This window comes from Pipistrellus kuhlii, unplaced genomic scaffold (assembly GCF_014108245.1).
Source record: "Pipistrellus kuhlii isolate mPipKuh1 unplaced genomic scaffold, mPipKuh1.p scaffold_m20_p_1, whole genome shotgun sequence".
Taxonomy (NCBI): domain Eukaryota; kingdom Metazoa; phylum Chordata; class Mammalia; order Chiroptera; family Vespertilionidae; genus Pipistrellus; species Pipistrellus kuhlii.
The window spans coordinates 48,471,409-48,543,497 of NW_023425404.1; positions in this window are offsets into that span (position 1 = coordinate 48,471,409).

Sequence of the window (72,089 nt, forward strand, 5' to 3'; positions counted from 1 at the left end):
TGTAGTCCCAATTGTTTATTTTCTCCTTTGTTTCCCTTACCCAAGAAGAAGTATCAACAAACATATTACTACAAGAGATGTCTGAGATTTTTGCTGCCTCTGGTTTCTTCTGGATTTATATGGTGTCACAACTTACATTTAAGTATTTTATTAATTTTGTGTTTATTATTATGTATGGTATAAGTTAGTGGTTTAATTTCATTTTTTGGCATATACCTGTCTAATTTTTCCAGTACCACTTATTGAAAAGACTGTCTTTACTCCATTGTATGCTCTTAACTACTTTGTAAAATATTATTTGAGTTTATAGTTTTGGGTCAATTTCTGGGTTCACTGTTCTAATTTATATACCTGTTTTTATGCCAGTACCAAGCTGTTTTTATTTCAGTGGCTTTGTAGTATGATATCCAGTATTATAATCCCTTCAACTTTGTTTTTCTCTCAAGACTTATGTGGCTATTCAAGATCTTTTTTGGATCCGTATAAATTTTTGGATTATTTATTCTAAATCTATAATGCATGCTAATATTATTTTAATAGGTATTGCACTGAATCTTTAGATTGCTTTGGGTACTATGTACATTTTAATGATGTTGATTCTACTAATCCAAGGACACAATATATTCTTCCACTTGTTCATGTCTTCCACTATCTTTTTTCCCCCAACTTCCTGTAGTTTTCTGAGCACATATTTTCTACCTCCTTGGTTAAGTTTATTCCGAGTACCTTAACTTTTTGTTGTAATGGTAAATGAGATTTTTTTAGTTTCTCTTTCTGAGAATTTATTATTAGTGAATAAAAATGCCATCAATTTCTGGGTGTTAATTTTCTATCCTGCTACATCACTAAATTCATTTATTTGATCTAATAAGTTTTGTTTTTGTTGTTGTTGTTGTTTTTTGGTGGAATCTTTAGGGATTTTTATGTATTAGTAAATCATTGTAACATACCATCTGTGAATAATGACAGTTTTACTTTCTCCTTTCCAATTTGGTTACCTTTTATTTATTTTTTCTTCTGGTCTGATTGCTATGGCTAGGACTTTCAGTACTATATTGAATCAGATTGGTAAAAGTGGGCATCCTTGTCTTGTTCCTGTTCTTGAGGGAAATGGTTTAATTTTTGCCCATTGTGTATGATGTTTAAAAACATGGAGGCTAAAGAGAAGGTTATTAAATAATGAATGGGTTACCAATGAGATCAAGAAAGAAATAAAAATCTTTCTGAAAACAAATGAAAATGAACACCCAACAACCCGAAATCTATGGGACACAGTGAAAGCAGTCCTGAGAGAAGTTCATAATACTACAGGTTTACCTCAAAAAAAAAAAACAAGAAAAAATTTCATATAAATTACCTAGCCCTAAAACTTAAATAATTAGAAAGAGAAAAATAAAGAAAAGTCCAGAGAAAATAAGAGGAAGAAAATTTTATATATATATTTCAAACTGGAAATAAATGGATCGAGACTTAAAAAGAAAATACAATAGTACAAAAGATCAATTAAACCAAGAGCTGGTTCTTTGAAAGGATAAACAATATTGGTGAACCTTTAGCTAGACTAATCAAAAAACAAAGAGAGAGGTTCCAAATAAATAAAATCAGAAATGAAAAAGGTAAAGTAACAACAGACACCAAAGAAACACAAAAGATTGTAAGAAAATACTATGAGCAAGTACATGCCAACAAATTGGGCAACCTGGACTAAATAGACAAATACAATCTTCCAAAACTTAATCAGGAAGAATCAGAAAATATTAATACGTTGATAACAACTGATGAAGAAGTAATAAAAAAAATAAAAAAATAAAAACTCCCAGCAAACAAAAGCCCTGGTCTGGACATCTTCACAGCAGAGTTTACCAAACATTCAAAGAAGAACTAACATCTATCCTCCTTAAACTATTCCAAAAAATCAAAGAGGAAGGAACACTTTCAAGCTCTTTTTATGAGACCAGCTTTATCCTAATTCTAAAAACCAAATAAAAACACTACAAGAGAGAGAGAGAGAGAGAGAGAGAGAGAGAGAGAGAGAGAGAGAGAGATAAAGAGAATTACAGGCCAATATCCCTGATGAACATGGATGCTAAAATCCTCAACAAAATATTAGTAAATCAGAACCAGAAATATATTAAAACTAGAGGCTTAGTGCATGAAATTCTTGCATAGGGGAGGGGGGTTCCCCTCAGCCAAGCCTGCACCCTCTCTAATATGGAACCCCTTGGGGAATGTGCGACTTCCCAGGATCAGGCCTAAATTGGCAATTGGACATTCTTCTCACAATCCGGGACCACTGGCTTCTAACTGCTCACCTGTATGCCTGCCTGATCACCCCTTACTGCTCCCCCTGCCAGCCTGGTTGCCCCTAACTGCCTCCCACCACTGGCCTAATAGCTCCTTACTCCCCCACCCATTCAGGCCTGGTTTCCCCCAACTACCCTGTGGGCCTGGCCACCCAATGCATACTGCTTCCTGGTCTTTTGGTTGGCCCTCATTAAACCCCTGCTGGCCTAGTCACCCCACTCAGCCTGTTCAGTCATCCATTTGGTTGCTATGGTCACTTAGGTTTTATATATACGTAGATTATCATATACCATGACCAAGTGGGATTTATTCCAAGATGGAAGGCTGGTACAATGGTCACAAATTAATAAACATGATATATCACATAAACAAATTAAAAGACAAAAATCAGATGATCATATCAATAGATGCAGGAAAAGCAATCGAAAAATCCAGCACTCATTTTTGATAACTCTCAGCAAAATGAGAATAGAGGGAAAAACAAAGTTTCTTATAGCTAAGAAATATTTGCCTTTTCATAGCAATATTATGAAGTATTAATGTTTAATTTTACATATGTGAAATTAAGCATTTAGGTAACTTGCTTAAGGCCATAAACCTAATTGAATTAATCAAACAAGACTCATGAGGCCTAAAATATAAAAAGCAATTTTATTTTCATTTTCTTCTGTTCCTTGAAATCATCCCAAGAGAAAAACTTAGAGAAAAATTAGATTTTTATTTTATTTTTGTCACTGGTAGATAGTAAATCAGTCAAAGTCAATTTACTTTGCAATCAGTTTAATTTATTAATTAAATAAAGGGGAGATATCAACCAAAGGACTTGTGTGCATACATATGAGCCTAACCAGTGGTCAAGAACAACAGGGGGGTTAGGGGATGTGTGGGGAGGGGTGTGGGATGGGAATGGAGGGATGAGGACAAATATGTGATACCTTAAACAATAAAGAAATTTTAGCAACAACAATAACAAAAGGTCCACTACTATATAATCATCAAAGTTTCCAACTTGGTCATAGGTAAAACTTCTTTTTCCCTTCTCTGGCTAAAGCCAGTGACCTTCAGCAAGGGCCTGTGGTAGCATCATCTTTCTTATTCAGGTACTGCCCCTCCATAGAGCTAGAGCTTTGAATGCCTTGAAGCTGATGAGGAACAAGCTAAGTGAGTAGAGTTAAAGGTGTAGGAGAATAACTTTTGACTGGTGCTATTGTAAAGTGACTTTCTCATCTCTTGCCTAAGAGATGTTTAAAGCTCCTTTCGGTCTGGCACTTCGTGGAGCCTTTGGAGATCACCTCTACCACTTTCACTTATTACTGCTGATGATTTTTCACCTAGGATTTCCTAACTCTGGGCAAGTGAACCCTTTTCTGAAGGTTACTTACTCTTACTCAGACTCTAGGAATCCAGTCATGTAATTCATTATTAGCTGCACCACCGCTAAGTAGTACAGCCTTATCTTACCACATCAGCAATTCTCCTTCACATTGCCTTCAGAGGTGCTGGCTAGCCCATCCTTATGCTGCAGATTTCTTAGGCAGGAATAAGATGCTAATTCAGTGTGTCTCATCGCTACTTAGGGTACATATCAAACTCTGAATGATCCCTTTGAAGGCTCTCACTAAGCTTAAGATGAAAGACAAGTACCTACTGCACCTCTTTCTTGTGTGTGTGTGTGTGTGTGGGTGTGTGTGTGTGTGTGTGTGTGCGCGCGCGCGTGCGCGCGCGCGCAGGCAGTGGAATGGGATAAGAGGGAGGTATTAATAACATAACAGCAGTTGTATCCAAAACTATCTACATACACATTCCCTCCACTATATCTAATCTATCACATCACAACATGTTTTCAATCTTAATAATGCTGTATTTTTCAAAAGGCTTTCTTTGCAAAATATATGTATGGTTAGTCACTTTTTAAACCAGAAGTTTTAAGGCATGGAGTTTAAAGCAAACCCTTGCCTGTCTGGGATCATGCTCTTTCCACTTTAAAGAGGAAAGGTTAAAGGATAGTTTGAGCTCTGGCCAGTGTGACTCAGTTGTCATCTTATGCACTGAAAGGTCACTGGTTTGATTCCCAGTCAGGGCACATGCCTAGGATACGAGTTTGATCACAGGTAGAGGTGCATGATATGCTTCTCTCACAGGGGTGTTTCTCTTTCTCCCCTGCTCCCTGTAAAAATTAATATTTTTTGAAATGATTGTTTGAGTTATTTATTCAGTTTAGGATCAGAGTGATTTCGGAAATATTAATATATGTATCATTTAAAAAGAGAAGACAGCAAAAAGTCCTTTCTGTAGTAGCTCTTTTGGTCAAACCCAATTATATTTTCTTATTTGCAGTACCATTATATAACTAGAAACAATCAATTCTTCAAAGAAACCAGTGACAGAATTTGCAAAATGGAATCACCCAAATGCAGAATGCAGAAGTGTAAGAACATAATCACACAAAAACAAGTCTTGCAAATCATATATATAAAAGCCTAATATGCTAAGTGTCTGACTGTTCATTCAATTGTTTGAGCAGTCACTATGACGGGCAATGACCACCAGGGGACAGACACTCCAACCAGTAGATTAACTTGCTGCTGGGATCCTGCTGATTGGGATAGGGTGAGATGGGACAGACATGCCCTCCAAGGGTTCCTCCCTGGCTCCCATCTTGCACCAGTGGGGTCCCTTGAACTGGTCTGCACCCTCTCACAATTAGGGACCCTTTGGGTGATGTCTGAGAGCTGGCTTTGGCCTGATCCCCGCAGGCCGGGCCAAGGGACCTCACTGGTGCATGAATCTATGTACCATGCCTCTAGTTAAGTAATAATGCAGGAGAGGTGGCTGCATTCTTGAGAAGATACCATGTGGATGAATCCACAGCTGGGCAGAAAAAAGTAAAATAAAATATACAATGATGCACTTAGAATAGGGTTTCAACCTGCTGAGGGAATTATGTCTTCCATTCTTATGGAATCTAATACGGCATATGTCAGAAGGCATTAAGAATAAGAACACACAGTGATTTAAGAATTGCACTAGATCTCTTGAAAACTTACAAAGACATCAGGTAAAAGAGTGGTAAAGGAAATAAATATTATTGGGAGAAGGGGTAGAAAATGTTTGACATTTGTGTACACTTGGGCATAATTAAGAAGGCATAATGGCAAAATTTCTGAGAGCAGGATAGCATTTAGTCCAAGATAATGCTCCATGTTTTCCTTTGGCAAGCTTAAATTATTCCGTATCTGAATAATAAGCAAATGAGAAAAGCTCCATTATGTCTCTATCATAATTTTGGAATCACTGTATTGAACATTGCTTCAAGCTATTTTTCTTATTATTTTTTCCTCATCATCATTCTTTTAATTGTTGAGAAATTTACACACAAGGCCTATGAACAAGTTTCATATTGGGTAGCACATTTAAAAAATATTTATATGGAATGACTTCATGCTTTTATAGTTTAGTTCTTTATTTTTATTGATATATAACTGACACATAAAATATATTCATTTCGGATATACAAATATGATTATTTGATATTCTATATAATAAAGAAGTAATATGCAAATTGACCATCACTCCAATACACAAGATGGCCACCCCCACTTGGTCAAAGATAGCCACCCCTATATGGACACAAGATGGCCACCACAAGAGTTGGAATTGTTTTATTAATTTCTCTTTTTATAGTTCATTTTTAGTGTATAGAAATAAAATCGCTTTTTATTGATTTTTTATCCTGAAACTTTATTGAATTTGTTGATTAATTCAGATAGTTTATTGATGGAGTCTTTAGGGTGTTCTATTTGTAATGTCATATTATTTGTAAGTAGTGATAGCTTTATCTCTTCCTTTCTGATTATTTATTAGCTGAATTGTTTTGTCTGGGACTTCCAATACTTTAAAAACATTAGTAAGAGTGATCATCATTCTTCTCTTGTTTCTGATCTTAGAGAAAAAGCTTTCAGCTTTTGACCACTGAACATGATGTTAGTTGTGAGTTTGTCATATATGGCCTTCATTATGTTGAGATATGTTCCCTCTGTACCTACTTGGTTAATAGTTTTGTTTTTTTTTAATGATAAATGGATGCTGAATTTGCATTTAGTAAGATAATAATATAATTTCAGTCCTTTGTTTTGTTAATGTTGTTTATCACGTTGATTGATTAATGGATATTGAAATACCCTTGAATGCCTGGAATAAATCCCTCTAGATCATGATATATGATTCCTTTAATTTACTACTAAATTAGATTTGCCAATATTTCATTGAGGATTTTTTTTAATCTATGTTCATCAGGGATATTGGCTTGTAATTTTCTTTTTTTGTGGTATCCTTGTTTGGCTTGGTATCAAGGTTAATGTTGGCTGAATAGAATTGCCTCCTATTCTATTTTTTTTTACCTTTTTTTAATTAAATTATTATCTGTGTACATATTTTACCATTGTCCCCCTCCCATACATACCTACCCTCCCAGACTTTTGTGTCTATTGGTTGTACTTATATGCATGTATACAAGTCCTTTGATTGATCTCTTATCTCCCCCAGATCTCCCTCCCCTCCCTGCTGTAATTTGACAGTCTGCTTGTTGCTTTACTGTCTCTATATCTATCTTTTGGTTCATCAGTTTATAATGCTCTTTATTATCCATAAATGAGTGGGGTCATGTGGTGTTTCTCTTTCATTGACTGGCTTATTTCACTCAGCATGATGTTCTCCAATTCCATCCAGGTTGCTGCAAATGATGAGAATTCCTTCTTTTTTATGGCAGCATAGTATTCTATTGTGTAGATATACCATAGTTTTTTTATCCAAACATCTGCTGACGGGCACCTAGGCTGTTTCCAAATCCTAGCTATTGTAGATTGTGCTGCTATGAACATAGGGGTGCATATATCCTTTCTGATTGGTGTTTTTAGTTTCTTGGGATATAATCCTAGGAGTGGTATTATTGGGTCAAATGGGAGTTCCATTTTCAGTTTTTTGAGGAAACTCCATACTGTTCTCCACAGTGGTTGCACCAGTCTGCATTCCCAAAGGCAGTGCACTAAGGTTCCTTTTTCTCCGCCACCTCGCCAACACTTGTCGTTTGTTGATTTGTTGATGTTGTTCATTCTGACAGGTGTGAGATAGTGACAAGGTGTGTGTGATTTGCATCTCTCAGATAATTAGTGACTTTGAGCATGTTTTCATGTGCCTCTTGGCCTTCCTTCTGTCTTCTTTTTAAAATATTCTATTTAGGTCCATTGCCTATTTTTTAATTGGATCATTCATTTTCCTTTTATTTAGTTGTATAAGCTGTCTTGTTGGAGATTAAACCTTTATCAGTGATAACATTTGCAAAGATGTTCTTCCATACAGTAGGCTTTCTTGTTGTTTTAGATGGTTTCCTTTGCTGTAAAAAAGCTTTTTATTTTGATGTATTGTAGTCCCATTTGTTTATTTTCTCTTTAGCTTTCATTGGGGCAGTATCAGTGAAGAAGTTCTTTTGGCATATGTCTGAGATTTTGCTTCCTGTGGATGCCTCTAGTATTTTTATGGTTTCCAGTCTTATGTTTAAGTCCTGTATTCATTTTGAGTTTATTTTTGTGTATCGTGTAAGTTGGTGATCTAGTTTCATTCTTTTGCATGTATCTGTCCAATTTTCCCAACACCATTTATTGAAGAGACTGTCTTGACTCCATTTTATATTTGTGCCACCTTTGTCAAATATTAATTGAGCATAGTGATTTGGGTTGATATCTGAGTTGTCGATTCTATTCCATTGATTTATATGTCTGTTCTTGTGCCAGTACCAGGCTGTTTTGAGAACAGTGGCTTTGTAATATAGCTTGAAATCTGGTATTGAGATCCCTCCTACTTTACTCTTCTTTCTCAGGATTGCTGTGGCTATTTGGGGTCTTTGATTGTTCCAAATGAACTTTTGGAGAGTTCTTTCTAGGTCAGTGAAATATACTGTTGATATTTTAATGGGGAGTGTATTGAACCTAAAGATTGCTTTGGGAAGTATGGACATTTTAATGATGTTGATTCTACCAATCCATGAACATGGTATGTTCTTCCATCTGTTTACATCTTCCTCTATCTGTTTTTTCAGTGTTGTGTAGTTTTCTGCATATAGGTCCTTTACTTCCTTAGTTAAGTTTATTCCTAGGTATCTTAATTTTTTTGGTGCAATGGTAAATAGAATTGCTTTTTTAGTCTCTGTTTCTGTAAGTTCACTGTTAGTGTATAGAAACACCATAGATTTCTTGGCGTTAATTTTGTATCCAAATTCATTTATTAACTCAATTAGTTTTTTAATGGAGTCTTTTTGGTTTTTTATGTACAATATCATGTCATCTGCAAATAAGGATAACTTTACTTCTTCTTTTCCAATTTTTAGCCTTTTATTTCCTCTTCTTGTCTAATTGCAATGGCTAGTACTTCCAGTACTATGTCAAACAGGAGTGGGAGAGTGGGCATTCCTGTCTTGTTCCTGTTCTTAGAGGGAATGGTTTTAGTTTTTGCCCATTCAGTATGATGTTGGCTGTGGGTTTATCATATATAGCTTTTATTATGTTGAGGTATGATCCTTGTACTCCCACCTTGTTGAGAGTTTTTATCAGGAAAGGGTGTTGGGTTTTATCAAATATTTTTTTCTGCATCAATTGATATGACTATATGATTTTTATCTTTCAATTTGTTTATGTGACGTATCACATTTATTGATTTGCGGATATTGTACCATCCTTGCATTCCTGGAATAAATCCTACTTGGTCATGGTGTATGATCTTTGTGATGTTCTGCTGGAGCCTATTTGCTAGAATTTTGTTGAGGATTCTGGCATCTATGCTCATGAGGGATATTGGCCTGTAATTCTCTTTCATTGAGTTGTCTTTATCTGGTTTTGGTATTAGGGTGATGCTGGCTTCATAGAAGGAGTTTGGAAGTGTTCCTTCCTCTTGAATATTTTGGAATAGTCTGAGGAGAATAGGCTTTAGTTCTTCCTTGAATGTTTGGTAAAACTCTCCTGTGAAGCCATCTGGCCCTGGGCTTTTGTTTGCTGGAAGCTTTTTTATGACTATTTCAATTTCTTCCCAAGTCACTGGTCTATTGAGATTTTTAGGTTCTTGCTGACTGAGTTTTGGAAGGTTGTATTTTTCTAGGAATATGTCCAATTCCTCCAGGTTGTTCAGTTTGTTGGAATAGAGTTGCTCATAGATTTTGTAACAATGCTTTGTATTTCGGCGGAGTCTGTTGTTATTTCACCTCTTTTGTTTCTGATTTTGTGTCTTGGTTAGCCTGGCTAGAGGTTCATCAATCTTGTTTATCCTTTCAAAGAACCAGCTCTTGATTTTGTTAATCTTATGTATTATTTCTTTGGTGTCTATGTCATTTATCTCTGCTCTGATTTATATTATTTCCTTCCTTCTGCTTACACTGGGCTTTTCTTGTTGCTCTTTTTCTAACTCTTTGAGTTGTAGAGTTAGATAATTTGTTACCATTTTTTTCTTGTTTTTTGCAATAGTCTTGAAAGGGTATGAACTTCCCTCTTAAAACTGTTTTTGCTGTGTCCCATAGATTTTGGATTGTTGTGTTTTCATTGTCATTTGTTTCCAGGATGTTTTTAATTTCTTCCTTGATTTCTCTGGTAACCCAGTCCTTGTTTAATAGCATGCTGTTTAATTTCCATGTGTTTGATTTCTTTGGATTATATTTATTGTAGTTAATTTCCAGTTTTATGCCACTATGATCTGAGAAGATGCTTGAGATAATTTCTATCTTCTTGAATTTGAAGAGACTTTGCCTATGTCCCAACATGTGGTCTATCTTTGAAAATGACCCATGTGCACTTGAGAAGAATCTATATTCTGTGGCTTTGGGGTGGAATGTTCTGAAGATGTCAATTAATTCCATCTGGTCTAGTGAGTCATTTAGGATTAATATTTCTTTGCTGATTTTTTGTTTAGGTGATTTGTCCAAAGGTGACAGTGGTGCTATTCTATTTATTTATTTATTTTGGGGGGGGGGGGGGGGGGGGGGCGGGGGTGAGTTAAAAAGGATTGGTATTAATTCTTCTTTAAATATTTGGTAAAATTATATTCAGATCATCTGACCAGAATATGTTTAGCTTTTTATATGTAAACCATATCTCAATAAAGTGGCTTAACAGAATAGGAACAGGTTTTGAACAGACACCTCACCAAAGTTGAATAAATTGCAAACAAGAATATGAAGTGGTGGTTAAGATCATATGTAATTAGATAATTATTAATTAAGACAATATTATGACACTGATGCACACCTATTAAAATAGCTAAAATCTAAAACACTGACAAAATAATGTACTGAAATTATGTGCAGCAACAGGAATTCTCAAACACAGCTGGGGGACATTGAACTTGTAGCCACTTGGCAAGATAGATTGGTATTTGCCTACAAAGCTAAATAGGCTTCCCATATAATTTAGTATTTGTATTCCTATGTATTTACTCAATTTAATTGAAAACTTATATCCATAAAAAATCTGCACACTATTGTTTATAGTAGATATATTCCTAATTGCTCAACACTATAAACAAACAAGACACTCTTTAAAAGGTGACTGGATAACCAAGCTGTGATGAATCCATAAAATTAAATATTGTACAGGAGTAATATGAAACGAACTATCAAGCTACCCAAAAGACACAGAGGAGCCTTTAATGTGTTTTGATAACTTAGAGAAACCAGTCTGAGAATGAAATAGCTACACACTGTTTGAATCCAAGTATATGGCATTCTAGAAATGGCAAAACTATAAAAACAGTAAAAAGATCACTGATTGCCAGGGATCTGGGGGAAAAAAGGGGAGGGATGAATAGGTAGATTAAATGGTAATTTTAGGGTAGTGAAACTATTCTGTATGACATTGTAGTCGTGAGAACATGATATTAGGCATTTGTGTAAACTCATGGAACTATACAATACAAAGAATAAACCCTAAAGTACCCTATAGACTTTAGTTAATAATAATGTATTGGTATTGGTTCATCAGTTGTAATAAATATACCACACTAATAACAAGAGAAACTGTGAGCGGGGGAGAGAAGGTGTATACAGTAAATATCTTCATTATCTGCTCAATTATTTGAAACTTCTTCTATTTCACATCTTCCTTGCCTCTTTCCAAATATTGGTTGGCTATATTTTTTTCTATGGTGTCTGGGCATATACCTTTTATTTTACTCTATTCATTCTAATGTTCACATTTATTCTATTCTTTGTTTGAAAGTTAAGTATATCATACTGCCAATCCTTTCCTGGTAGTGTTTAAAAATCACTTATTGGTTTTGTGAAGTTCATTCTTCAGTAATTTTCTCAAGGAAGAACTCATAAGAAAAATGTTCCCTGACTTGTAAAGTCAAATGCTATTTTCAGCCTTTCTACTGGAATGTTGGCTTGTATGAATAAAAATGCTTAATTCACACTTTTTTCCTTATGTGTTTTATGGTGCTCCCCCCATTTTTTTCTGGTGTTGAATGTTGCTGTGAGGAAACTTGAATCAGATTGATATCTTTTTCACTAAAAAGTAAGTTGAACTCCCTGCTTGGTTAACCAAAAGATTCCATTTTATTTCTTTAAATTCAGTAAATTTATCAGAATATTCCTTTGTTTGAAGTGTTCCGTGTTGTTTTTCCCTGAGATACTTTTGTATGGTCCTCACTTTTAATTTGAGTAGTCTTTTAAAAAAATATTTTATTGATTTCAGAGAGGAAACGAGAGGGAACGAAAGAAATACCAATGATGAGAGAGAATCATTGATTGGCTGCCTCCTGCACACCCAACACTGGGGATCCAGCCCACAACCAGAGCATGTGTTCTGACCAGGAATCAAACCATGACTTTCTGGTTCAGAGATCTATGCTCAACCACTGAACCATGCTGGGTGGGCTAGTCTTTTTTTTTTTTTTTTTTTTTTTTTTAGAAAAGCTTTTAACATATTTTCTTCAAACATGTGTACTGTTGTGATCTTTTATTTTATTTTATTATTTTAGTGTTTCAATTTTTGCATTTATTCTTTTTTTATCTTTAAAAAAATCTTTATTTTATTTTTGACTACTTTTTATACTGGTACTTTATCCTACAGGTACACAACAGGATATAATATTCTTTTTGTTTCCTTCAATTTTGTCTTCCTTTCTATGATTAATTTTCCACTTCTTTCATGAATCTTGTCAATTTATATTTCTCCATCTTTTATTGCCTTGCCATCTTATCCCTAAATTTATGTTCTTTATTATTTGTAATCTTTCATCATAAAAGTAGTTACTTTATAAAGATTCTTATACGGTGAAATATTTGCTCAAAAATGTACCTGCTTCATGAAAATGGTTTTCTGTAGTGTTTCTGGTTTTTAACTTATATTGTTCATTATTTTTCTTTATCCTTATAATATGTTTGTGTAATGCTATACCAGTTAATGTTTTATTATTCATAAGTGAATAAATTCTGTATTTCTGGAGGAATAATATGTAGGACATTCCTATGTATAAGGACATACTTTTGGAGGACTTCAAGCTTCACCGCTCAAAGGGACTGTTCCTTTCTTACTACCACAAGGACAAATAGCTTCCTTCAAATATGGCTTTATTTCTTTTTAACCTTCTTATATAAGGTCTTCATATTTATAAATATGAATAAACTGTTCCCTTCAGCTTTTCTTAATGAAATGGAATTACTGACAGTTTTTCTCTTAGTTCTTCTCAGTCTTGTTCCTGCCAGTAATTTTACAATGAAGAGATAAACTTTTGCAATTCAGAGTGAGTCCCTCACTTTCCAGAAATGTAATCTCTCTTCCCCCAATTAGAGATTTATGAGATCTTTCACCATTGAGCTAGCTTATCATCTTTTCATTTCATAATGATGGAATTTGTCTAGTTTTAACATTTCCATTAGTTATAGTCTATAGATAAAATATGTCTGAGTTTTCTGATTCTGGGTAAATTCACTGGGTAAATTTTTATGTAATTTCTAGAAAAAGAAGATAAAAGTTGCTGAATTTTACAGAATTATTTATGCCTTAACTCCTTGATACCTTTATGCTTAACAATGATTTATCAAATTATTTAAATTTATATTTGCTGGATTGAATAAAGTTGATCAACAAAAAGCAGTTAGACACAAATTAAAATTATATTTCATGAGAGATAAAATGAAGAAATTGAAGTTCAGATCTTATAAGTGGGATGCTAGCAACTTAAATAAGCTAGCAAAAACGTTAATGGCTGTAAGACCCAATCATTACAATGTGCAGAAGAGAAGCAAATCTGACATAAGGGTTCTTCAGGTAGCATGGTTTATGATTATGTACTATTTATTTATTTATTTATTTATTTATTTATTTCCAAGTCAGTCTCTTGCAAATATTTCCACCTTTACTAATAATCTTCTATATGACTGAACAGCTCTAAATAGTGTCTTCACATAGCTTTCATGTAATTCCTGAAGATTCCCCTAAGAGGTTTTGCAGTTTATATCTAGTCATGATTAGAATAGCAGTGAGATATGTAGTTTTAAATATGAAGACCTGAATCAAAGAATGTAGGTTTTACAATGTTACATTAAAAATTACTTTTTTATTTCACATTGGGATCAAATACAGTAATGGACATGAAGGCTTACTATGAATCTGACACAAAGAAAGAACACTATAGTTGCTCTTATTTTCATCATATGCTAGTAATTCTGCGCATGAATCTGTGTGCCAGTAGGTTGTTGCAGCCCTCTTGTAGCTCCCCCTACACCTGCTCCCTATCCCCCTCACAGCTTGCTGCCCTACCCCTCCCATAGCTCTCTGCGGCCTGCTTGTAGTTGGCTGCCACACCCTCCTGCAGATCTGTGATCTGGTTATGTGGTCGGTCCTTATGCCTCAGGAAGTAACAAATATTTAGCATATTCCTCTCTTACTATATAGGATCATTATCATTGTTATTTATTAGGAAATACATACAAAAGCTTTTTCCCTCCCAAAAAATTTTAAGACTGAAAGGGCAAAGATGTTAAAAAATAATACCAGATATTCACAATTTTTAAAAGAGCTATGTAAAATTATAATTTTTTTTAACTGTAAAGGTTGATAAAGTGGTAGAACTTGTTAAAAATAGAAGAATGTTGGGTTAGTGTCATATATTCTGGAAATAAATAAATAAGAACCAAAAAGTACTATATTGACTCAGATCTCCAGTTTTCACTCACCCAACATTCTTCTATTTTTTATATAATAAGGTAGAACTTGTTAAAAATAGAAGAATGTTGGGTGAGTGAAAACTGGAGATCTGAGTCAATATAGAATTTTTTGGTTCTTATTTATTTATTTCCAGAATATATGACACAGAATAAAGGAAAAATGTAACATTAGGAAACATAAGTAAATTTGGAAGGCAAATATTTTCTCAGAACAGCCAAAGCGTGAAGTGAAATGAGATTTGTGTGACTATTTAGGGCAGTATTACTTTTGATAAGTTTTCTATAAAGCAAATAGGTAAATTACGGCAAGAATCTTTAAAATATCAATATTATTTAAGAAGTAATGCCAGCCAAAACCAGTTTGCCTCAATGGATAGAACGTCGGCTTGGGGACTGAAGGGTCCCAGGTTCGATTCCGGTCAAGGGCACGTACCTTGGTTGCGGGCATATCCCCAGTGGGGGGTGTGCAAGAGGCAGCTGACCGATGACTCTCTCTCATTGATGTTTCTAACTCTGTATCTCTCTCCCTTCCTCTCTATACAAAATCAATAAAATATATAAAAAAAATAAAATAAAATAAAAAAGAAGTAATGTCATTTAAAAATAAATACATAAGTAAATAAATAAATAATATTTATGGAGAAAATGCTGATAAATATTTATAATTAAAAAATTAAAAAAAGACTAATGCCAAATAATAAATAAATTATTTAAAATATATTTACACACAATAGAATGTTATTAGTCAATGACAAAATAATTTTAAAGTTTTCCCATCTTATGGATAATGTTTCATTTAAATTTTTAAATAAAAATGTATCCTATATAAATATTTACAGTATGCTATCAATATGTAAAATCCTATCTAATAAAAGAGTAATATGTAAATTGACTGTCACTCCAACCCACAAGATGGCAGTCCCATGTGATAAAAGATGTTTTCCCCCATGTGGACACAAGATCGCCACGGCAAGATGGCCAGCAGAAGAGGTCAGTTGGGTGGACCAGGCCTGCAGGAGATGGCAGTTAGGGGTGACCAGGCCTGCAGGGCAGGGCAGTAAGGGGAAAAATGGTTGGCAGGGGAGCAGTTAGGCATCAATCAGGCTGGCAGGGGAGTTGCTGGGGGGTGATCAGGCTGGCAGGCAGTAGCAGTTAGGGGTAATCAGGAAGGCAGGCAGGCAAGAGGTTGAGAGCCAATAGTCCTGGATTATGAGAAAGATGTCCAATTGCTCCTTTAGGCCCGATTCTACTGAGATCAGGACTATAAGAGAAGTTGGACATCCCTCAAGGGGTCCCAGGTTGAATAGGGTGCAGGCTGGGCTGAGATACACATCCCCCATTGACAAATTTCGTACACCAGGCCTCTAGTCCTACGTAATAAAAGAGTAATATGTAAATTAACCATCACTCTGCTCAAGGCACACACACCGAGCCACGCCCACCAGCCAATCAGCACAGGTATGAAAATTAACCCCAACCAAGATGGCTCTAACCATAGATAGCAGTTGAGAAGCTTGGGATTCAATAGAGGAAGCCAAGATTTCCACACACCCTGCCAGCCTAGAACTCCACTCAAGGATACACAGTTTCAATTATAGAAGATACATAAAACCAAACAGAAATGGAAGCAGCTATAGAGTGAGCAGGGGACTTGGCTCTGCTTCAGGCTACAAAGTTTCAATTGTAGAAGGTAAATAAATTCCAGATACCAGGGCCTCTGCTTGGGTCTCCAGGGGGCGGGGGTGGGAGGCAAGTTTGCAAACCACTACAGGCCCCTCACTCAGGCCACCCCACACCCCAAGGGAAACCTCACCCTGATCTGGGACACCCTTCAGGACAAACCAGCTGGCCCCCACCCATACACCAGGCCTCTATCCTATCTAATAAGAGAATAATATGCAGATTGACCATCACTCCAACACACAATATGGTTGCCCCCATGTGGTCAAAGATCCTGCCCCCATGTGGATACAAGATGGCCACCACAAGATGGCCAGCAGGTGAGGGCAGTTGGGAGGCACCAGGCCTGCAGGGAAGGGCAGTTAGGGGTGACCAGGCCTGCAGGGGAGGGCAGTTAGGGGTGACCAGGCCAGCAGAAGAGGGAAGTTGGGGGCAAATAGGCTGGCAGGGCAAATAGGCTGGCAGGGGAGCAGTTAGGCATCAATCAGGCTGACATGGGAGTGGTTGTGGGGTGATCAAGCTGTCAGGCAGAAGCAGTAAGGGGCAATCAGGAGGCAGGCAGGTGAGCAGTTGGGAGCCAGCAATCCTGGTTTGTGAGAGGGATGTCCAAATGGCAGTTTAACATCCCTCTAGGGTCCCAGATTGGAGAGGGTGCAGGCTGGGCTGAGGGACACCCCTTTGCCCCCATGCACAAATTTCATGCACCAGGCCTCTAGATTATATATAAAGAGAAAATATATGAAAGGAAATAGAGTAAATATGAATGATAATTAGTTCTAGATTATGTCAACCATGATTGTATTTTTTTATTGTACAATTTTTCTAAGCTTTCTGTAATCAATATGTTTATAATTATAATTTTTGATAATATAATAATGAAATAAGCATAATTTAAAGAATTTCAAGCTGAAAGAAAGGAAAGCTTTTTGTACTAATCTCCTTTCTTACTAACTGTCAAGATAGTATAATTATTAAATGTTTCTTAAGTGGAATTTTTATTTTTCAAATGTCTCATTTAACTCTGAGAACCCAATATCTCCTATTCTCTGAATTATCAAGCTATAATTATTGTGATCAGACTGAGCATTGAAAACTATTAAAAGCCGTGGTATAACCTCCTTTCCTGTGACATTTAAACAGGTCTCCCATTATCTTTTAGGTATAATCCACCTTGTCTAGAGAACTAAGCAGATTTTTACATAAATTGCTTCTATATATTAGTATACTTAAAGTCATATTTAACACAAAGAGAGTTTGACATGCTTCATGGACAACTATGCATCTTTTAACCTGCTTAGTACTGTGCATCAAGTCTTTGCTCATGTTATATTCTTTCCTAATATTTTGAGAAGCTTTGTGATTTTAAAGTGTTTACTATTTTTTTTAAATGAAGCTAGATATATTCAGCCAGTTATACTGGTCCCTATTTCTGTAAGGAGCTAGTATCTTCTGACTCATGACCCCTAAAGTTCCAAGTGGTTTAATTATTTCTCTTAAAGCAATATCAGTATTATTAGTCACACATTTGTTGATTTTTTGGAAATGAATTACCTATATTATATAAATACTGGTAGATTCTATAACAGCTACAAAGATGAATAAGACAGAGTAGCACCATTTCATAAGCACATAATCCAGGAGAAATAGACAGTTAAATAAAAACATGAGATAAAAAAACAAGTGATGAATGTTGAGAGCTATAATAAAAGAACAATGAGTTATTTTGCTAAATAGGAATGGAAGAGATCATTTCTGAGTGGATGCATGCAACCTTCTTTAGTGGTCTAGATGTCCCATTAAAGGGAAAGATTCCTCATTTCATGATCTTAAAAAACATGAAGGTGGTTATGACACAGTGAGTCTGGGACTTATAATAGAAATAGTCTGTGTATAGACCAGTTAATTTCGCTTTGGTTAGCAACCTGCATCCTAATCCTAGCAATCTGTTTATAATAATAATAATAATAATAATAATAATAATAATAAAGGTTCTAGTCACAATGGAAGAGCACAAAGATTGCATTCTGATAATTTGGGGATATGAAGGATGCAAGTTTACTCACCGATTGATGGTTCCCTTTGTCATGCTAAATTGGCAATATTGCATTAACCTAATTATAGTCATTTATAAATACATTGCTCACAATGTCACCATGACTTAAGTTTTCTAAAAGTTAAAGGAGACAACATTCGGTAATCAATATTATATTTAAGGAACAGTATCTAATTCAATCACCCTTGCTGAATAGAGAATGACTTTGTACTGATGAGATCATTCCAAAAGTCAGGTTCCTCAGTTAATCATTATACTGACACTGAGCAGTGACTTGTGGTTGATGATTCTTTTGCCAACTCCTTGGAATTCATTGGCTCATGATGCATTCGCAGGTGCTCATCTCTTTTCTTATATAGGATTCTACTTCACACTTAGCTCCAGTAAGGGATATGTGCATAAGAATCATTTCTCCAAACATCACTATAATCAGTTATTATAATCTGGTCAGAGCCAGCTAAATGAAACTTAAGGAGAAAAAAAAAGGAGGGGGGTAGGGAGAAATGAGTTTCAGAAAATAGCTGACTCCAGGAAATCGAAAGTTAAGGGAAATGCATTTATTCTGAAAAGCATCTATTAATCAGGACTCTGTCTGCTTGATTTAAAGCTCTTTCGGTAAAAAGCAACAGAAATCCATTTAAACTAACTTATGTATAAAAAGGAATTCATTATAAGAACAAGGAAGTATGCCCTGAGCCCAGTGGAAAAGTCACAGCAGGACTGATAGCAGGACACGGGGATATCAGGCACCAGCGCAGATAGTCTCAATTTGTATGTCTTCCCGTATTTCTTCCTAATTATCTAATTATCTATTGGGTTTGCCTTTTTTTTTTTTTATTCTGGTGTTTACCCTCATGAGATTTGAAATGTTCAAGATGAAAGTTGACCATACTACAGTGCCAGTGTTAGATTTTTTTTCTCCCAAGTCCAAGTGTTATTGAACACTGATGTGTGACCTAATCCCAAATTTGTGGAAGAAAGGTCGTAATTGGCACAGTGTAAATCAGGTATCCACCCACATGCTTTCTGATATGGCCAGCTATGCTCACCTAAGTGTAGGCACAGCTCACTTGTGGGGAGTTTCTAAAAAGTCTCCCCTTCTTGAGAAACTGTGTTTGAAAGTTTCTACCATCCTTGCTCTAGAAAGGACTTTTCTTGAGAGGATGAGAATTTCCATGAGTTGTTTAACATCGTGCAGCATGTAAATGGCAAAACTGACAACAGACTTAGGTCTGTGTCTCCTTACAAACACGCCCCCCCCCTCTTTTTTTTTTTGTTTTGTTTTGTTTTGTTTTGTTTTGTTGCCAAATTTACAAATGAAACAAATGTATTGAAGTTTGTTCTTCTCTGCTAGTTTTAAGGGAAAGTGTACAGGTAGAGTGGTTCACAGGATACAGGTAACAGAGACAGTTTGAGAAAAAAACGTCAGTGTGAGGAACATTTCTGAAAGTGACATGAAGACTGATCTCATGGTGAAAGTGTGGAGGCCTTGGAAACGCGCCACCTAGAATCCTGCTGAAGGGAGTAAGGTGACCCGGGCACCTTCCTGAATTCATCTCGGAGTTATCACAGGCCCGGATGTCCCCTCACTGTGCCCATTCCATGAGCGCAGGGGACCGGCAGGGGCCATTCCTGTAAGAGAGGCGCCTCCTCTAGTGGGCAGCATGGATTTGACACACCCCATCCGCTGATAGTCTTTAGAGCTGCGCTGCAGCCTGAAACTTTCCCCCCCTGTGCTCCTTCCAGTCCTCTTGATTCAAAGTTATCAAATCTGAATCTCCTTCCTACCTCTTCCTTTTTCTCTGCATCCTTCATAGGTGTTTCCTTCAACCAATTACATGTATAACATTATTTATCTAGGCATACACTTATTTGAAGAGGTGATGGCACATACATTTTAGAGGAGTGTTTTAAAAATAAAAGAAGATAAAGCTGTATTAAAATGAAAGATGGAAACAACTGGAAAATATTTAAATAGATTTTCTTTCCGTATTTTTTGTGGGAAGATATAGGACTTTCCACTGATTTTATTGGAATGTTAAGAATAACATTTATTATCTTTCCCTCTTGAGGAAAACACAGACATGGCACATGCAATACATATTAAAAGAATAAAAATGCAGAATGTTCAAGCTACACAAAGTGAAATTAACTCATGAATTACGATTATTACCTTTTGATATATTTTCCAGTTGGTTTTTTTGTTATTATTATTTTTTAAATTAGGATTAAATTAAACTATTTGAATATTTTGCGTTCCCTAACCTTATATTTTCAATACTTTCCAATGTCATTAAATATGTGTTTTCTGCCGAAACCAGTTTGACTCAGTGGATAGAGCATTGGCTTGCGGACTAAAGGGTCCCAGGTTCAATTCTGGCCAAGGGAATGTACCTTGGTTGCAAGAACATCCCCAGTGGCTGGGGGGAGGTGCAGGAGGCAGTTGATCAATGTTTCTCTCTCATTGATGTTTCTAACTCTCTATCTCTCTCCCTTCCTCTCTGTAAAAAATCAATAAAATATAGTTAAACAAAAAAATGTATTTTCTTCTTAATGAACACAGATTTAAACTTAGGATTTTTAAAGAATTTTGTATTATATGGTTGTGTAAAAAAAAAAAAATAAAAAAAAAAAATGAAGATATAGCTACCTGCATGGCGTTTTTTGTGTTGGAGGAAAAGTGTCAACCCAACACAATGAGTGTGGTAGGGATAAAGGTGGTTTAATGACCACAGAAAATATGGAGATAAGGAGACAGGAGATGGATTAAAAGTATTCATCTTTCAGAATTGCCCTAAAGCCTTCCTCTCCAAGGCCAATGCTCTAGTGAGGCTCCCTCAAACTGTAACATGTGCCTTAAATATATATGTTTAACTGATGGCTTGGAGTGCTGTCCTTCACCAGATGGCTCTGACCATAATTTGCTCACCATTTCTCTTACCCATGCGAAGTCTATTGGAAATAGCAGGATGGCCCAGTTTCTTTATTGCCCACACGTCTCTGAATGGCATTCCCACCTTCAGATGCATCATCATTCTATGAAGCAAAAAGTGTCATATCCATGTTGGGGAAAACCAACAGGATACGTTATACTGACTATCCTCAGGAGGCCACACTGCAGGCACTGCGCATTCCTCTATGAGGTAGGAACCACTTGGGTTAGAGTACTTATAAAGAGCACTTTCTTCCCAGGGGAACCATGTGTGCCTTTGGGATTCTATTTCCTGTGAGGAAACCAGGCAGAACCTTGCCACCATCCAGAGAACAGAGTGTTTTGTACCTTCCTTGGCCCAGGTCATCCTTACTGATTTGGCTTGTAATAGGTGACAGTATTGCCCTAGACTTCCTCCTTGTGGGCCAAAAATAGATTTTGTGTAATTCTTAATAAATCTACGGTAGGTAGATTAATGTCTGAGCCTAGTGGAAAAGTCATAGAAATTTAAAGAGAAAGATCTTTGATTTTCTAAAATAGGCACTGGTTTTAAATGTTTTACCAGATTTGTTCAGCTAGGGCCCTGGAGGTATGGTTAGATGAATACTGTCCACTTCTTATTATAAGAAGTTGTTCTCAAGTATTAAGGTATTTATTTGTTTGATACAAAATTATATGAACAACTTAGGATGTAACAGCTTAAGGATTTTGATGGCTAGTTTGGACATCTTCTTTTGTGTTGTTTGAGTTGTGGGGTTTTACTTTTCTTCATTGAAGATACCATGATGACAGATGCTTGACAGCTGCTAGTGTGGTGAACATTTGGAACTGGTTTATTCTACCTATCACTGCATCTGGATATTTTTCTGACTGTGAGCATATGTCAGAAAAATCCCATTACCTCAAGAAGATGACAGCTGTTTTATTAGGCTAAATGCTTCAAAATCAGGAACTTCCCAGATAAATAAGTACTCTCAAACAATACAAATATCTACATGTCAAAGTGGCTTCAAGGGGTGAATTATGCTTCCAACCTTTCTAGGTCTTGGAAATAAGGTATTATCAATGTGGTTCTACCAATATTTCGTTGAGCTGTCTTTTCAGGGGTAAGTTTTCTGGGTCCTCAAATATTTCTTTCTTTCTTTCTTTCTTTTTTTTTTTTTTTCCAATCCCTTAATCATGTAGATGGGGTTCTGAAGGTTAGAAAGGACTTATTAAGTTTTCTCTTATCAAGTTCCACTTTAACCAAAACTGTGTTGTTGTTCTATGAATCATACCATGCCACTGCATAATACAGTGATGTGAAAGAAGCAGGTAGAATGGAATGTCCTGTGAGGTAGTGTCCTATGTGTACTAAGGACATACCATTGTGGATCTCTACTGGATAAGTCCTGAGGTAAGACTTATCCAAGCTGTGAGCAGATTCAGTGAACCAAAAACCACTACACATGTTCTGTTGAAGAGGGTGTTACACCTTTCCCAAGTGTTTGTCATGATATGCACTATTTATTGAGGACCTCTTCCTTGCCTGTTTTGATAATGATCAAATTACATAGCATAATTATTCACTCCCTTTACCACTTATTATGATTCTTGTTTTTCACAGAAGCAGATAGGCTCAGTAAAAAATCACTTACTCAAATCATACAGGTTGGAAGTGGTAGAATTAAGATTTGAATGAGAAACTGTATAGCTCTTAAATCCATGTTATTTATATAGGGTAATGTGCTAAAAGACATAAACTAATAATAATCTCCCTAAACACCTCACTTTTTAAAAATTTATTCAGTCTTCATCATAATCCTATGTAATATTTATTTTCCATTTTACATATGAGCAAACTAAAGTTCAGAAAGAACTAATATACTGTAACTCAAAAAGTCGAAATCAAATTTTGCCTCATTTAATTTTCAGCCAAATAAATATTCTTTCCGTCTTACCACAATATTTCTCAAACATTGTTTTATATTTTATGGGGCATTTTCAATGGTATGTTCATTATCTGACCTTGTGGAAGTAGTTAAAACATTATTTCTTTAAGAAAAACAAAACCACTGGGGGAAGGTCATTGGGAGGAAAAAAAAGAAGATATATGTACTACTACATGTACTACTTTAAACAATAAAAGAAGGGAAAAAATATAAAGCCATTGAAATTCTCTTGATTGTGTTTTAAAAGTAAATAGGTTAATGAGAATTAAGGTCCCACTTTTGACATATCACTTTTATCTTCTTTAGAAGAAGAGGACCTGTCAGGATAAGATGGTAAGTTTCAAACAGAAGTGGAGGAGAAATCATTTGTTGGATAAGTGCTCTCTCTTTCTCATATATATAGTGATGATATCTGTAGTAAATATCTATACTATAGTATCCGATATAATAAAATAGTAATGTGCAAATTGACTGTACCTCTGCTATAACCACAATCCATGCCCACCAGCCAATTAAAAATGAGTATGCAAATTAACCCAATCAAGATGGCTGCAGCCATGAAGCTGCAGCAAGCAAGAGGCTTGAGTTTCCCCAGGAGTTCTTAGGGGGTAATAAGAATGGCAGGCAGATGCAGTTTAGAGTCAATCAGGGACACACTGGGCTGAGGGACACCCCCCCCCTTACCTCTGCCATGCACAAAATTTTATGCACCAGGCCTCTAGTACTAGTATATAAAACCCTAATATGCAAATAGACCGAATGGCAGAATACCTGAATAACAGGTCGCTATGACATGCACTGACCACCAAAGGGTATATGCAGAACGCTGTGGGCATTGGCTGTGAGCAGGTGAGTGGTGATGCTGGAACAGGGCTGCTGGCAGATAGGAGACCCAGGTCTGGGGTGCCAGTTTCTGTCGTTGGGGTGAGCCTCTGGTGGTTATTGAAAATTCTTTGCTCCTATGCACCTTGGTCAGCCTGCTGCCAGTGCCAGCTCCACTCACACCCGCTACCAGCACCTGGCACCAGCAAATCATTCAGTGCCATCTGGCTGTGAGTGGTGGCTGTCTGCCCTGATCACTCCAGGACTTCTCCACCTCCCTCTGCTCCTGAGGGTTAATCAGGGCTATTAGCCACATCTTGCACTCGCTGCTAGTGATGGCCCTGCTCACATCCATAGTTGGTGCCAGAGCCACTGCTCATGCTGGTCCCAGTTGCTCTATGCTGCCAGTTGGTGTGAGCAGCGGCAGAGGGAGCAAGGTTGCCCGCAGATAGGGGACCTGGGCTGGGGTAAGAGGGGTCAGGCAGGGACATGGAGGATGGGCTGAGACCCGCCTCAGTGCCTACCACAGACTCAGGGTCCATTGTTCCTTTTGAGGTGCACAAATTAGTGCACTGGGCTCCTAGAATATTATAAAGCAGAAAGGCCACTACTATGAACCATTTTTCAGTTTTTAGTTATAGCTCTGCTACATATAATTCTTTTAAAGTGAAGTCCAGTATATCAAATACATACATTGGAATCAGGCTTTTAAAATACATTGGGCAAAGAAAATCTGGCCTTTTAAGGAAGATAGGAAGGATATTTCAGTTCAGAACAAATACTGAGTCACCCATGCTGTGTCTCAATCAGATAATTTGTTGTTCTATGAAATCATAATACAGGTGTCTTCTTTAATCTTTCAATGGTAACTGAGAGTAATATGAAGAGAATAATCTATTTAAATAAGTTTGAATACTTTTATGATGAACTACATAGGTCATCTAAATTACTTTGCCGGGAGTAGTGATATATTGTTCAAATTAATATATTGCTGCAAATGGCCTGCTCAGTCTGAACACAGATATAAACAAAATTGAGTCCAAATTCTTCCTGAAAAATTTGCCTTGTTGAAAAAAAATATTTTGAATCGAGTGCAGGAGTTTCATTTCTCTGTGTTACTCTAATTTATTAAAAGCCTAGGGTTGGTTGTTATGTAATAACTCAGAAGGCTGCTTATGAAGAGAACTTCCTAGCAGAACTCATCATTATATTAATACTTTAAATATTTTTTCATCTTTACTTTTAATATTATCATAAATTAAATTGATCTTTCTCTTTTGTTTGATTTACCATTTTATAAATTTAACACACACACACACAATTGTATATGTATATCCATGTTATCATACATATAATCAGGCTATAGAATACATTCATCCCTCCAAAAAATTTATTTATACTTTTCCTTTATAGTTATACTCTGTCCTCATGAATACTCCCCCATGTTATGTAGTAAATGGGGATTGTGGTTGGTTATTAAATACAGAACCAATATGCTCATTATATCATAAAGCAATGATTCTTTATGATCTTTATTGTATATCTGGAGGGAAAATTAAGGGTAGAGTATATTTTACCTCCCCAGAGGAGGGACATTATATAATTTCATGAAGAATTTTTGTTTTTATAAAGTAAATTCCCTGCTATGGATTCAGATAAAAACAAACAAACAAACAAAAGAAAACCAAACTTTTTTTCTTAGGAGAAGCAAATAAATTTCCCTCTCCTGTGTAAAAATCAATACAACTATTGAACAGCATTATTTGTAAAAATATATGATATTCTTAGGTATATTTGGGAGAATAGAAGAGAAGAGGTTTAAGAGCAATGGCTAGAGAGAGGAAAACAAAACAAAACACCTCTTTAATATCCAGTTGGGCTATTTACCATAAAAATGGTATTTTAAGGTCTTCATAGTTCCCTAACTTTGAACTCCTTGATGATATGAACTGAGCCCTGTACACTGTTAAATTTTCGAGGCATGAAACATTTTTCCAACTTTGCAGATAATCAGTAAGGGAGTGATGAATCCATTTCCTGAGCTTTAATCTACTCTTTAAAATTAAATTTATAAAATTTAGAGATTTTTGCTTCTTATCACAATATCATAACAGGAAATGAAATCATCCTTCCACCTTAAAAGTTAGAAAGCCACTAAAAGAACATACAAAACAATAGTTTTCAGACTTAGGCAGCAGAAATCAAAGGACTACGATTTCTAAGAGAAGCATAAATAAACAAGGTAAACCCTATATTTTCCCTAGCTTAGAGTTTGGATTCAGATCCCTTAGAGGAAGTACAGAGCAGAGGAACCCAAACAAATTTTAGCATTTGCACTGAGTGTAGAAGAAAATCAGAAGTCAGGCAAAGTTGTTCCAGTTAATGGGGAAATTTACTAGAGGGAAAGGAAACAAAGCAGTAGCCATCTGTTGTCTGAGTGTAGGTTGGTTTGTATATGCATGGGAAGAAATTACCCAAAGACCTTGAAATGAACCACTGAAAGCTAAGGGTTCAAACAATATTTGAAACTCATACATGTAAAGAATAGTTCATGTTCCCAACAGATGGAATGGACTTTATTAAATTTGTGACATTCGGATAGATTTCTCAGAAAAATATTTCATGACTTAGCATTTTCACTTCTATATATATACCCAATAAATTTGATACAGAGTAAGTTTACTCAAAAACATGTACACAGATCTTCATACCAGCATTACTTATAATAACCCAAATTAGAAATAACCGAAATGACCATCAGCTGGTAAATGAATAAATAAATGTGTTATATACAGATGATGGAATATTATTCAACCTTATAAAAGGAATACATTTTTAATATATGCTACAACATGGCGACCCTTGAAAATATGCTACATGAAAGAAGCCAGATACAAAAGGCCACATATTATATGATTTAATTTTATGAAATGTCCAGAATGGCCAAAATAAGTAAATGATCAAGAAAATAAATGGTTACCAGGGGTTGGAAGGAGCAAGAAGTGTAGAATTACTAATACATAATATGGGAAGTGGAGTTTCTTCTGGGGGTGACAAAAAATGTGTGGGATTATATAGTGATGAAGGTTGCATAAATTTTTTTTTTAAAATATATTTTATTGATTTTGTACAGAGAGGAAGGGAGAGAGATAGAGAGCTAGAAACATCGATGAGAGAGAGAGTCATCGATCAGCTGCCTCCTGCACACCCCCCACCGGGGATATGCCCGCAACCAAGGTACATGCCCTTGACCGGAATCGAACCTGGGTCCCTTCAGTTCCCAAGCCGACGCTCTATCCATTGAGCCAAACCGGTCTTGGCGAAGGTTGCATAAATTTGTGAATTAAACACACACACACACACACACACACACACACACACACACACACACTTAATTTTACACCCTAACAGAGTAAATTTTATAGTATGTAAAGTATATCTTAGTAAAAAAGGAAGATGTTGCATTATTAGCAGTACTAAATTATCCTGATTCACTCTAACAAAATTCAACACCCAATCTTGGCCTATGGCCGTGATGAGATCTGCAAATTCTTTCTCCACAAAGCAACTCTGAAGCTAGGCAAATGGATGAAAACAACCATTTCAGTGCTCTGAAAATCAGTTAAAATAATCAATAACCTGAGAAGTGTTTATGTTTTAAAAACTGCTGAGTTTCGGTAAAGAAGTGTATGTGTCTGTGGCGTTCTGGCCTGGGACTGTTCTCTTCCCTTTAGCTTGATAGGTGCAGGAATTTGACCAGGGCAGGGCAGGTAATGAGTAGTGGCAGAAGAGGAGATGGGGTAAGTTTGTGGCAGTAGACAATGCCCATGCCCTGTGGATCAGTCAGATTTTATTACCTGGAGGTTATGGATTTAGTTGGGACATATTTGCACAGCTCAGAACTGAGAAGGCCCAAGCTATTTACATGTGCACACACACACACACACACCTGGACAATGCTAAGACTGACTACAGTGCATAATGACTCAAAAAGGCCTCATTTCAAGTAAAACCCAGGGTATATATCAAAATAGCCTGAAGTTAAACTTTATCCCTACCCAAAGTCAGCTCTATTATCAAGCCTTTCTTGCTCCAGGCATTTGAGGACACCTTCTGTGTAATTATTAACTAATAATTAAATAACACAGGCATAGGGAAAATCCTAGGAAGTCATGACTGGGGGTGATGAGCACACATACATTGTATAGATGATGTATTATAGAATTGTACACATGAACTGTATAATTTTGTTAAATGGTGAGTTCAATAAAAAGGAACAACAACAAAAATAAGATTAAAAATGAAATAGAGGGGAAAACATAGCAATGTCATCAGGGATCATAGATTACAGTGTAGATACATTTTACAGATTTATTCCAAGCAAGTAATTAAAAGACGCAAACAAGAAAGAGCAGTAATAAAAGTTATTTAGAGGGAATATCATAATCCATAGTTGTGACAATATATTATACAAAATGTACACTTTTAAAAGATGTAAAACTTCAGATTCCACATGTAAGTGAAATCATATGATGTTTGTCCACTCAGGTACTGATGGACCTGCACTGTTTCCAAATCTTGGCTATTGTAAATAATGTTGAATGTAAATAATGAAGAATATATGGGTGTATATATTCTTTTTGAATCAGTGTTTTGGATTTTTTTGGATATATTCCCAGAAATGGAGTCCATTTTTGATTTTTTGAGGTAATTCCACTCTGCTTTCCACAGCGGCTGCACCAGTCTGCATCCCCAACAATAATACACCCAGGTTCCCTTTTCTCCACATCCTCAGCAACACTTGTTTGTTTATTTGTTTATTCACACAAGTGTAAGGTGGTTTTAATTTGAATTTCTTTGATGATTAGTGACATTGAACAAAAATAATACTTGAATTGAAGATAAATAAATAGAAAGTATCTAATCTAAATAAGAGAAAATATATTAAATATAAACAAATTTAATGCAATTTCTGAAAACCAGGCTGTTTGTGTTTTTTTTTTTTTTTTTTTTTTTTTTGTAGCTATAAAGAACCTTATTAGAAAATTTGTTTGAAAGCACAGACTTTAGAATTGTTCAAACAATTTTTACAAGGAAACAATGTGGGAAGAATCACATTTTTCTCTAGGAAAATTATGTAGCAATAAGAGTGAGTTATTGGCAGAGATCTATCCACAGAGATAATAGAAATGAACAAAGAACCTAAATACAGATCTAAAGAAATAAACACAACAGATTTTTTATACAGGTGAAAAGCAATTTGATGGATCAAGGATAGACTTTTCAACAAATAATACCAGAACATTGAATATGAATAGCTTCTTTCCACCAGAGGGGGAAAAAAGAACCTCTACCAAACCTAACACCTTTCACCCACATTAATTCAAAATGGAATATATATGTATGGGTAAAACTATAAAACTTTTACAAAAGTAAGAGATGGGAGAATATCTTCACATCTAGTCTAGGGACAGAATTCCTACACTTGATACTGGAACTGCAGTGCATAAATGTAAAAATTGATGGCTTGAACCACATCAAAATGAAAAACTTTTGATTTTTGAAACTATGTGAAGAGAAAAATAAAATCAGCTACAAGATGGAAGAACATATTTACAAATTACAAAGCTAGAGTATATTAGGAACTATAATAACTCAACAGGGATAAAACTAATAACCCAATTGGAACGTAGCCAAAAGGCATGAATACACATTTCACTGATGAGAACATAAAGATGGCAAATAAGCACACAAAAAGATCTTCAACATCATTAGCTATAAGAAAAATGAAGATTATGACCACAATAAAACAATACTACTTACCAATCAGAATGGATAAAATAAAAAATAGTGACAACACCAGATGCTGTCGGGTATGTGTAGAAAAATGTATCATCCGTGCATTGCAGGTGGGAATATAAGTGGCATATCTACTCTGAGAAAACAGGTAGGCTGTTCATCATACAGTTAAACTTGCATTTACCACATGAACCAACAATTGTACTTTTTGGCATTCATCCTAGAGTAATGCAAAATTAAGTTTTGCAAACAAAACTGATAATTAATTATTGTAGCAGCTTTACTTATAAGAACTCAAAACTGGAATGAGACCATACATTTTTTATCAAGTGATGGATTATATACTGTGTTAGATCCATACTATGGATTACCACTCAGCAATAATAAAGAACAAACTACTGACACATGCAATACTTGAATGATTATCCAGGGAATGAAAAATCTAATTTCAAAAGCTTATACACTATATGATTTTGGTTTTATAACATTTTTGAGGAGACACAATTTTAGAAATAGTTAACAGATTAGTAATTTTAAAACAGTAAGGAGGGGAGGGGAGGTGAGAAAGAAATGGGTATGACATAGTTGGACAACATGAGCTATTGGTTGACAAAAATGTTCCATATATTGACTGTAGTATTAGTGTCAATATTCTTATAATATTGTAATATAGTTTTGTAAGATGTCAATATTGAAGGAAAATTAATAAAATATAGGTGACCTCTCAAAGCACAATGTGGGGCAATAGACCTCATGAACTAGTCAATCCAAGTCACTAAATAAATAAACAAGTACACAACAACAATATGCTTAAGAAAGGGATAGATTACATTAACATAAAAGGTTCAAAAGAAAACAGTCTAATTTTCAAAAATAATTTTGAGTCTTGGGAAGAAAACACCAGGAACACGTGACCCATATTAGAGGAAAAAATTCAGGCAACAGAATGTTCTTTTGAGAAAGTCCACATTTTGGGCTTAGCAGAAAAAAACTACAAAGCAGCTATTAGTTCAAAGAATTAAAGAAAGGCATACATAAACTTTTAAAGGAAAATACAGCAATATGTCACCAAATAAACAATATCAATAGACAAAAATATTAAAAATGAACTAAATAGAGATTATGAAATGGAAAAATATAATAATGGAAATGAAAAATTTATTAGAGTATGTCAACAGAAAATTTGAAATTGCATGGGGAAAAACGCAGTGAGTTTGAAGACAGGTGTATTGAGATTACCTAATGGAAAGAATAAATAAAAAAGGAACAGAAAAATGAACAGATCCTCAAAGACCTTTGGGAAACCATTAAGTGCAACTACCTGTACAGGGGTTGACAAAAGTAATGTTATAGTTGCACCTATAGAAAAGAATATAACAAATAATACAATAATAAACTCTGTGTTTCATGTACTCATAACTCTAAACCTATTTTTTCCTACCCCTATACAGGAAATTAAAATTAGGAAGAGAAAGGTACAGAAAAATAAGCCCTGAAAACCTCACAAATTTTATGGAAAACATTAATATGCTTACTTATAAGCTCAGCAAATTCCAAAGTTGGATAAACTCAAAGAGATAGATACCTACATGCACCATTGTCCAATTATGAAAAGCCAAAGAAAAAAAATAGAATCTTAAAAGCAACAAGAGAAAAATCAACTAATCTGGTACCCATTTTTCTCAATAAAATTAGCAGCTGCCTTATCATTAGAAATCATGGACAATGGAAGTCAGTAGAATGATATATTTAAAGTGATGAAATAAAAAGACTGTCAACCAAAAATTGTATATCTAGCAAAAAACAAAATTGAAATTAAGACATTAAAAAAAAGACAAAACTGAAGATAACTATCACTAGCAAATGTTTCTCATAAGAAATAATGAGTTCTCCTGACTGAAAGGAAAGGCAACCAACAAAAACGTTAACCCCCAGGAAGAGTTAGAGAACACTGGTAAGGGTAAACACATAAGTAAACATAAAACAGTATACATGCAATGTTTGTTTTCTCTTTTCCCTTACTTAGAGGACAACTACTGGAATAGCCAAACATTAGTAAAATGGGCTTATAATGTGTAAATATGTATTTGTAATATGATATAATAGTACAGAAGAGGAGTGAAGGAACAGAGTTATATGGAGCAAAGTTTTCAAACATCATTGAAATTAAGTTGATAATATTTTAAGGAAAGATATTAGCTGAAATATGCAGGGCAGCCAATAAGAAAATAGCTTAAAACATATAGTAAAAGGAATAAGAAAAACAAAATGGTATATTTGGACAAATCTCTTTGACACAAAAGAGGGCAGTAATGGAAGAATAGAAATCAAGAAAGACATAAGGCACATGGACAAACAGCAAAATTGTGCATGCAAACCTTACATTATTAGTAAACACATTAATGTAAATGGGCTACACTTTCTGATCAAAAGGTTTTCAGAATGAATTAAATAAAACCCTACAATTAAACTATTTGCTATACATAAGGGAAACCTTTAGATTCAAACACAAGTTCAAAGAAAAAGGAAGAAAGTAACATATTATGCTATCAGTACCTTAAGAGAGTTGGAGTAACTATACTAATATCAGACAAAATAGATTGTTAGACAAAATTGTTCACTGGAGAAAAAGAAGAATTTCTAGTAGTAATATGGTCAAACCAATAGAAAAATATAACAGTTGTACATGTATGCACCTGGCAACAATGCTCCATATACATGATACAAAAATGAATGTTTGAGTGGTCAAACATAATCTTAAGAAATTAATTTTATTTATAATATTGCCAAAAATGTAAATACTTAGGTATAAATTTAATTAATTACTGCAACAGTTTACATTGAAAATTATAAAACATTGTTGAAAGAAGTTAAATAAGAACTAAATAATTAGAAGATAAACCATTTTATGGTTAGACAATTAAATATTTTAGAGTGGCAATACTCTTCAAATGAAAATACCAACTGCCTCATTTTGCAGAAATGGACAAATGGATCCTAAATTTGTATAGGAATTCAGAAACCCAGTATGTCAAAGCAATCTTGGAAAAGAAGAATGAAATTGGATAATCAACATTCAACATTTTCCAATTTCAAAACTTATTACAAAGCTAAAATAATCAAGATAGTGTGGGGGGATTGATTTACAAACACACACACACACACACACACACACACACACACATATATATATATATATATATATATATATATATAGAGAGAGAGAGAGAGAGAGAGAGAGAGAGAGAGAGAGAGAGAGAGAGAGAGGGAGAGGGGGAGAGAGAGAGAGAGAGAGAGAGAGAGAGAGAGAGAGAGAGAGAGAGAGAATATGCAAATTAGATTAGGTTGCTGTAAAGGGTCAGAGAGGAGGAGGTTGTGTGTGCAACTTTGGGGGCGGGGCAGCAGGGGCCACCCCACCTGCGCTGGGGGAGGGCCTGATCAGCAGAGTCTGCATCTGCTTCAAGGGCAGGAGAGGGAGGCAGTGACAGATCAGCAGTGTCTGTGGCTGCTGTGGTGCTGTGGGGCTCTGGGAGCGAGGCAGGGCTGGACCAACCTGCTACGGGGTCAGGGGAGCGAGGCAGGGCTGGACCAACCTGCTACGGGGTCAGGGGAGCGAGGCAGGGCTGGGTGGCAGAGGCCACAGGGGCTGCTGTGCTGTGGGCCTAGGTCAGGGCTCATGCAGGAGGCAAATAATCTATGTGTCCCTCTCACATGGATGTTTCTCTTTGTCTTTCCCTCTCTCTTCCATGCTTTCTAAAAATCAATGAGAAAATATCCCGAGGTAACGCGAGGGTGCGTGGCACCGCAGGATTTTGAATTGCGCGCTGGGCTCCTGGTGTATATATAATTGGCATTGGAACTGAAAACCCAGAAATAACCTCTTACATTATGATCAATTGATTCTGACAGAAGTACCCGGATAATTCAGTGGGGGGAAAGAATAATATTTTCAACAAATAGTGCCAAGAAAAATATATATTCATAAAATAATGAAGTTGGATCCTTAATGCAGTGTATAATAATTAACTCAAAGATATTATAGAAATAAATTTGAGAGTCTGAACTATAAAATTATTCTAAGAAAACATAAGCATAAATTTTGTGGCCTTCTATTATGGACTTATTTCTAAGACATGACACTAAAAGTTCACTCAACACATAAAAAAATAAATAAATGGGAATCAAAATTTAAAAATATAAAAGACACATCAAAAAAGTGAAAAGACAATTCACAGAATGTGAGAATATTTGCATATCCTACATAAGATAAAGGATTCGCATCCACATTTAAAGAATTCCTACCAAGCAACAATAAAAAAGACATATAACCTAATTAATAATTAAGCAAAAGGTTTGAGTAAATCTTTCTTCAAAGAAGATAAACAAATAACCAATAAGCACATGATAGTTATTCAACATCATTGGTCTTTATAGAAATACAAACAAAAACATAATGAGATACCACTTCATACTGCCTATGATGGTTAAAATAAAAATTATGGGTATGTGACATGTGAAATGGTTGTATCCACTTTTAAAACAGTTTGGCAGCTCTTCCAAATATTAAAATATGGAATTATCATATGACCTAGCAATTCTACAATTTAAGTCGGCAACTAAGTAATTTCGGATTTTAAAAAGATCAAAGACAATTTTTTCATGGAACTAAATAACTTTATTCTGTAATGTATTGCCCATTTTGATCAATGACCTTTTGCCATCTTTCAGGCAGCATCATAATCCCACGTTCAAAAAACTTCTGGTTTTTATTAGCAAAAAACTGAATCAGGTACGATTTGACATCATCATCATTATTGAAATTTTTACCATTCAAGGAGTTTTGTAAAGATCGAAACAAAAAGTAATCAGATGGTGCAAGGTCAGGACTATATGGTGGATGTGGCAAAACATCCCAACCAAGCTCCATTAATTTTTGCCGAGTGACCAAAGATGTGTGTGGCCTTGCATTGTCATGATGGAATACAACACCTTTTCGATTTGTCAATTCGGGCCGCTTTTCTTCAACTGCATTGTTTAATTTCGTTAGTTGTTCAATGTAGACATCAGAATTGATCGTTCGGTTGGGTGGTAAGAGTTCAAAGTAGACAATTCCTTTGTAATCCCACCAAACTGATAACAAAACCTTCTTTTGATGAATATCAGCTTTTGATGTTGTTTGAGTTGGTTCACCTGGCCTGCTCCATGATCTTTTCCACTTGATATTGTTGTAAACAACCCATTTTTCATCGCCAGTTATCAGTCGTTTTAAAAATGGATCATTTTCATTACGTTTCTTTAGCAAATCGCAGCTGCTAATGCGTTGCGTTAACTGTGATTCTTTCAGTTCGTGAGGAACCCATGTATCGAGGTTTTGAACATAGCCAAGTTGTTTTAAGTGATTTTCAATGCATGTATGTGATACATGAAGCTTCTCTGCAATCTCACGTGTTGTACTGTGACAGTCCGAATTGATTATTGCTTTGATTAGGGCGTCATCAACTTCAACTGGACGACCAGAGTGTTTTTCATCTTTGAGTGAAAAATCACCAGAACGAAATTTGGCAAACCAATTTTGACACTGCCGTTCTTTTAAGGCTTCGTCACCATAAACAGCACATAACTTTTTATGAGCTTGCGATGCGTTTTTCCCTTTGCGGAAATAAAAAAGCAAAATATGACGAAAATGTTCCTTTTGATTTTCCATTTTTCAACAAACGCCAAACGAAAACTACAAAACAGATCAAAAAACTTTTTTTACTGATTAACAGCTGAATAGCCAACTATCAAATAACAAAATGTGTTTTACATTTGTACTACGTCTGCAAACCTAAAAATTCAACTGAAGCCGTATATGTGTGAAACCCGCAATTACGTAGTTGCCGACCCATTTATACCCAATAGAAGCGAAGACCTATTTTCATATATAAAAACTTATACATAAATGTTTATAGCATCTTTTTGTATTGTAGTCAATAGGTGGAACCAACCTAAATGTTCATAAATTGATAAATGGATAAGTAAAATGTAGTTCATCCATATGATATTATTTGGTCATAAAAGGAATGAAGTACTTACACATGCTAGAGATGGGTGGAGCTTGGAAAAATATGCTAAATGAAAGAAGACAAACACAAAATGCCACATCTTATATGTGATTCAATTTCTATATGTGCAGAACAAGAAAATCCATGTAGAGATGATAGATTAATGGTTACCATGGGCTGAGTTAAGAGTGAGATTTCCTGTTAGGGTTATGAAATGCTCTGGGATTATAAAGTGCTGGTTGCTATATAAATATACTAAAAACCACTGAATTTTACACTTAGAAAAGTGAACAATATATATATGTAGGTGCATTACATCTGAATAGGCTAGTTTTGAAATGTGAATGAATTAAGCAATCTAATCAAAATTCAGTGTCAGGCAAAACATATTGTATATTTGTAGCCCTGCCGGTGTTGGCTCAATGGTTGAGCATGGATCCAAGCACTAGGAGGGTACAGGTTCAATTCCTGGTCAGGGAACATGTCTGGGTTGTAGGCTTCATCCCCAGCTGTGGGTGTGCAGAAGGCAGCCAATTAATGTTGTTTTTTTGTTTTTGTTTTTTCTCTCTCTCTCCATCTCTTTTCCTCACTCTCTAAAATCAATGAAACACATGTTAAAATATATATTTTTTAATCCTCCAAATAGAACATATAAGAAGCCTGCTTATAAATGTTTCATAAGGGAAATATTCATATTTTAGCCACTTTACTACTCCCAATTGGGTTGTCTTTTGTTTAATCCTTTAACTGACTTTTCTCACAGAAAATTTTTAATAAAACCATTTGGGGCCAAAACCGTTTGGCTCAGTGGTAGAGCATTGGTCTGTGGACTGAAAGGTCCCAGGTTCGATTCCGGTCAAGGGCATGTACCTTGGTTGTGGGCACATCCCCGGTGGAAGGTGTGCAAGAGGCAGCTGGTCGATGTTTCTCTCTCATCGACGTTTCTAGCTCTCCATCTCTCTCCCTTCCTCTCTGTAAAATATCAATAAATTATATTTTAAAAAAACATTTGGGAAGCATTTCATGAAAATGTCATGTGTATTATAACTCTCCCTTAGTCTATGTCAGGAGGAGAGATATGTTTGGAAACAGTCGGAATATTGACTACCAGCTTTTCTCTATAGCCATCTTGCGTGTCCTATTTATGCCTACGAAATTCTTGATAGGAAACTTTAAGATAAGTTAAATGACCTGGAAGAGGAAGCCTGTGAATCTGAGTAGAATAAGTCTGTTGTACTCATCATATTTGCCTAAAAATATAAAGGCAATGCAGAAGGAACATAACATACTGCCCTTCACTTACTGATATTATGTTCTTGACCATTCATTTATAGACTGATGGACAGTCAGAACAAAAGGGAAAGGTTGAGTAGAAAATGGAGGCTAGCGTTGTTGGGTAAGATTATAATCCTACTTCAGAGCCTGGGCTGTGGAACAAATTTTCTAGGTTTAAATCTTGTATGACCTTGAGCTAGTACCTAACTATTCAAACCTCACCAGTGTAACAGGGATGATAATAAAAGTTTTTGGTAGGTGATGGGAAGTTGAAATGATCTAATCACATGTAATACACCTCAGAGCCTGCACCATAAAATGCTCTTAAATATTAGATATTGCTGTTATTATTATTATTATTATTATTATTAATTATTCTAGATCCAGAATCCCTAATTTAAAGTTCTGATATCTGAAAAGCTCTGATAATCAGAATCCTTTTTTCATACATTTGTCACAAACTCACTTGGTAGCAAAGCCTGAAATGGTGTGAGGCTATTTATAGATTTGATGTGTACGTCCATTTGCTTAGCTGTAGAAATATTAAAGTGTTTAATTATGGAATGTTACTGGGAGTGTGCAGTAATATATACCATATCAGCTGTCTACAAATTTTTAAATTGTGAATTTGGAAAGCTATTTATCTTTGATAGTTTAAGATAAAGGATTGTGTGCCTGGCTTGTGTTGCTCAGTGGTTGAGCATTGACCTCTGAAACAGAAGGTCATGCTTTGATTCCATCAGAGCACATGCCTGGGTTGTGGATTTGATCTCCAATAGGGGCATGCAGGAGGCAGCTGATCAATGATTCTGTCTCATCATTGATATTACTATGTCTCTCTCCCTTCCTCTCTGAAATCAACAAAAAAAATATGTTTTTTTTAAAAGATAAAGGATTGATGACCTATGTCTTTGTTATAATTACTGTCACCAAAGGTCACAAAGTTCATAGTCTTTTCTTTGTACTCAGTATGAGAAATTAGAGAGGGCATGGTCCTAAATGGTGCCACTAGTAAGGGAGAGGTGAATAGCTAACACTATAATTATAATCGTTGCCTCATATTGTCACATCCTAACTCAAATGTGTAGAAAAGGATTAAAGATAAAAAAACTAAAATCTAAAAAGAGAGAACTGAAAATAGGTACTCACAATTTACTACATCTTTTACAAAATGAGTATCATTTTTGCAAACATATAGTTAAATTAGTATTTTTCCCCCTATCCATGTAATGATGAAACATAAGGAGAAGCAGGACTGAACAGAAATTCAGTAGTGTGGGTTTGCGATAAATGAAGTGCACCACAAAACACTGTCCCTGGCTGAGAATGACTGCCTGGAGACTTAAGTAAAATAGCTCAGTCAAAGGAAACTCATAGGTAGAAGCCAAATGATACAACCACTGAAAGGAGACCCAGTGATCTATTGGCCCATTTGCAAGTTTTGGACACATTTTGACAGTCTTCATCTCAGTAAAACAGTGCTACTTGCCCCTCAGGAGCCATATGACAATATCTGAAGACATTTTTTAATGTCATGATAGGGGGAGGTGTGCTACCAACTATAAGAATGCACTAAACACTCTACAATGCACAGGACGGTCCCCACAACAAAACTAAAGTAGTACCACCCCATTTGGGTAACCCTGCTCTTGGAGAAGGGTTAAATTAAATTAAAGAGGTGAAAATAGTTTCTCACTGGTGGGAAAAAGTAACAGTTTAGTGCACTGTTGGATATTAACTAACTCTTTGTCCAACACCGCGGTCTTATTCTTATAGTTCTTTATTAAACTGCCTATAAATCTTTATTCTCCTCTAATGTATGTGCAACTGGTTTTTAAAATCTTTGACAGGTTCTCATTTTCTATATATATGTTGGTTATGTTCTTTAACCTTCTGAAAATTATATTTTAATAATTGATTAAGGACTAGCTGGAAGATGGGACACTTTAGGAAATCTTCATATGTGAAGTTAATTTGTTCTTTGGTTTTCATAGAAAGGCTGAGATGTCAGACACTGGTAGAGACAGTGTTGGTACTCCATCAAACTCCCATATCCCTTCGTCTTCACCAGTCATTTTTAGGGCCTCAGAGATGTCATTGCTAATGAGATTCCATAATTCTTTGACCATGATTGAGTTACCTGCCTACTCATGTAATTACCCTCTACTTTATGCTGTAATGATGTCTTTCTTTTTTATAATGTTTTTTTTTTCCTAACTCTAAACTGATGCTCAACTAAAATTGGAACTATCTATATATATAAAAGCCTGAATGACCATTATGACTGGTCAACCAGTCATTCTGATGCAGATGCTCAGTGCAGGAGCTGTCCCCTGGTGGCCAGTGTGCTCCCAGAGCCAATCTCTTTTTGGCCATCTGGCCCCAATGGTCACTGATCACTGGGCCAGCTAAGGGACCCCATCCATGCATGAATTTGTGCACCGGGTCTCTAGTTTCCTATATTCTGCTCTTCCCCATCTTGGTGTCCTGAGAAAATAATTTTTGCAAAGATCTGAAATTCTTTTTGCTATAAAAATACCCAGTGGCCTTATGTGTGAGCAGGTTTTGAAGTTGTCTGAGGCCTTTATCTCGGTCTGCAGAGGAAGAATGTCAACTACACAATAGGCCTTAATTAGAATCCAATCTGTGCCCAGAGCTTCTGCCACCTGGAAGCTGCAGTGAGTTTACATGACAAAATAACAAAAGGAAACCACATAAACACATCTGGATATTGTGAGTAGTGGAAAGGACTTTGTTGTTGACCCAAACTGTTTCAAGTCCTGGCTTCAGCCTTTATAAGACAGTAAACTATAGATGCCCTTTGAATCTCTGATTTCTGCCTGTAAAGCTTTTGTACCAGGTTTGCTGTGATAATAAAACAATAAGGTCAAATGTGCATTATATATAAGAAAGCCTAATGGATACATGTCAGTACTTTTAGGAATAGATAATTATATTTGTATTCACTACATATTTTATATTTATGAATAATAGATTTTCTGAAATAATGCAACCATGACTACATTACAGGTTATATATTTTTTGCCACATAATATCACAATGAGTATTTGAAAGAGCTAAATTAAATATAGACATTACATATAGAATGGACAAATTTTACTATCTCATTAAGACTTTTATTTCCAAGGCTTTTGATTAAAATGCATGCCTCAACAAAATTATTCTGCAAACAGAAATGGACTTTCCACCTGTTGAGCAAATAAGGGTAACTATGAAAGTCAAACATATAAATTACAAGTGACTATTATATAGCCTCTGTAGTGGAGGAGTAATATTTGTGCACATTTTTTTTTTTATAATGGAGAGAAGGGAAAAAGTAGAAGTGAAGCTGTGGAGGGTTTAGACAGGTATGAATATTCTATGCTAACAGGTAGACTGGTAGAAATTGCAGGTATGGTATGCAGAATAATGTCACCTTATCAGAAAAGGAAGCCCATGGCCCAAGAAAGAAGGTGAATATCTCATTAATTAAATAGATTGAGGGATTCCACCATATCTTCCTTGTTTCTTAGAGGGAAGGCGGATGGAAAGAGATCAGCCTAAGAACTTGCATACATATATGCATAACCCATGGACACAGATAATAGTGTGGTGAAAGCCTTGGGCAGGGTCATGGGCAGGCTAAATCGGGTACATGGGGGAAAAGGGGGGCATATACAATATTTTCAACAATAAAGATTTTTAAAAAAAGTAATCATAAATATATGTTAACAACAATATGAATGGGTTGGCAGCATTTTGTTTCAGATGATAGATTGGGTGTAAATGTGCAATGTTAGATTCATTCATTCATTCATTCATTCACTAATTCACTTGACATCTATTGAAGATGGTGAACTATGTTTTAAGCACTAGGCCACAGATCCAGTATTGAGCATAGTGGGCACCAACTCTATTCATGAGGAACCTGTAGTCTTCAGAGGAAAAACATGTTTAACAAATAAAACACAGTTAGATTTACTGTCAGACTTCAATAGTGGTAAAGAAAAAGAATAAATTATTACAGAAAGGAATATTTACTGAAAATCTAATTTAGATTGAGTAAGGAAGTGACATTTGCCACAGAGGATAGCCAGGTGAGGCCCATGCAAGGTTCTTGCAGAGGAGGGGAAAATAGAATACACAAAGACCTTGTGCTGGGGGGAAACTGGAGCTATGGAGAATACCATTATATTGAGCAAGAGGATAATACCCAGAAATGAGCTGACTCAGTAAGCAGAGACAAGATGACAGAGGGATTTAGGGCTTTCATTCTGATACTTGGATATTCTAATTTTTGAATACTCTGATTTCCCACATTTAAACTTCCATAATAATAAAAGCATAATATGCTAATTAGAATGGACAGCCTAATGACCTACAAGATGTCATTCCAAAAACCATTCCGGATATATCCGCAGCAGTGGGGGCTGAGGCAGAAGTGGTAAGGGGTGATCAGGCAGGTAGGCGAGTAGTTAGGGGCAATCAGGCAGGAAGGCAGGCAAGCGGTTAGGAGTCAGTGGTCCAGGATTATGAGAGGGTGCAGGCCAGGCTGAGGGACCCACCACCACTCCAACTCAATGCATGAATTTTGTGAACCAGGCCTCTAGTTAGATAATAAAATTGGCAGAGATGGAAGGGTCTTAAGGTATAATTTAATCTAATTGCTTTAATTTCAAGTTATAGAAAGTGAGGTGCAAGGAGATTACCCAATTATGTTAAAGTTGCACAAAGCAGTTCTGAGTCAAGAATCAAGCTCTCCAGACTCTCGACCACTGCCCTTCACACATGCTATTTCCCCCCACAGAGACTCCAGCAGCTCTAGAAGGAACAGCTTCCAGAAGGGACAGGCAGAAAAGGGTCGATCAGATGTTCTGTTACAAACCTCCTGGCCCAGCCACCCTCAGATGCTGTAATAGCCAAGCCTCAGCAACAAAGAGCAGCTCTACCATCTAGGACAGTGTGATTTTCAACCTTTCCATCTCATGGCACACAAACTAATTATTAAAATCTGTAGCACACCAAACAAACAAACAAACAAACAAAAAAAACAAAAAAAAATATGGATTTTTTTTGCTGATCTGACAAAAGATTAGGAATACTTTTTATTCATTCACACACTATTGTGTTGGCTGCTGTCAGTTTTTAATTTGACAGTCTAAAGGAAAATATGTCAGGGCCCAGACTAACTAGTCAGGTATCGCATGTATTAAAAATTCTCGTGGCCCACGAGTGTGCCTGCTGCAGGTGAAAATTGCTATGCTAGGAGAAAAGAGCCCTCTGTGGAGATAAACTCCAAATATCCTTAAGGAACCAGCGTGTGTACACGGGAGTGCTCACAATGCTTGTCATCACAAGTAAAGAGTCTGAATCAATTAATTCTCACTTTTATTTTTTTTTCTCCTCCCTTCTATACTTTCCAACCTTCTCACAGACTTCCCAAGGTGAAAATGTTATTGCTAAGAGAAATAATAAGAATGACCGAGAGGCTATACAATTTACTGTAGCTACTATAATAAATTAAAAAAAATACAGCCATTTAAAAATAAACTAGTTCTTACCTTTGTGTTTTATCTATATTGAGCAGTTGTATATCACTCATACTTGTTGCCATTTTGTAAGCTTAGAAGTTTTTCTGTGGGTTGAGTGACTTTTCCCCCTTACTAAACATAGATATAAGTGATCCTACAGATATATGTGAAGGGAGTTGTTATTGTGTTATTTAGTTGCATTATGCTGTTACCTTGTATTATGGAATGCTCTGATGTTCTGTGTCTAAATGACAAAATGCAGGCTCTCAGAGCTGAAAGAGATTGAGTGGGAAAGAAATTTTTTTCTGATAAATATCTGTTCTGAAAGTTAGATTTCATTTTTATTTATTTATTTTTTTGCTTCAGGAGAATGTGAACTAACAAACACCAAAGATGCATCCAGCACCATCCCACACCATCCCCAACATCATTATAGGATAGGCACCAATATCCTTTGCCTAGATAATGATAATTTGGCTGCTGTGTTTTAGAACAGCATTCTTCAAAGTATGGTTTCAAGACCATGCACTTTATACCTAATGTCAGCTCTACCTAACCACATGCTCTGCTCATGAGACCCTGCATACAAAGGCTGAGAACCAAGCCCTCTTCACTGTCAAGCATTATGATAACAGCTGCTCCATCTCTAAATTGGGTTTCTGCATTAGAATACAATACTCTAGCTGAATTCCCACTAGACCCATCCCACTGAACATTTGAAGCTATAGTCTTACAAAAGGAAAGACTGAATGCAGTAGTAAAACAATGATGCAGTGACCACCTGACCAGCATGTAGGTCTGTCTGCCCAGTATACAGCCTTTGTCCCCAAGTCAGGACACATTTGTAGTCAAGTTTCTTCTTTGAAATCATGTGGTTTTGATGGATGTAAAGATTGTAATTCCTAGAAGATTATATCAGTGTTATTAATTACATAAAACAAAGAATTGTGCCAGTGTATAATTATAGTTGCCACTCCTCTCTATGGACATCAGAAGCATGGTATATATTTTGCACTGCCCCATCCTTGCAGTGTAAGGAAAGAAGTCTGTCTTTTCATTGACTTAGTTACTCTGAAGAACTGCTCGTTAGAAGCAGAGGACTAATTCTTATAGGCTCAAGTGCTTAATTTAATTTAACAAGTCAGGGTCTATTAGTGCCTTAAAGCACTGAAATATTTTCTGGTCTTTAACACAGAACAAGATAGGGTCATTACTTTTTTAGTCTAACCACAATATTTGCTATTCTAGACAAGCTGGCACTTGGTTTCCTTTACTTAATTCCCAAGGAAAAGAAACCACAAAGACATTTTTTCTACAATGATATGTACTAAATGGTCCTCTGCACTGCTTTCAAATCATCTTTTACTTAGCATTATCTACAGAGGATAAATAAAAACTCATGAGCAGACTCTTCATTGTTGCCATCGGGTTAAGTGGCTTGCCTGCCATTATGCAGCTATGAAGGGTCAGGATTTGAACTAAGTGGTCCAGTTTTAGAATGACACTTCAAACCACTGCAAGCAGGGCAAGCAGATACATGTAGGATAATGACAGCTAACTGAGAAGGGGCTCCTTTATTGTCGGACCCCAAGCCAAATGTCAACATGAACAAAAGATTCCTGCTCTTTGGTGTCCATGACTTGGAAAGTTCCCTCCACTTGAATGAGGTTGGGGCCAGCAAAAATCTGAAGTATTATCACCTCTGGGATTAGATTACTCATCAGTGGACTGAGTTAATCAAAAGGAAATGATCATAGTGCGGCCTGACCCCCTAATGAGGGGAGCTCTGTAAAGAAGGAGAAGTCTTGGAAAGACTCTCTTGTGCTGGCTGGAAGATGCTGTGCCCAGGAATGTACCGCTTCTAGGTGAAGAACTTTGATGTGAAGAGGACATTGAGCCTCCAGAGGGCAGGGGGTGTCAGCCAGCTGATACCCTGATTACATCCTTAGCAGTGGGCTCAGCTAACCCCTCCTCAAGTCTGTAATAATTTGCTATGTGCAATAGGAAATCAATATAGGCTGTTGCTGCCTTACTTCTTTATCATGTCACTCTGGCCTTGACCTCTGCATCTGCTCCCCAATGTCCTTATTTGCCATCATTTGTGACCTATATCATCCGTTGAGGATTCTTATAGATCACACATCTCTAGCAAATCTGTGCCAACAAATCATTTCTCATTTTCTAGATATTCTGACTCGTTTTTATGGCATCAGTTTAATATGTATTTTGACAAATAATTATGCTCTCTATGTCCTTTGATCTCACTCTGAACGTTTTACCGGTTCTGTGAACAAGGGTTTTCTCAAATGGGTTGTTGATCGACACTAAGCTTTGTGATCACGTAGTAGATGCCAAAAGAGCATTTGTCAAACACATGATTGCATGTAGTATCATACAGAGAAGAAAATGTAGTGGCTAAGCTAATTTTTTTTTTCTTTAAGCAGCAGATGTGGTGAGCAGCTGAATCATGGTCATTTCATCGCTTTTATGGGTCCCTCTGTCCTCACAGTGTCAGAGATAGATGTGTCCCTACTAGATGCTTAGACGGTGCTGTTGAAAGACATAGCAGCAGAAACTGCCTAGGCAAGCATGGGTCATTTATGTACCACCTTGACTGGAGCTTTGAAACGAGATGATTTAGCAGGTGGGTTTTGTTTTCAGACATTTGCTCCTTTTCCAAGCACAAATCAGATGGAATGAGTGTGGTGCTCTGAATCTGTGCAAAATCAGGTGAAGTGAGAGAGCTGTTTTGTACTAAGCTGCACAATCTTATCATGCCTATCTCAGCAATCCAGGCCACTCAGGGCCTCCAGGGAACCTTGGGGGTCAGCAAAACACAGCACTTGGTAAGATTTACTGTGCATGCTCAGTCCTGGCTGGTGTAACAGTCTCCTCCACATATTCTGCTGCATAGTTCATGCACACAGTATTTTACCTCCACCCTGCCATCCCCTCCTCCTAGCACAATGTACAGTGTGTAGTTTACAGTCAAGATATAAAAAGGGAAACAGCACAGGTGTGCCCTGACTGTTCCAGGGCACTGACCCTCACCAAATATTGTGTCAAACACTTTATAAACGTTGAGTTCATTTGATGCTCACATTAACCCACCTCAAAAAGGACATGCCATTCCCATCATAGAGATGATAAAAAAAAGAGAGAGATCTACCAAGCAACAAACCCTGTAAGCAGTAGAGATTTGAAACTATGACTGTTCAAATTCCAGGCCGGTGCTTATTTTACGAGTTCCAGCTTGTCAAAATACAGCCAGGAGCCAGCGCCTGCACCTGCGCTGGGTGGCTGAGATGTTGTTTGAGGATCTCAGTTAGACCTGAAAAAGTGGCTTATTATCTGAAAGACTGAAAAAGAGCTTTTTCTAAGTGACGCTTGGAATCAACAAGGTGCGCCTTTCCCCCCAAAATGAGTATTCCTACCTCATTCTCAGCCTATCTAGCGTGTATACATTCTTTTAGGGCTAAAGTGCCCTATTTTGTGCAAGGACATACTCCTTCCTTCTTTAACATGTGAAGTGCCCAGTCAATCACCAGTGACTGACACTATATTTTCCATTTGGAAGACCAAGCTGGCCTAGTGCTTAATGTGTTAATACTTCTAAAGGATATTATTACTCTTATAATAGTCATATTTATCCATTGTTATATTAATTCATTTAAATAGAAACATTTTTGGATATTTTTCCATACATGGAAAACATAGGCAGAAACTAAGCAAATAACTCAATCTATAAAGCTTAGAGACATGACTATAAATAATTATACATTATGTTTAAAGTACATAGATGCTAGATAGATGCATCTATAGATTATGCTGGAATGAGTGTCATGCAGCTATTAACTGTCTTTGAGAGTGAGATGAGGGATAGTGAGTACATTTTAATTGAGTTTTGATGGTTGAACATGCTCTTCACCAGGCAAATAAAGAGGTAGAAAAACATCCTGGGAAGACATCAGAGCATGTGCAAATACTTAGAAATGTGTGAAAGAATATGTTTTGGAGACTGCATATATTACCATATGGCTAGAATACAATGCAGGCAGGTTGAATATGAGAAAATATGCTGGAGACAGATCATAGGATTTGTGTATAAGTAAAAATGATCGGTCTGGTTTTTTGTGGGTTTTTGTTTTGTTTTGTTGTTATTTTTTGTTTTTTTCTAAAGACAAAGGAAATATATGTTTTGCCATCAATCTGACAAGAGACTGGTTAGGTTTGTATTTTAGAAAGATCATGTTGGAGTGAGTAGGAAGCAAATATTGAAGCTGAGAATAATAATGAGGTCAGGGAGACAGTTTGGGTATCACTACTGACTTCCAAAAATGTTTATACAATAATAACCTCCTAAATCAGTGTCAATAGTAGTAAAGAGTCAGGAGAAATATGAATAATGTTTAGGTAACTTATATCAGAGCTAGATAGTTGATGAAATAAATTAATGAGGGGAGGGGAGAAGAGGATGACCTGGAGCATTTTAATTTAGGAAGCCAACATAGAAAACAGAGAAGAAAGGGGATTGTGGGGAAGGTAATTACATTTTAGTTTTTTTCTGTACTTTTTTATTCCACATAAAATGCAAAAACAAGCAAAAATAAACTATGGTAATCGTTGTTATGGGGAAAGTACAGCTGGTGAGTAGGATGAAGCAAAATGAAGAAATCTAGAATTCTGGTTATGTTATATTTCTTAAACTGATTGTGGTTACATGGCCAGGCTCACCTAATGCCAAGTGCGACAAGCTTGAGAAGAAGAAATGGAGTCAGTGGGAGTCCAGAGCCAATAGGAGAAATTGCCCCAATAAAGAGGAGGGCCTTCCCAGGAGTTTGTCAAATATATTTCCTCAGCAGGAAATTCTATTTCATTTTGAAGAGTCAGGATTTCACACTTGGGAGTTGTTTGGTTCAGTGTTTTATAAAACTTGGGCTCTTGCAAGAAAAGATCAAGGAAAATCCAGAGGGTAAGCCCAAACATATGCTCATCTCTATTCTGCTATAGAAGAGTGGCCAGAGGGACCCAACAGGTAACAAAAGAGTTCTGCTTAGTGTGACTCACCTAAAAGCGTGGGAGTGGATGCCATCAACTCATTCTGACAAGAAACACTGGCCAAGGAGCCCCAGCTGCCAGGAGAATCAGTCCGTATTCCTTTTAGACAGTTAATCATGGTTAGTCACTGCCTCTCCATCCTGCCACTTTGTTCCTCTCTCTGGGAGGAAATTAGTATATTGATTAGTTTCTTGCTGATACTGGGAGAGATTGACAAACATAAACATCTGAGAAATTATTAGAGCTAATTATGAGCCTTAGGGATTGGTCTGTGTCAAAAAAAAAAGGTAAAGTTAGAAACAAAAAGATGACAGTAAAAGATATTTTGAGCTGCTTAAATAATGCTATTGACTGTCTCTGGACTCCTTGTTATGTGAGAGAAAAAAGTCAGTATTTGTTTAAACCACTTTTAATCCAGTATTCTGTTACTTGCAAGGAATCTTTAGAGAATTCCCAATTTATTCAGACACTTTTGACTGATGGTAGAGAAACCTCTTAACTCAACTTTTCTCTTTGCGTTCAATGCATGCCCTCCCAATTCTTGTATATATTAGCTTTTAGAATAAAACACCGTAGGAGTGAACTAGGACATGATAGCAGACCTCATACCTCAGGGAAATAGAGAAATCCTCTATCTCCTCAAGTTCACCCTGGCCCTCACCTGAATTCCTTCTTTTCTTTTTTTGTATTTTCTTCATTTGTTCCTTTTGAAAATTCCATTGATCCTATGATAAAACATTAAAAACATGTACATAAAAGTAGGTGGATTATGAGATAATATTTCCTCATAGTTTAAAGGTTCTGGAAATCTGGGAAAATGGGAAGATAGGGGAAGGAGGAATAAAATAGTCAGGGAGGGAAAGTGAAGATCTGTACATTCCTTTCTCTCTGTGCCTTTTCTCGTGAACAAATTCAGCCTTGGTTGGCTTTGTTTACCAGCCCTAACTGTACTTATGATGTTTCTAGGACCTCCGAAACCTGAAGATGTACTCCAGGGTAAAAATTATAACTAGATAGGCTCTGACCATAGATGACAAATTTAAAACACATTTCAATAACACTCTTCCTCCTCCTCCCTAAGAACCAATTTGGCCTTGCCCACCACACTGCCAGGGCTTCTGTGCAGGGGCTGTTTCCACCCTGCGCTGGACACAGACTCTGACATGAGGGGTCATCTATTCATCTCTCTAGGGATGGAGCCAAGGGTTAGAGAGGTAAAGTCACTAAATCAATGTGCTTATTTTACTGGATATCAGTTCAGGCAGAAGTCAAGATAATCTTTGTTGACCCCTTCATCCTCCAACTAATGTTTTTGATCAAGACATGTAATGCATACATAATGAATTATCTCCCTGTGTTTTGAAAGCAACTATACTTAGTTTTGGGAGGTGGGGAAAATGTCAAAGGTGGACAGAATTTTTGAAATAGAGATTATTTCTTTGTCATATTGGAACATTTGCCTATGCAACTTCAGAAGTTAGCCCAAATATAAGAATGATGAAGATTACTATTAATCTTCTATTAATCTGTCTCAATATACATTTTTTATTTTATTTTAACTAAAAATATGGCTGATTCAGCTTCCTATTCTTCCAATTGTTGGATAATGGATATATTCCCAAGCAAACAGCAAGCTTATAAGAAATTACCCTAGTGGACAAATACCTTTACTCCAAACTGCTCACAGTGAGTGGGAGAGTGGATGAGAATCAATTTCTCTGTCCTCAAGCCATAATAGAAGCGGAGAACAAACACAAAGCACTGAGCTTCTCTGCCATTAGTTTTAAAGAAACTGCTCTACCTGAAGGTGCTTAGTTGGTAGCAACAGAAAGCTGTGCTGTAAGAGTGAGGGATGTGAGGGAAGGCTATTTAGATATCTCTAAATACCCTTCATCGGATCAAAGAGAAGTGAAACTCTTGCTCCGGATTTGGGCAGACAGAGCAGGGTTTCTCAGCATCTTTTCTCTATTGCACCCTACCTTGCTAAAAAAGAAAATGAAATTAACTCATCGAGGGCTTAATTATATCCTCTTCAGTGGGCGTCGATACTATTGGCAGACCTCACAGGGGTATTCCCTTGACAAATCAAGTTGTTGTCTGAGGCATGAAGTGTTAGATTATGATGGAGCCAGTGTGATGCTGTAACTCATAGCTAATCTATTACCGAGGGAAGTGGTATTTCTGTTTCATAAGGATGCTGAATTTCTGGTGAGACAAGTGAATCCCTTTGTTCAACCGCAGGAGTTCATCATCGGTGTCTGAGAACGGAATTGTTTTACAGGCTCAAACGTGGGAAGACACAGAGGGGTATTGAATAATGATGCGGGGAGCTTCAGCTCCAGCAACACCCCTTTTGAAATTCTAAGAAGGACTTAAGTGAGCTGAGCAATACAAATGACAAGTGATAAAGATGGAATCTTATAGAGTTTCATGTTTTAAAGGATATCTTTTAAGCATCCTGTTTTTCACATCACCATTAATAGTCTACAGCAGAGATCACTTGCTGACATAGATAGTGTACATTTTATTAAACAAAATGTTCTGCTTAGCAGGTTTTCACGAACTTCTGGTTATATATAATAATTGCCAATGTTTTTCCATTATGATTTTTTAAATATAATTTTTATTGATTTCAGAGAGGAAGGGAGAGGGAGAGAGAGATAGAAACGTCAAGGATGAGAGAGAATCATTGATTGGCTGCCTCCTGCATGTCCCCAACTGTGGATTAAGCTCGCAACTTAGGCATGTGCCCTTGACCAGAATCAAACCTGGGACTCTTCAGTCCACAAGCCGATGCTCTATCCACTGAGCAAAACCACCTACACCCATTATGAATTTTAAGGCTATTTAGTTACTTCATATAAAATAATTTTATGAAGCAAACTATTTGTTATAAAATATTTTTAAATAAAAAGAAAACACACTGAATTAAAATTTAAAAATCACTTTGTTTCCACTAGAAGATATATTTTTAATAATTTTATTAATATATACAGTTCCAGGCCTTTAATATGCTTAGGTATTTTTGTTTGTTTGTTTGTTTTTTTGTTTTTTTTTTTTTGTTTTTTTTTTACAAAGTGACCTCATAACTCAACATATCGCTTTGTACCTGCATTTTTTCATTTAACAATGTGGGTCTGAACATTTTCCCATTAACACTTACTCTCTTTAATGAAAATGCTATTTTGGCCACAGCTGAATACCTGTACACAGTTTAATATCTTAAAATAATTCAGAAATAATGTTTATTGCTAGCTTTGTGTTTTCATAATTGTGGCAGGAGTGTTTTCCATCCTCCCTTTGTTTCACATCGGAGTATGGGAGCATACACTGATGCCCCGGTCCTGAGTACCCCATTTTCCCATGATATTTCAGTGTGTAGGTTAGCAGACTGGGGAGATGAAAGACAAAGGGAGGAAAGACACTTCTGTTTCCACCGTGAAGGAGATGGAGAGTTTATATTAATAATGAATAGCAAGGTGCAGTTCTGGTTCGCAGCTTGCCACAAATACCTCCATCAGGACCAGGACAAGAGGAATGTTAAAATCTGTCTTTTGGCAGAAATAAAAAAAAGATGCATGGCTATAACTTGAACGAGCCTGTGTTCCTGTCTTCATACACTTCATGGCTGTAGTTTAGATTCAGCCTCTGTCACTACAGATAGACTTTGTATCTTTATTAATGTCCTCGATGCATAACAATGCCATGAATCCTGCCTGAAGAAAGTTAGGCATTGCTCCAGAGCAGTCATTTGTCCTTTGATTTATACTTCATATAACACACCAAACAGACAAGCAGACACCCTCAAAAAAGATTGTAGACATAAATGCAAAACCTAAAAATATAATACATATAGAGGAAAACAGAGGAGGAAATATGTGTGGCATTTGGTTAGGCAGCAGTTTCTTAGATGTGACACCAAAAGCATGACCCCAAAAAGGAAACATTGATAAAACTTCAATAAAATGAAAACTTTGCTCCTCAAAAAAATACTCTTAGGACAATGAAGAGACAGCTGCACAGTGTGGGAGAAAATATTTGCAAAGCACATATCTGAGAAAGGATTTCTTTTTTACAGAATGCATAACAATCCCCCTAACTCAATAAGTAAAGAAGATACCCCAAAATAAATGGACAAAATATTTGAACAGACACCTCACCAAAGAGGCTACCTGTATATAAGTGGGAAAGAAGCAAAAAGATGCTCAACATCATCAGTATTCAATGAAATGCAATGAAAACCATTATGTAATACCATTAGACAATTATAAAAATTGCTAAAATTAAAAAGCAGCCCATTTTAAATGGTGAGGATATAGAAGAACTAAAACTCACACACACACCAGTTAGAATGTAAAATGGTACAATCACTTTGGAAAAACAATTTGGCAGCTTTTTATGTTAAATACACCTCTGTCATTTGATTTAGGCTAGGAATTTAGCCAAGAGAAAAGAAATAATATACCCATTTAAAGACTGTGCACAGATGTTCATAGAAGCTTATTTGTAATATTTCCAAACTGAAAACAACCCAAATGTATCAAGAAATGAACGTTTAAGTAAACGGTGGTACATCCACACCATGACAATAAGAAATGAGCCATTAATATATAATGGATAAACCTCAATATAACTATGATAAATGAAAGAAGCCAGACGGTAAAGGGTGCATACTGTATGATTTCATTTATGCAAAACTTTAGATAAAAACTAATCCACAATGACAGAGAACTTACTGGTAATTGAATGTGTGTGTGGAGGGGGCTTGAATGAGTGAAGAGAAGGAAAATATTACAAAAGGACACAAAAAAAATTTGCAAGTTGCTGGATATGTTTACTATCTTAATTGTGATGATGGTTTAATGGTTGTATACTAATGGTAGAATTTATAAAATTATATACTTATATGTATACTAGAGACTCAGTGCACGAATTTGTGCACTAGTGGGGTCCCTTGTTCTGGCCTGCACCCTCTCACAATCCGAGACCCGTAGGGGATGTCAGATTGCTGGTTTCAGTCAGAGCCCCACAGGCCCAATCCAGACAGGAGGGAGCCTGATCCTGTGCATAGAGCATCTGTTCCCTGATGGTCAGTGTGTACCATAGCGATGATAGACCAGTGGTTCAGACATTTGATTGTTTGGTCACTTAGGCTTTAATTTATATAGATAGTTTATCACTTATCAATTATACCTCAATGAAGCCCCCAAGTAAAATGTTAGGAAGGTAAATAAAACTAAATAAATAAACTCTGTAAATGTTTTGTTTTTTTAATGTTGTATATATGTTTACACTTAAACAGGGTTCCCTTTTTAGTGATAGATGGTTTAACTTTAATTCTTTAACATAGTTAGAGACTATGGGATAATTTGAAATCTGTAATGCAAAGTCCAGCCAACAAGAAAAAATGAGTTTGTTGTTTTTTTATTGAAAAAAAGGAAAAATTACTCCCTCCAGGGACAGGAAGACACTTGTAATTCAAGAAAACATTTTTGTGTAAAGTATCAGGAACAACTGTTATGGATGAGAGCTGCTGCTCTACCCATCTTCCTGTAGTTCCCTGGAGTATGCTGCCCAGACAAGAGACAACCCTGGAGCCAGAACTCCTGGTCACTGTTTCTCTGTCCCCTTCCACATATGAATTCCGACTCTGGATGGTTGAAATGTCCCCTCTACACAGGCAATTACTTTTACCATTTCTGTTCACACATCTAGTTGTTTATTTAAGTTAAAAGAGTTTCTCACTGGAAATTATTTAAGGCTCTAGCAAGTGAGGACACTTGCTAAAGCCTTAACTGCTGAATAAAGTATTTTTCAAACTTTAGTGTGAATATGAGTCAATATGAATCATCTGTGAGAGCATTAAACATATACATTTCTGACCCTCCAGTAATAGATGTTCTGCATCAATAAGCCTAAATTGGGGCACTTTGGTGAATCCAATACAGGTTACTCCCAAATTATACTTTGATAAATCTGAATGCAGTGGCTATTTTTCTATGCATTTTCTGTTTTAATAGGAATGTGATGTTTTTGGTCATACTATGTGTTTAACTGATAATTTGCTTTCATATTTATAACCTCAAGGTACTTGTTACAGTTAGGATTTGAGACTTTTCTTCCCTCACTTCTTCCTTAAGGGCATTTTCAGAAAAGTGACTACAGTAGGCTCAACAGTTGGCTTACCATTGAGAAGACAAAGATTCTTGGGCTTCAGTACAGTGGAGTTTTAGACAGAATGGCTGAGTAAAATGACCAAGTAAATTCTGTGAGAGGCTTATTTGGTCCTTCCCTAGAATTATAGTATCTGATTATCACATTAAGGTGTTGTATAATCTATGAATTGATGAGTTAATTAGATGCTCTCATTCCCCCCCAAAAAAACTTATATTATGTCATTCTAGTTCAGATCTAAAATAGATGAATTCTAGACCTGTTGTCCAAATGAGATGCCTAGCAGAATCTAAATGTATAAATAGAAATTTTAGAAAGTTGTATTGTTTATCTTCTTTGGTTTCCTGTCAATTATGTATGTGTTCTGGCCTATTCATAAGGTGAAGAACATCACTTTGGTTCTGTTCTCTCTGGTTCACTTCACATTCATTAACATTTATTTTCAGCCGAGACCGGTTTGGCTCAATGGATGGAGCGTCAGCTTGGGGACTGAAGGGTCCCGGGTTCGATTCCGGTCAAGGGCATGTACCTTGGTTGCGGGCATATCCCCAGTAGGGGGTGTGCAAGAGGCAGCTGATCGATGACTCTCTCTCATTGATGTTTCTAACTCTCTATCTCTCTCCCTTCTTTTCTGTACAAAAATCAATAAAATATATATTTACAAAAAACATTTATTTTCAGTGATAGACTGCTTTCACTTGGCCCTAAAGTATTTGAGAAATATGGATACCTTATGTCACCAAAAAGCAGGTAAATGAGGAATGCTTCAAACACAGTGCACTCTAATAAGTAGAAAAGACTGGTTTTCTTGCTGATGACTTTATTTAATGAATACCAGGGCCAGCACTGTAAGGAGAAGCCTGAAGAAGGTGAAGTGACCCAAGATGACAGGTCATTTTTAAGGGGTTGGGGCACCATGAAGCAGCAGTTCTTTCTACTTCCTTTGTACATTATTCGGGAGACATCCTGCAGCCTTCTGAGTGCAGACAGATTAGGGAATGTATGCATCTCTAATAGACTTTCCCTGGCTTAGAATGACAGCTACCAATCTTCTTACCCACCTTTCCACTGCTCCCTATACTTTGAGGCTGGCCTATTGAGAGTCTGTTACAGGACTAAACTTCAAAAATAGAATTAGCTTTCCTATTGGAAATGGATCATGATGAATCAGTTACATGGCTAAAACTATTCTTGCTGAAGATGTGTATATTTGCCTTCTCTACATTTCAAGAAGGCTAGTAGAAAATGCTAAGGCCAGGGCATCCAAAAGGCACAAATTGTGCAGTTGGCAGATGAACCTGTAGGATGGATTTTTCCAGTTGTCCTGAAAGGGGTCATCTTAAATGGTATATTAGACACTTTTAACCATACAGGGCCCAATGATTAATACTCATAACAGAATCTATATATGGCCTGTATGATTTTCTAGATCAGCCTGTATCTTAAATTAACAGTGAACAGGGAGAAGGGGCATTCACATGATTAACAAATTATCTCACTAACAATCTCTGTTTAATTGGGTTTACTATATTTTTATACTAAATTTTAATTCTGCTTGATGTTTTGGCTGGAAGCCTGTCCTTTGCAGTCTTTTAGAAGTTTTCTTGCTGATGACAATGAGACCAAGTTCAGACAGAGCAGATGCCTGCAGCCTTTCCTGCTACAGAATACAATCATGATGTCATATATAATTCCTAAAGCTGCATACACCAGAAGAGCAAGATCTGAGAGCTCATTGACACCAAGAACCAAATGATCATTTAAGCAGTTATGCCAGGAGTCATGCTGGAGAGCAGTGGCTGACTTCATCAGTTTATTGATGAGGCTTGCAAACATTTTTTTTTTCTTCCCAATTACTTTTCTCCTTTCAAATCTATAGTGAAGTATAATGATTTTGTGAAAAGGCACCATCTTTCAAATGTTTTGAAAACTTATCAGTGTTGAAAGACAAACAAAAATATATGAAAATAAAAATAATTGTGAAATTTTGTTTGTTTTGCTCAAGAATAAATGGTCTCCTTAATCAAAAGGGGAAAAAAGTGATTTTTCCAAGTGTTATTGTGGCTATTGATCCTCATTTTGTTCTGAACTCTTGGATTGGCATTTTGGTTCTCCATGTCACTATACAGAGCTTTGTGAAACTTAACCCTTTATATTAACTGTGGATGGTGTTTGTCACTGGGCTCTGTCTACACTTTGGGGCTGCAAACATTTGTTGCTATTTGAAGGTGGAACACTTTCAAGCATTTCCTTCATAAATCATTTGGCGTTGTAATCAACATCAAACATCTGTAGGAGCTTCACCATCCTTCCAACTAAAAAAAGGGTTGCAGAATGTTGGCCTACAGGTAGAAGCTGACCAGAAGTAGATTCTATTTGACCAGAACAAAGTTTAAAACATTTTAATTTAGCTGTTGATGCTTTTAACTGGAGAAAGTGCTATAACTCTTTGTTTCCCACTGTCCTTAACAAACCATATGTGGAACCCACATCTTGACAAGTTAATATTTTGGCCTTGGCCCACCTAGGAACTTGAACTTTTATTTTTATTTTTATTTATTTATTTATTTATTTATTTATTTATTTATTTATTTTTTTTTTTTGTGTGTGTGTGTGTGTATGTGTTTTTTTAATGTAAATATGTGCTTCTCTTATATAAAGAAACTGCTGAAAACACATTTCTTGGTTTGGTTGGTTGGTAGAAAAACAGAAGAAGTTATTTCTAGGAAGTGAAATATTTTATGCCTCATAAATTTTACTTTTGCTGTTGTAATATGTTTTAAAACCTTATATGTGTTTTAAAATCTTCTACATGGAGAAATGAAGAGTCTTTATGAAAATAGTTCAACATAAAACATAACTGTACTATCGATATTTCAGAAAATCCTTGCCTGGGAAGACAAAAACTGCAAATGACTTATTGTTCTCCCAAAGACCTTCTTGAAAGACCCATCAATTATTTAATAAAAAGCATCAAAAGAGAGTTTATACCCTAACTCTGGGGACACCTTGACTCAAAACTGTCATCTTGTAACACCTACCAAACCTAAACTTAAACACTATAAACCCAGTTCCAGCATTGGAAGATCCATCTTAATTCACTCCAAAATCTTATTAATTATCACAAGTTAGCTTTGTCCCTCCAAGACACTACTAAGACTTTGTCAAGGTACTGCTCTCCCTGCCTAGGTAAGCAGTAAACACAGCTTGGATTTATCAACAGCTTATTTTGGTGATATTTAGGTAAGCGATCATTTGACAGTATCCCACAATACTGTGGTCTTTCTCTTTTGTTTCTTGGTGAGTTGGGGAAATTAAATAAGACTATAGAAAAATGTAAATATAGTGAAAGCATGAACATGAAAAATAAAAGTAGATACTCATGGAATGCCAGAGTTGGAAGGGAGAAAAAAGTAATATTATTTCCCTTAATTATCTCTTTTTTTTACTGTCTCTATGCTCTCATGTATTCTCATAAGACCTAATTTCTGGATTCTTTACTGTTGTAAGCAAAGAAATCAGGAAAAATCCCATATAATGGCTTACATGTAAGTTTATGAGAGTTATATATTTAGTCTTAAACACAACAACAGATAATTATGGTAGATATCAATAATGCTAAAAAGAATCAACAGACTTGTTAATGCATAGACCATGGAAGAAACAATAAATTTAAAGAGGACTAAGACTTTAGGTGTTAAAAATCTGGGGAATGGTAATGTCAATGTCATAATGGGTGAAAATACCAAGTTATAATTGTTTTATGAACAAATCATAAAGTTGTATTTTACCCATTTTAGATATTGGATATGAAAATTAAGATATCTTAAAAAATAAACTGAAATGATAGGCCGATAGAGAATATGATGTCAAAGTAAGAAATGAATATTTGGGAGTCTTGTGAATGAACTGAAGTCTTCATGGGTACAAGACAGTATGAATATAAATCTCCTCAGAAACCTTACAGAAAAAATAAAAATATAAGAAGGATAAGAAGGAATCTAATGAAAAAATGATCTAATAAACAAAATAGTGACAGACTCAGAGATTAAGAGGAGACTGACCACTGTTGGGATGGGGGTGTTGAAGAGATTGAATAAAAAGATATATAGAAAGGAAAGTATTCATGGACACAGACAAGGGTATGATGATTGCCAGGAGTAGGAGTAGAAGAAGAGGGAGGAAGATGTAGGAAAGATAAATGGTGATGGACAAAGGCTCCATGGTGGTAAACACACAACACTGCATCAATGATGTGCTGTAGAATTGTGCAACTGAACATGTATAATTTTGTTAGCTAGTGCCACCTCAATAAATTCAATAAAAAGGGTTTATTTTTTTTGTTTTTTTAAGGAACACATTCTATTTAAGAAAATAAAGCAAAGTGAGTCAAAGAGGATGAAGCCAAATTAAGATTTAAAACAAATTTTCAGAAGGAAGGAGGTAACTAACATTTTTAAAAAATGTGTTTTATAAAAAGCTTAATCAAAATATTAATCTTGTTCAGAAAAAGAACGTTAACCTTAGGAGAGGTTTCAGAGGTAGTTGAAAATAAAGTCCAGATTTGAAAAGATCAAGATTTTATGTGTATATGAAAAGGAAAGGTATTTGAATACTTTGAATTTTTATTGATCTCCGTTGCATTTTAAAGCAATTCAATAAAAATCTATAAATGAAATGATTATTGAAGCATGGAAGTAACCCCTAAAGGGAAGTTGTGCAATTAAACAAAAAAACTATATGAAAATATAAATTTTTGTCTACTGCTAGGTGTGTGTGTGTGTGTGTGTGTGTGTGTGTGTTTGACGAGAGAGAGAGAGAGAGAGAGAGAGAGAGAGAGAGAGAGAGAGAGAGAGAGGAAGAGAGACGGTTTAAAGAAAACCACCATTTATGTGCTTTGTCCTATATTTTTCTCATTCTTCCTGATGGTCTGCCTCATTCTTTCAATTGCCAGAGACATAACTGGTTCCTAAGATTATTATCACAGTTTTGCTTTTATTTTCTCTGCTTTTGCCATGGCCAGTTCTTTGGCTCTAGTACTTTCATGGGTCATGCACCCCATCTCATTACAGCCAGGATTCTTTTTTTAATGAACTTTCATAATATCGAAACCATTCTGTCACCTAGCAGTTTCTTCCTTGAAGCACCTACATGAAACACTTTAATGAGGTTCTTCCGCAGGAAAACGTGTCCCATTTAGTAGACTGTGCCTGTTGCCTGAAGTGTCTCAGTGGTTAATGGTATTTTCTTCTGATGTCTGGAGAATCAATCTCTCGGAGATTTTCTTTTTCTAAAAATCTTGGTGAAAGCAAACTATTTCGTAAGAGTAATAAGAGCAAAGCCACCAGTGGATTGTAATTCATAAAAAAGGTGTGAATCCCCAGATTTCATATCATTTATCACAGGCACTGGCACTTTCTGAGTGCTGCAAGAATGCATCCCTGGAGTTAAGCAAAGGATGGCTTTATTTTACCTCATTTAAGTGGAAATTGAATGAATGCTCAAGATACAGAGTAAAATTGTTTACAGTGTGAGAAAAGGGCATTTGTTTTATAAATACATAATACATAAACTGGTTATGTATTATGTTGTGATTGTCATGTGTACAATTCATCTTTGGGGATTTTGCTTCCTTTCCTTAAAGTGTGAACTCTGACTCTCCATGTTCTGGGCACCATTTCTCAACGCATGTTGCATGAATTACTTAACATTAAATTCACTTGAGATTTTTCAGGTCAAATGAACTAGGAATCTGCATCTTTAAATAGCAACTTCAGATGATGACTGAGCATTGACATTTGAGAAATTCCCCAGGAAAACAGTACTACATAAATAGTACCAGTATGTGTTTGACACAGAATCTATATTTGAATGCATTGTAAGCTGCTCATTTGTGGTTTCCAGGTTTCTTTGGTCTATGATCAGTGTGTGAAAAGTTTTGGCATGGGTGATTGTGAGAGCAGGGACTCTGATTTCAGTGAGGAAGCACAGGTCTCTGCAGTTCCCATAGGAAACCCCTTTTAGGACTTCTGGAGTCTTGGGTTAGCCTTTTAGTTTCTACTGCCCAACAATGAAGCACAAGGACTTCCAGGAATGTGGCTGGTTATCCAGCACTTTGAAAGGAATCTTTCAAATTATTTCAGGAATCTGCCCAAATTACTTAATCATGAAGCCGGAAGAATCATAGATGAGATTTTGATATAAAGGAATTAGGAGGAAGGAAGGAATTGAGATGGTGCCAAGTCCAAGACTGATTGTGAAATACAGGTGAGTGGAAAGAGCTCAAGAGATCACAGCAATTACTGGAAAAGAAAAAGGCTTAGGTTATTTATGTAAGTGCCTGGTGAGAACAATGTGTGCAAGTCAGCTAGGTTTAATGCATATGGAGAAGAGAAGAGCGATAGGACTTCTGGTTATGGAATTGAGAAAGTATTAACTGTATAATGTCACGAGTTGAGTGCTTACTCTTTTAGTACTCCGTGAAGCACTTTACAGGCATTATCTAATTTAATCATCTGTCTCTTAAATCTCAGAAGTCTTTGCTTCCGAGGCAAATGTTATTATTTACATTTTACAGAGGAGGAAGTAAGGTTTGTGAGAGTAAATCACTTACTTCAAGTTCTCATGGCTATTGGTGCTGAGTTTAGAAGACAAATAAATCTAAAACAAAGTCCTGAACAATGCTTTATGGCAGAATCACTTTGAACAGAAACAAAAAGGTGCATGCCCCTTAAAGACCAGAAAAGAATGCAATTGGCATGAGGCTAAAGTAGTATATACTTGGAGAAAGAAGTCAGGCTGTATATAAGCCTGAATTTATCTCTACTTGAAACTCTGCCATTTGTAAAAACCTAAGAGTTTATTATTCTAATATGTTTATTGACTCATCTGGGATTGTTATTCTTTGCTAGCTTATAAAATGGTATGTATCTAAAGAAACAGGAAAATTACATTGGATCTCAGTGGCTGGTAGAGTGCTGATTTGGATGGCTCATTATAGAAGGGGCATTTATTCTCAAGTATGCAAAGAGAATTCTCTCTTATTGCAATTGGCCATCCCCCTTCCCACTGGCAAGGCTCTTCTTTTGCCTGTATTTTATTTTCTGTCTCATTAATCATTAGATCTTTGCCTCTTACTCACCCTGAATTCTCATTCTGAATTACCCAGTTTTTTAACAAACAAGTAAAATAAAAAATACAATGGTTTCAAACTGAAAGAATTCAACAGATCCCTTTTTTGTCTGCTTCATTGTATTTTCCTAAAGGACATAATAAATTATGTGCACATAGTTAAATCCCAATACATAAAATGAAAACATTATTTCTACGACTCCTTGATGAATAAAACTAATAAGCATTTCTATCCTACTGTAGTTTTATCTTTTAAAAAGAATTTAAAAGATTTTTATAAACAGAGCAATATTATGATCCATCTGCAGTATATTTGTTGTCCATGGAAGTATTTTTAATTTAAAAAATCTAAACAACTAAAATAATGTTTTCATTTCCCTTTTTAACTCTCTCTCTTACCTAGATTCTATTCTGTTAAACAAATATATTGCTTGTTCCCTGGACTTATTTTTCCCATTTTTCTTTTTCTATTTCATTCCATAATGTACTAGTCAGTTCAGATTGCTATAACAAGTTATAACAGATTATAAGTTTTCAGTATATTCACAAAGTTGTGCAACATGACCACTCCCTAATTCAAGAATATTTTCATCACCCTAAAAATAAATCTTATGCTAATTATCAGTCACTCCCCATTCTCCTTCTCTGGGGTTACTAGCAATCATTAACCTACTTTATTTCTCTATGTATTTACCAATTTTGGATATCTCATCTAAATGGAATCATACAATATATGGCTTTTTGTATTTGTCTTCTTTGTTTACCATAATATTTTCAAGGTACTTCCATCTTGTAACATATATTAGTACTTCATTCCTTTTTTATATAGGAGTAAAATTCCATTGTATATACGTATCATATTTTGTTTATACTTCATCAGTTGATGGACAATTGTATTGGTTCCATATTTTGGCTCTTATGAATAATGCTGCTATAAACATGGTGTGAGAATTATTTTAATTCTCTTGAGAGTATTGAAGTGGAATTTCTGGATCATATGATAACTCTATGTTTAACTATTTGATTAACTAAGTTTTTCACAGGAGTTAACTATTTTACACTACCATTAGCAATGCAGGAGTGTACCAGTTTCTCTACACTTATTTTCTTCTTTTAAATTATTACTATAGCCACCTTAGTTAGTGGACATGAAGTGATGGCTCATTGGAATTTTGATTTACATGGCCATAATAATGACTTATGGCATCGAGTATATTTTTCACTTGTCTTTATTGGCCTTTTCTAAACTAGGAGAATTGTCTGATCAAGGCCTCTACCTCTTTTTAAGTTAGACTATTTTCGTTGAGTTGTAAGAGTAATTTATATAGAAATCAAACCCTTGTCAGTGTTGTAAAAACATGGTTTTGAGGGATTTTCTCTCATTCTGTTTGTTTTTTTCTTTTTTTTTTTGATAGTGTCCTTAAACACTCAAAAGTTTTTAATTTTGATAAAGCCAGGTGTATCTATTTTTTATTTTATTTGATTGCTTGTGCTTTTGGTGTCAAATCTAAGAAAATGTTGCTCAGTCCAAAGATACAAAGATTTACCTTGTTGTTTTTCCATATTTAGGCCTTTTAGCCATTTTGAGCTAATTTTCTTTATATCATGTGTGATAGACAGTCTGACTTCATTATTTACTTGTGGATATCCAGTAATTTATACCCATTTGTTGAAAATACTCTTTTCCCAATGGTGTAGCAACTTAGTTGAAATTCAATTAACCATAGATGCTTGGGTTTACTTCTAGAATTTTAATTCTATTCTCTTATACTGTCCTGAATATTGAAACTTTGTAATTTTGAAATTAAGAGATTTAAGTCTTCTAATTTTATTCTTTTTTAGAGATTGTTCCTTGCATTTCCAAATAAATTTTAGAATCATCTTATTTTTTATTTTTGTAACAAAGGCAGTTGGAATTTGGATAGAAGTTGCTTAGATTCTGTATATTAATTTTGGAATATGATATTAAATACTGCCCTCTCTCTAAATATATCCATATCTGAATCCCCAGAAACTGTGAATATGTTCTATTTCATGGCAAAAGGAACTTTATAGTTGTGACTAAGTATCACAAAAATTTCCTGGGTTAGAGTGGTAAGCCCATATAATCATGGGTGTCCTTATGAGAGGGAGGCAGGAGACTTGCCTATAGGCAAAGGCACTATAACGATGGAAACAGATTAAAGTGATGTGGCCACAAACTGAGGAATATGAGCTTGAAGAGGCAAAGAAAGGATTCTCCTCAGGAGCCACCAGAACAAGCTATCTCTACCAACATGTGGCTATTAGCTTGTAAGATCTATGTTCTTGGAGTTCTCTGGAGAGCTTCTAACCTCCAGAACTGTAAGAGACTAATTTGTGTTGTGTTAAAGTACTAAAGTTGTGGTAATTTGTTATAGCAGCAAGATGAAAACTAAAATGGGAAGTATTGCCGTGTTAACAATATTGTCTTCCAACCCAAGAACACAAGAAGTTGTGTTTTTTTTGTGTGTGTGTTTTTTTTCCATTTATTTAGGCCTTTATAAATGTGTTTTTCCCTTCAGTAATGTTAGTTTTCAGTGAATAAACCTTACATTATACTTCTTTGATTAATTGTATTATATTCTTTCTGATGTTATTTTAAATGGAATTCTTTTTCTCAATTTTATTGTCATGTTCTAATGTATAGAAATATACTGAGTTTCATGTATTAATGTCATATCACACAATATAATTTATTGTCTTAATTTTTGCTGACAAAAATCAAGAACTGGTCCAAGAACCAGAGGTTGTGTATTCATGTCTCTAAGTAGAGCAACATCCCCAGGGCTTCATTTTTTTCTTTCAGGACTCATAACAGCCTCAATTGGCCTTTTGGTCACATATTCATATTTATTTTCACAAGCACAAAGCTATAGGACTTGGCTCTTGTGACTTCATCAGAAACCTAAAATCATATTTAATTTAAGATTAGAATTTACTAAACTCTGGATATCCTATATAATAAAAGCCTAATATGCTAAGTGTCGCTATTATGGGCACTGACCCACAGGAGGCAAATGCTTCAAACAATAGGTTAGCTTGCTGCTGAGGTCCAGCCTGTCAGACCTGCGCAAGAAGGGCCAGACATATCCTGGAAAAATCTGTGCGCCCAGCTGGTTTCAGCCCAATCCCCGAAGGCCAGGCCTAGGGACCCCATTAGTGCATGAATCTGTTCCCAGGGTGTCTAGTAAAATCATAAGGTCAAAAATGTTATTTTCACTTAACTTTCCATTGTTTTCTTCTTGCTTCTTCTACTTTATACTAATTTCTCCTCTGTCCATTTATACACTTTCTATAATTTGCTGAATTCTTTCAAATATCATTCCAAAAGATGCCAACTAGTGAACAAAAAGAAGCTTAGAAAATCAGCCAGGAGAGCCCTGAACATTGTCAATCTTTGGATAATCAAGTGTAAGAAGCACTCACAGAGCAGGTATTTCCCCATATTGCTGGCATTTGGAAAGTATGGACATGACTATAATTTCTTTACTCCAGGATAGACAGCCTAAAGCCCTCAGACAAAAGAAAAAAAAACAACTTTGTGTATGTTTATTACAGCCATATAAAGCTTAGCATTTCACACCTTGTCAGAGTTATCAGATACAGAGCTGTTCTCGAATCTAATTTTCATTCCTATGGAAATGTGAGAAGTCAAATCACTGCATAGCAACAACAACAAAAAAAAGGTTTTTTTTCACTCCGGTGTTTGCTGCAATCATGTCTGAGGATAACTCAGAAAAAATACAATACACTAAAAACACTAGGGTGCATTAGGTTTGATGCAAACTGTTTTATGTGGTAATGGCAAATACTAGCTCTAAATTGCCCAAATTTGGAAAACTGACATTAGCAAAAGCCCCATAAGACAGAGATCTAATTTGTTTACTGACTCAGTCTGGTATATTTGTTGTTTTTAAAAAATATGTAATCTTTAGATTTTAAAGTGTTAAGAAATTCTAATATATGTTAGAGAAAGTATTAAGAAACCAATGAGGAAGCTGTTTGCACAAACTGTTGTAAAACCTTATCTTTCCTCATTTGTTACTTACAAAAGTACAAAAAAAAGCAGAAAGGTGAAGTAAGCTAATTTTCTAAAATTCCATATTTGTGAAAATAAATACCCTTTTCAGGATCAATTATTCCTTCAAAGACTGAAAATATGGAGGCCTGGGGAGCTATATTATTAGAAAAAATTATTTCTTGGCTTGGGTGCTGCTTACATTGGGGTTACATGTGATAAATGATTGAGCTGTAAAAAATATAGTAACCACATGATTACATGGGTTGATGGTAGATAAAAGGGTAGCTATGTGATACAACAAGTTAAAACGTTAATGGTAGAGTTTATGAGGTCAGTGGTTCATGAATGTTCAGTGTAAAATTCTTCAGCTTACCTGTGTGTGTTAAAGTTTTCCTAATAAAATAGTGGAAAAATAGTAAATAAATGCAAATTATAAGCCTGTTTTGAGCGGTTATGAGGAAGAAACTTCCAGTCAAGATATCACTATACCATATAGCCAAATCCACATGGGACATGGAAGAAACACCATATAACTATCAAAATAGCCACATAAATTCTGAATCCTTTATAAATACGTGGATACTGTATTAAAACATAATAGTAGTTTACCAACATAAGGAGTAAGAACAAATATATATATAAGGAATGGAATCTTATTAAGAGACCTATTGCTTATCAAGTAAATTGAGCCATCACATTTGCTAGTAAGCCATGGTATGACTATGAAAAAAAAGAAGGGGGGGGGGGGAGGAATACTGAGATTAAATAATTATTCAAGAAAGAAGAGACTTTCTTTATCTGAACTTTCTGGCAAGGTCATTTTATTGCATAGCTTTAGTAGGTGCTCTGTATGTTACTGTAGCTTACATGAAGAGTAACTTTAGTATCAGCCGTGACTGCACAGAATGTGGCAGCCTTGTTTTTTGGCTAACATATCTTCTTAACTGGAATTGTTTGAAAAGGTGAAAAATATTTTAGTAGTAACATGAAGACTCAATTTCATCTTCGTGCCTCTCCAGAGTCATTCATTTATCTCTGTGTTAAAGGTCATCAAACCTAATATTTTTAATTACTGGATTTTGGTTAACATTCTTGGCATTTTTTTTTTTTTTTACAATTTTAACAAATAAGATTGCATTTTTAAAACTACATTTTTCTTGTTTTCTATTATATTAGGGAAATTTTACCATTCATATTCTTCTATGGTGGAGCTCTTTTCATCAACATTATGTTTGTAAGATTCATCTGTGCTTTTACATGGTATCTTTTTTTTCCCACTTATTTTTCATTGTTACATATTATTTCACTGTATGATTATTTGCCCTTCCTAATATTGGCAGAGACTGAGTTACTACCATTTTTGAGCTATTATTAATTTCATAGTCATGCACATTCTAATTCATATATCTTTGGTGCACAGGAAATTCATTTCTTTTGGGTATGCTTAAGAGTGGAATTTCTGAGTCAAAATAGGATATGATTTCTAGATTGAATTGGTAATGTTTAATAGTTATATTAATTTGGCTCACAAAAGCAGTGTCTCAAAGTTCCCAGTTGTCCACATCTCTGCTAACATATGGCTTTATTTTAGACAGTCATGGACAATAATGATATCTCACTGTTATTTAACTTTTTATTCATTTCATTAATAAAATAAATGATATTGAGCAAATTATAGTCACTTGGATATTCCTTTTTATGAAATTCATTTCAAGTATTTTGCCTGTTTTTCTGTTGAGATCTCTACCTTTTCCTTCTTGATTTGGAGGTGTCTTCAGATGATTTGGATTGGATCATTTTCTTAGTGGTATGTGCTGCAGATGTCTTCTCCCATCTCATCTATTTTCTTTGTTCTATTTAGTTTATAGAAAAGTTTATTTCTATTTATATTTTAATTAATATTTGAATTTTATTATTCAATTTTTAAATATTATTAATAATTTGTTTTATGTCAATATGTAAGAAGTGATTCTAAATCATGAGATTATTAATTATTCTGTATCTTATATAATAAAGAGGTAATATGCAAATTGACCCTCACATCCTCACACAAGATAGCTGCCCCCATGTAGTCAAATATGGCTGCCACAATCAGGCTGGCAGGGGAGGGCAGTTGGGGGAAATCAGGCTGGCAAAAGAGGGAAATTGGGGGCAATTAGGCCTGTAGGGGAGCAGTTAGGTATCAATCAGGCTGACAGGGGAGTGGCTAGGATGTGATCAGGCTGGCAGGCAGACAAGAGGGTTGAAGCCAGAAGTCCCAGATTGTGAGAGGTATGTCCAGCTGCTGGTTAAACCAGCAGCTGGACATCCCCCAAGGGTCCCAGATGAAAAGAGTTCAGGCTGGGCTGAGTTGGGCTGAGGGACACCCCCCCATGCCAGTACACAAATTTTGTGAACTGGGTTTCTAGTTACTTTTATATATTTTATTAGCTTTCTTTCATCTTTACTTCTAAAATTCATCTAGGATGAATTTTTGTGTTTTTATTTTCCCAAATAAATATTTTATTTTTCCAGCAACATTTTAATAAGGACATCATTTTCCCATAATTCTATAATATCATAGCATTGTTATGTTTTGTTAGTGGTTTTTGTGTGTGTGTGTGTGTGTGTGTTTTGTCAGCATTTTGGAATAAGACAATTCCACTTTCAATCATACTAATATGTTAGCCAATGATAATAGTTTTGGGCCCATTAAAATAAAATGCATTTTCTTCACAAGTAAATCTACTGAACTGCATAATAAAATAAGACATTTATTCCAAAATCTTATTTTTAAATGGTAACAGGCCTGTTTCCCAGTATTGCATTAATTATTCGACAGGATGTGCTGGAAGCATGAATACAGCAATGATGATTTAGTGCCCTTAAGCCAATGGGCACCAGTTATGGCACAGAAGCATTTATCCATCTTTAGCTTTCATTATTTGATGATAGTAGTTTCTTTATCTTCTATCTCCCACACACCATCCCATCATCCTATCTCCAATAGCTAGGATTTCTTTTTCTTTTTTTTTTCTTTGTCACTTTCCTCTTTATGTCACTGGTTTTCTACTTCTCTTCTTATCTTACCTTCTTCTATCTTCCTTTAAACCACTTTATTATTTAAAGCATTCGTTAGCCCCTTCTCCCTTACCTCTATTTATCTTTTTACTATTTCCCTTTTCCTTCTTTTATTAGTCACAGTATGAAACTAAAAGATGTTTTAGTTTCATCATATTTAATAATTTTTTTAATTGAATTGTAACTTTTGGACATTGTTTTAAAGGATTTGTTTATTTATTATTATTTTGCAAACAAAATATAGGAAATAGAGTGAACTTTTACAGAGGTATATGTCATTTTTCTTTTTGATTCCTATTAACCAGTGACTCCTGAACCAGCAGTTTTCTACCCCTTCCTGTAGGCTTATCTATTGTGCCACAGAAAAATGAGAGAAGTTCTAGACATGGCTTGTATATCCTACATTGCAATCATTTTATTATTCCAAGAGTATAGCTGTTGTTTGGTCCTTAAATTCTGAAGTTGACTGATTTCTTGTCTGAAGTCACATCGGAGGACACACCCAACAAGATATTCCAGAGAGAGCCCAAGCTGAGTCACTCTGTCACTTCCTCAGAGAATAAACAAGCGATTTTCAGTTTCATCTACTTTTGAAAACAGACTCTTTTCCTCTTCTTGTTTTATGACAGTGAGAGATTTTGCTCCAAGCCAGACCTCAAGAGTTTGAGTTCTAGCTCTCTCAGACACGGCAGAGTCCTCCATCAGGAAAATACAATCACTGTTTTTTGAGGTAGCACACTTTTAAGATAGAGAGATGACAATGCTTATTAATTTACAATGTTGTGAACTTTAATAGTGATATTTTTCAAACTTGGCTACCTGGATGCTTTTAGTCTACTTATCTGGTGAAATGTATTTTATGTATTCATTATACCCAAAAGGCAACTACTTACTCTAAACACAAAGGCAGTTATGCTCAGAATGTGTGGATAGCAATTAAGACCACCAAAGAGAAGAGAGAGAGAGAGAGAAAAGGATAAAATGAGGAAATTTCATTGACCTACTTGTTAATCTGAACAAAATGCTCTAATTAGTTACAAAAATCAGTGTATGGCCAAAAGGACAAAGTCCCCTGCAGTTGGTCCTTTCTCTCTCTCTCTCTCTCTCTCTCTCTCTCTCTCTCTCTCTCTCTCTCTCTATCTCTCTCTCTCTTTTATGTCTATGTCAAGTGGACTATCCTCAGATTCTATCTCACCCATTCACTCCAGGAACTAGTTGAACAATGACTTCATTCTAAGCATGGGGGATAGAAAGACTATCTTTAAGAAACTGAATTTCTAAAGGGATATATAAACATTATATTAAATAATAAGAAAATGTAGCCAAACTATTTTAAACCTCTAGTCTTGCTCTACCTTTTCTTCTTGCTTATAGCATATATCACTTTCTAAAATTCCAAAAGTTTTCTCTATCTCATTATATTTACCATTGGTATTGTCTCTCTTCTAATAGAATACAGCATAAACTCCACAGGGTAAGTATATTTGGTTGTTTTTATTAACAGTGTTTCCAAAATCCTAAAAACATTATCTTACACAAAGTAGACCTCACCTACATGAATGAATTACAATTTACCCATAATGCTAAATGGATACGTGGTACATGGAGATATCTTCCCAGCCAGTGCACCCACACCTAGCTGTCAGGGCCATTGGCTGCTGATAGATGTTCACAGTTATATCTCCCACAGAATGTTCCCTTCAGATGCAAGGTCCTGCACCGCCCAAGATAGCACAGTCTTTAAAGGTGCAGCCAGAGTTCAATGACTGTATGATGCAGGGAAATAAATAGCCTCATCTCTGGTCAAATCTGAAGAAACGTGTCAGTTTTAGAACTGGTATGATAAGATTAGACCTCACTTGCAACTGTATTGTAAATTAGCTTCTCCTGCTTTATGTTAACAGATGGAGCTCCCCAGAGCAAGCAAGTTTTTGTTTTAGAGTCTGTTACCAGGTAATCCACTCTAAAATGGATATAAAAGCACTAACTGATTTTTGCTTGGAATATTAGGGAGGCTCTAATGAAAAGTTATTGAATAAATAAGAGGAGTACCAACATTCATGTGAATGATATAACATATACAAAGGCAGAGAAACAGAATAATGTGTATATATCATGGTTCTTTCTACTGATGAAGTAAGAAGAACTCAGGGATTATAATTAAAGATTTAGCACTTCAACTTTATTGGTAGGAAACTAAAGAACAAACTGGAACATAAATTTTCCAGGCCAGAGGATATTTTATTATTCTTCATATTCCCTTCTACCTGAAGCCATTGCCACATCCCTCTCCCAATGCCTTGGGATATGATTGGATATAATTCACTTATCAGTGTTATTAGTTGATACAATAAATTAAATATTGTCCTAAGGTAAAATAGGAAGACACTATCACCATTCATTAATAATTAATTTTAAACTAATAAAGTAGCAGTTTTAAATATACCCTTTAACACAAAACATCACCCACAAAATATAAGCCACAAAAATGCCAGGATTTAAAAATAAATTATATTCACAAATTCTATTAAGAAATGTTTTTGTAATTATTAATTTTGACTTCCTCTCTCACCTACTGTATTACATATCTGATAATAAGCTTCCAAATCTATTTGTGTTTTGCCTTTCATCCCTCCTTCATCTGATTAATTTCCAAGTGTATGAGTGCTCTTCAGAAGTGATTTCTAAGAGCTCGGGTAGGATGGAAAAGCATAGAAAGTTGTTATGAGCACAGCATCCAGTAAAGTGTGAATTGTAAACATTGTTTTCTGGAATTTTATCTAAAATAACTTTGAAAAATGATCTACTTTGATGGTTTGCATACTTTTAAGATTATATTATATTTAATCTCTAAATTTACATCCTAATTATAAATGGTTGCAAAGAATTATTTCTGACATGTTTGTGAATATTGACTTTTAAAAATAAAATTTCACATCATTCTACTAAATGTTTCCAAAGGACTCTAAATATAGCACTTTGAAAGTGACTACCATTCACTATTTGAGCCCCGACTTGTGTGGATCAGTTGGTTGGAGCATTGTCTCCTGCACCAGAAGGTTGTAGGTTTAATTCCTAATCAGGGTACATATCTAAGTTGTGGGTTTGATACCTGGTGTGGGCACATAAAGAAGGCAACTGATAGATGTTTCTATATATCTCTCTCCCTCTGCCCCCTTCTTCTCTCTCTCTAAAATCAATAAGACATATCCTCCAGTGAGGATTAAAAAAAAAAGAAGAAATACTTGAGGAAGCTCTGTTTTTGCATTCAGAAATTTCAAAATCAGTGTTCTTTCTTCATAAGCTTATATTTCCACTTACTTCCTTCATATAATTTTACACTAATACATTTTTATGAAAATATTTTTCATTGACACATCAGGCCAGAAAAGAATGGAAGAAAATTTACAATTTAATGTAAAGCAAGGAACTGAATCCAAGAATATTCTATTCAGTAAGGTTATCATTCAAAATTGAAGGGGAAATAAGGAGCTTCACAGACAAAAAAAAAACCAAAAAACAAAAAAAGTCTCCTGGAAGATATCAAGGGAGAGATAGACAATTATACAATCATTTTAGGGGACTTTAATTCACCACTGACATTACTGGATAAATATCTAGACAAAAAATCAGCAAAGAAACAGCAATCCTAAATGACTCACTAGATCAGATGGACTTAACTGACATCTTCAGAACATTTCACCCCAAAGCCATGAAATATACATTCTTCTCAGGTGCACATGGGACATTTTCAAAGACAGACCACATATTGGGTCACAAGCAAAGTTTCTCCAAATTCAAGAAGAATGGAATCATATGAAGCATCTTCTCAGACCACAATAGCATTATATTAGAAATAAACTACAATAAAAAGCAATCAAAAAAGTCAAACACTTGGAAGCTGAATAGCATGCTATTAAACAATGAATGGGTTTACCAAAGATATCAAAGAAAAAATTAAAAATATCCTAGAAACAAATGACAACAAAAACACAACAATCCAAAATCTAAGGGACATTATGAAAACAGTCCTGAGAGGAAAGTT